The sequence below is a fragment of the Glycine max genome, chromosome 15, assembly GCF_000004515.6.
Source record: "Glycine max cultivar Williams 82 chromosome 15, Glycine_max_v4.0, whole genome shotgun sequence".
In the NCBI taxonomy this organism is placed as follows: domain Eukaryota; kingdom Viridiplantae; phylum Streptophyta; class Magnoliopsida; order Fabales; family Fabaceae; genus Glycine; species Glycine max.
Window position 1 is genome coordinate 3,351,070 of NC_038251.2, and position 70,068 is coordinate 3,421,137.

At 35.8% G+C, this 70,068-nt stretch overlaps 8 protein-coding genes, 1 non-coding gene and 1 pseudogene across 21 annotated transcripts; 7 read left to right on the top strand and 3 right to left on the bottom strand.

The window, feature by feature from the left end:
• The first annotated feature begins 510 nt into the window (after positions 1–510).
• On the top strand, positions 511–4,319 carry LOC100791519 (ankyrin repeat-containing protein At5g02620). The gene is made up of 4 exons (XM_006597233.4): positions 511–619; positions 873–1,444; positions 1,525–1,934; positions 2,747–4,319. The coding sequence occupies exons 2-4, from the start codon at positions 1,108–1,110 to the stop codon at positions 3,635–3,637; spliced, it is 1,638 nt and encodes a 545-aa protein (XP_006597296.1). The 5' UTR covers positions 511–619; positions 873–1,107; the 3' UTR covers positions 3,638–4,319.
• Positions 4,320–5,033: 714 nt separating this feature from the next.
• Positions 5,034–12,628, bottom strand: LOC100806559 (probable NOT transcription complex subunit VIP2). Of its 11 annotated transcripts, none has more exons than XM_006597238.3 (15): positions 12,443–12,627; positions 11,633–11,771; positions 10,221–10,329; positions 9,966–10,147; positions 9,774–9,822; positions 9,447–9,659; positions 7,938–8,147; positions 7,765–7,857; positions 6,757–6,845; positions 6,449–6,634; positions 5,866–6,291; positions 5,728–5,780; positions 5,603–5,644; positions 5,298–5,442; positions 5,034–5,170 (listed from the first exon to the last, which is right to left on the bottom strand). In XM_006597238.3, the coding sequence occupies exons 2-15, from the start codon at positions 11,648–11,650 to the stop codon at positions 5,111–5,113; spliced, it is 1,875 nt and encodes a 624-aa protein (XP_006597301.1). In that variant the 5' UTR covers positions 11,651–11,771; positions 12,443–12,627; the 3' UTR covers positions 5,034–5,110. The 11 variants fall into 11 exon arrangements, with proteins under 11 accessions (XP_006597301.1, XP_006597300.1, XP_040865786.1 ...); XM_006597237.3 differs by having other exon boundaries at positions 6,449–6,637; positions 12,443–12,621; XM_041009852.1 differs by having other exon boundaries at positions 10,260–10,329; positions 12,443–12,619.
• Positions 10,221–10,301, top strand: LOC112999665 (small nucleolar RNA snoR35). The gene has a single exon (XR_003264875.1). It is a non-coding gene; the product is annotated as a small nucleolar RNA snoR35 (small nucleolar RNA).
• Positions 12,629–18,451: 5,823 nt separating the features above from the next.
• LOC100305416 (protein kinase) lies at positions 18,452–21,995 on the top strand. 2 transcript variants are annotated; one of them, XM_026125575.2, is made up of 2 exons: positions 18,452–18,776; positions 18,884–21,995. In XM_026125575.2, the coding sequence occupies exon 2, from the start codon at positions 18,975–18,977 to the stop codon at positions 21,474–21,476; it is 2,502 nt and encodes an 833-aa protein (XP_025981360.1). In that variant the 5' UTR covers positions 18,452–18,776; positions 18,884–18,974; the 3' UTR covers positions 21,477–21,995. The 2 variants fall into 2 exon arrangements, with proteins under 2 accessions (XP_025981360.1, NP_001235070.1); NM_001248141.1 differs by lacking the exon at positions 18,452–18,776 and having other exon boundaries at positions 18,975–21,476.
• A 1,463-nt stretch (positions 21,996–23,458) lies between these two features.
• On the top strand, positions 23,459–25,045 carry LOC100792049 (receptor-like protein kinase HERK 1; annotated as a pseudogene).
• A 1,930-nt stretch (positions 25,046–26,975) lies between these two features.
• On the bottom strand, positions 26,976–27,719 carry LOC100793106 (histone H4). Its single transcript, XM_006597239.4, has 2 exons — positions 27,642–27,719; positions 26,976–27,545 (listed from the first exon to the last, which is right to left on the bottom strand). The coding sequence occupies exon 2, from the start codon at positions 27,493–27,495 to the stop codon at positions 27,184–27,186; it is 312 nt and encodes a 103-aa protein (XP_006597302.1). The 5' UTR covers positions 27,496–27,545; positions 27,642–27,719; the 3' UTR covers positions 26,976–27,183.
• A 1,513-nt stretch (positions 27,720–29,232) lies between these two features.
• On the top strand, positions 29,233–30,328 carry LOC100776259 (ruBisCO-associated protein). The gene has a single exon (XM_003547449.5). The coding sequence runs from the start codon at positions 29,361–29,363 to the stop codon at positions 30,255–30,257; it is 897 nt and encodes a 298-aa protein (XP_003547497.2). The 5' UTR covers positions 29,233–29,360; the 3' UTR covers positions 30,258–30,328.
• A 1,675-nt stretch (positions 30,329–32,003) lies between these two features.
• LOC112999550 (uncharacterized) lies at positions 32,004–32,691 on the top strand. Its single transcript, XM_026125750.1, has 2 exons — positions 32,004–32,230; positions 32,277–32,691. The coding sequence occupies exons 1-2, from the start codon at positions 32,004–32,006 to the stop codon at positions 32,689–32,691; spliced, it is 642 nt and encodes a 213-aa protein (XP_025981535.1).
• An 8,570-nt stretch (positions 32,692–41,261) lies between these two features.
• LOC100816693 (kinesin-like protein KIN-5D) lies at positions 41,262–47,747 on the top strand. The gene is made up of 23 exons (XM_006597240.4): positions 41,262–41,401; positions 41,519–41,925; positions 42,035–42,164; positions 42,518–42,673; positions 42,764–43,240; positions 43,527–43,624; positions 43,727–43,883; positions 43,982–44,051; positions 44,223–44,299; positions 44,388–44,441; positions 44,529–44,609; positions 44,724–44,835; positions 45,025–45,111; positions 45,214–45,389; positions 45,476–45,637; positions 45,727–45,834; positions 45,910–46,068; positions 46,181–46,264; positions 46,350–46,555; positions 46,639–46,740; positions 46,838–46,947; positions 47,037–47,188; positions 47,288–47,747. The coding sequence occupies exons 2-23, from the start codon at positions 41,750–41,752 to the stop codon at positions 47,507–47,509; spliced, it is 3,156 nt and encodes a 1,051-aa protein (XP_006597303.1). The 5' UTR covers positions 41,262–41,401; positions 41,519–41,749; the 3' UTR covers positions 47,510–47,747.
• Positions 47,748–50,577: 2,830 nt separating this feature from the next.
• Positions 50,578–55,920, bottom strand: LOC100818129 (uncharacterized). Of its 2 annotated transcripts, none has more exons than XM_003547446.5 (3): positions 55,549–55,920; positions 51,072–55,262; positions 50,578–50,801 (listed from the first exon to the last, which is right to left on the bottom strand). In XM_003547446.5, the coding sequence occupies exon 2, from the start codon at positions 55,242–55,244 to the stop codon at positions 51,084–51,086; it is 4,161 nt and encodes a 1,386-aa protein (XP_003547494.1). In that variant the 5' UTR covers positions 55,245–55,262; positions 55,549–55,920; the 3' UTR covers positions 50,578–50,801; positions 51,072–51,083. The 2 variants fall into 2 exon arrangements, with proteins under 2 accessions (XP_003547494.1, XP_014623362.1); XM_014767876.3 differs by having other exon boundaries at positions 51,072–55,348.
• Between the last annotated feature and the right edge of the window lie 14,148 nt (positions 55,921–70,068).

Sequence of the window (70,068 nt, forward strand, 5' to 3'; positions counted from 1 at the left end):
ATTAATTTCGCATAATTACATTGCAAGAGCACTGCCTCGGAAATATGTTAAAAAAAAATATGTTGTTAACCATGGCAATATCTTCACTCGCGCCACTAATAATAATTCAATTGCGCGTGGTTCAGTTATTTCCGTTTTTCTTCATTGGCCACCACTTGAGGTTTAGCCTCTCTCTCTCTCTCTCATGTTCCCTTCATGGCAAGGCTATATTTGATTCTCAAACATATATATTCACATTTTTTTTTCTATTGGAATCCCGACATCATCACAACCTTTACAAAAGTTGCTTCTTTATGGGTGAGCTTGGTGCGTGTATGAGGATCTGCCTGTGATTTAGATTGGCATAAAGTTGTTGTTAATGTTGCTACATGTGCGTTTCATGTTTCATTTCATAATCCATGCTCTTCTAATATCCTTGTCTCTTCCTCCAAAATATTCATATTTATTGGCTTTCTAAGTTTCTCATGTAACTTTTCCACACCTTTTTATATATATCATATCCTGAATGCTGTTCCTTACAGGGTGTGCTGCCAAGCTCTTGCCTTCCTGAAACCTCCCCTCAAATCTCATATTTCCATGGCTTTCACGGTGAGGGTTGAGCTTCTTCCTTCAACCCCAGGTCAATTTCATTTTCAACCTTTTTCTCTTTGTGTTTCTTTCACATAATAATTATTCAAGGAATACTTCAACCCAACAATAATTGCCCTTTTTTGTCTTTTATCAAATTCTGTGCCTGAGGTATGGGTAATGGGGTTGATTTGCTTCTTTACAATCTCTTTCTCTTTAAAGACAATGATAATGCAATAAGAAAACATATTTAGGTACAATGTTTTTAACCCCGTTTTTCTTTCTCTTTTTCTTTTTGTGAACAGACACGGGAAGAACAGAAATCAGTTTTTTTGAAAGATAAAAGAGATAAGAAATTAATAAATAAAAATACTTATATTTGACAATGATTGGGATGATCCTCCCCGTTGAGATGCTGTGGAATGAAAGATGCTAGTGTTGATCTGGGATTTTGGAGAAAGGAAGAAAAGAAGGTTTTGATATACTAATAATTAGAGCATCATAAAGAGTAGAATTTGATAGGTAGGTGAAGAAGCCAATATGGCAACACCAGCAATGCAGGCAGTAAACACCACAAGGAAAAAAATGACAAAACAATTGACAGGAAAAAGGGATGATACACCTTTGCATTCTGCAGCAAGAGCAGGGAATTTGGCTGTGCTGAAAGATACCATTTTGGAAACTGATGAGGCTGAATTGCATGAATTATTAGCCAAGCAGAATCAAGATGGAGAAACGCCTCTTTATATTGCTGCTGAATATGGTTACGTTGATGTAGTTAGGGAGATGATTCAGTATTATGATCTTGCTGATGCTGGAATTAAGGCTAGAAATGGTTTTGATGCATTGCACATTGCTGCCAAACAAGGGGATTTAGGTAATGTGGTTGGTTTGCTTTATCTCATTATCTTGCTTGTTTGATTTTAAGAGGGAATCTCAGTTCTCTTTGCCTTGTAGATGTACTTAAGATCCTTATGGAGGGTCATCCTGAGTTGTCGATGACTGTGGATCCATCCAACACCACAGCTTTGCACACAGCTGCAATTCAAGGGCACACTGAGATAGTGAAATTCCTATTGGAAGCTGGAAGTAGTCTGGCAACCATTGCTAGAAGTAATGGGAAAACAGCTCTGCATTCTGCTGCAAGAAATGGACATTTGGTGGTTGTGAAAGCACTTCTTGAGAAGGAGCCCGGTGTTGCAACGCGGACCGATAAGAAGGGCCAGACAGCACTTCACATGGCAGTGAAGGGACAGAACATTGAGGTGGTGGAGGAGTTGATAAAAGCAGATCCCTCATCTATAAACATGGTTGATAGTAAGGGGAACACAGCATTGCACATAGCAACCAGGAAAGGCAGGGCTCAGGTAAACTAGGTCATGCTTGCCATAAATTTCATTAGAAATTTACTCATGAGCTTCATGTATTTATAATGTTGTGATGACAAGTGAATGGTGATTTAGATCACCACCCCTGCTGTCGATGAATTTGTCTTTTCTATGATTTGGCTCTCCGTAGCAGTTCTCACAGTATTCTCTAGTAATCGCTACAACTATCAGATTGAATTATTTGATCCTGAAACAAGCATCTTAAGTTACACATTTGGTACTTGAGTTCGTTCGTGACATCAATGGAGATTAGAAAAGAATCCAGGAGATTTGGTTCATGTTTGTAATGAAATCTGGTATATTATTGCTATTTTGACCTAGTATGCATTTGGCCCCTAACTGCTTATTGTCCTCCATGTCATGAAATTCTGATGCATTGTCTTCATAGAGCAAACTAGGAGCCAATTTTGTACATAAGATTTGAGTAGTTTTCCAGTTCCAATAACTATAGATACGAAAGTGGCAAATCTTATATTTAGGCAACATTTTGATTTGTTATATAGGGTGTACTAGGGAGTGGAGTTTTAGAGGGAGAGGGAACGGAAGACAATTGTTTTTAAAAAGTGAAGTTATATAATATTTATAAAAATAGTTTAATTTATTTATTTTTTGAATGGAGTTCAATTTCTATGTAGTGTAAAAAAAATTAGATCCTTGACTAATAAAAAATTATTAATAGTATGGCTTTTAAGATAATTATTAAAAATGTCAAAACATAACAATTTGTAACCGTGTAGAAACCTTTTAAACATGAGTCATGCTTACATATCTTAATTAATTTATTTGTGCAGATTGTAAAGTTGCTTCTAGAACAGAAGGAAAATGTTACAAGTGCAGTGAACAGATGTGGTGAAACAGCAGTAGACACTGCTGAGAAAACAGGAAACCATGCCGTGCAAGCCATTCTTCTTGAACACGGTGTTGAGAGTGCAAGAACCATAAAACCCCCTCAGGGCACAACAGCTACCACAGCCCGTGAGTTGAAACAAACGGTGAGTGACATAAAGCACGAGGTCCACCACCAGTTGGAACACACACGCCAAACCAGAAAACGCGTTCAAGGCATTGCCAAACGTATAAACAAAATGCATGCAGAAGGACTCAACAATGCTATAAATTCCACAACTGTGGTGGCAGTGCTAATTGCCACCGTGGCATTTGCTGCTATTTTCACAGTCCCTGGCCAATTTGTTGATGACCCAAATAACATTCCTGCGGGAATGTCCCTTGGTGAAGCAAACATAGCCCCCCAAGCCACGTTCATCATTTTCTTTGTGTTTGATTCCATTGCACTGTTTATCTCTTTGGCTGTTGTGGTGGTGCAAACCTCGGTCGTGGTTATAGAAAGCAAAGCAAAGAAGCAGATGATGGCTGTGATTAACAAGCTGATGTGGCTGGCTTGTGTTCTTATTTCGGTGGCATTCTTGGCACTGTCTTTTGTTGTGGTGGGAAAGGAAGAGAAGTGGCTGGCCATAGGAGTGACCATTATAGGGACAACCATAATGGCTACAACGTTGGGTACTATGTGTTACTGGGTCATTAGGCATCGCATTGAGACCTCCAATTTGAGGAGCATTCGGAAATCTTCGTTGCAAAGCAAGTCAAAGTCTTTTTCAGTGTCGGCTTTTTCAGATTCTGAGCTACTAAACAGTGAGTATTATAAGAAAATGTATGCGATTTAGAGCTTACCAACCCTGTTCCTAATTCACTCTTGCTGCTTCTTTTTAAAAAGCACAGGGCCAGATGGAATTATGTTCAACTAAAGTGGAACTTAAATTGTATGTCTCAAGAAATGGCTAATGCTAATAACATGCTCAATAAATCATAATAGTAAATAGTAGGTCCCATTCTTAATAAATAAGAAAACCAGAGAGCGAAGTGGAATATCTAACTATCGAAACAAAGCATGTATAGTTGAACATTAATTCATTCCGCATCATCCATTTCGATCTTCTCTGGCAACTTGCAAAAATAAACAACCAAATCAGCTATAAACATGTTTTCGTTTAGTTTTGATCAACAATTAATATATATAAAAATGTTAGTAACACACATTTTATCATTTTATGATTTTAATAAATTTTAACCAACAATAATACTTTAAAAAATATACTAAAATATGTTGCTATTGCTGATACTGTTCCAATGATTTCAAGATTAGTACAACTCAAAACTCAATCATTTTCCTTATCTCTATTTGTCTTTGAATTCAAATTGACTCCCATAGTATATTTGGTAGCTAAGTTTCTAAAGAGAAAGGGAATAGACAAATTTTTCATTTCTCAGCCATCTTTTTTTTTTATAAAAAAATATAAATTTTTAATTTAAAAGTAAAATATTTAACCTCCATCCCTTTCTCTCCAAAACACAACTCTCAAACATAACCATATATGGTTTAATTCAACCATCTGGTAATTTTATTTGCGATGCTCAGTGAATCGCTTGCCTATACACTTCATCATCTTCGCAGTTTAAGAAAGTACACTTTAGGGGGTGGAGGTGGGGTTATTTATTGAGTCGTTGCTTTCTCATGAACACATCTGGTCTTTGTTATGGTCTTGTGAAATAGTTTGTTGATGAAAGGTTCGGTTGATTGAAATAGCCATTCAGATCATTACTTCCCAGGTGGTCATGTAAAATGTCTGCAGCTGTCTTCGTATGAATAGTGTTAAAAATCATATTCCCAATATTTTCTCCTAAGGTGAACATTCACTTTAAAGCATAATAACCATTAAAACTAAAATCAAGAGTAAATTTTAATGAGTCTATAATGCTAATACATCAACTGTTAATTTTCCCATGAATGTTTTTTACTTTTTTTTATCTTTAGAAAGAGCTCCCTTTCAGAGGAGTTAAATGTTTGTATACGCAGTAAAGAGCTAATACTAGACACCCAAGAGTCGGGTTAATTCCTGTGTGCACTGGGCAGATATTCCATATCTGCCACTTCCAGACAGCCAGGTTATCCTAACGTCTATTATTTTAACTATATTATGGCTGGGGTAAAAAGGATAACAGCTCTCAATGCATCAAGATTTACGAGAATGTAAGAAAAACGCCAAATTGAAGGAACGCTAATGATTCAAAATGACTTGCGTCCTAAAAATTAAATCCATAAATAAAAACTTTACATTTAAGGTTTTCTTTTTCCTTCCTCAATGTTGAGGCACAGACGGTCTCTTTTCCACCATTTCATAATGAAGAACAAAATTATCCTGCAAGAAGGCTGTCCGTTAGAGGCCTAAATTATTATATCGGAAAAAAAATGATAATATATAACTTGGGGTGCGTGCATGTGTCCATTCATGCAGTATGAGTACAAAAACAAAAACAAAAACAAACCTTCCGGACTGTTTCAAATGTGTTTGGATCAAAACAGTGGTAAGATCCTCTCTCGTATGTGTTTGTTTTGACAAGCGGCTCCATGTTGGGAACTCTTATAAACCATAAACGATGCTCTTTATGATAAAACCAACCACGTTTGTAACTGCCAGCAATAACCCACCCTTGTTAATAATTATTGCTATTAATAAACACACACACAGAATAACAATTTAAATACTCTACAGACTAAAATAATTCAGAACTAAGACCAAATCATCCAAAAACAACACAACAAAAAAGGGTGCATGTGAGTGAATACATACAGTTCATTTGCCGCGTATAGTTGTGCTTCATCTTTGGGCATGCTGCAATAAAAGATCAATTTTACTTAATTATAATATCAAGCAAGTCAATGTGAAAGTGAACAAGATCAGTTTTCAAAAAGCACCTGTAAAATATGTAAAACAAAGTTTCCACCGAAAACTTTGAAAAATAACCTTGCTGCATAACACAAAAAGACTTGACCTCAATAAAACACAAAAGATAAGGGCAATGAAATTATAAAGCAAAATAAAGAACATCTCACGTGAAGAGCAGGAGGCTGTTTAACATAATAACATTGTAACACACTGAACTCTGGATCACCCTTGGCTGGTTCATCAGACCACGGGGACCGAAAAGTCTTGTAAAGGTTTTCTGATGAATTCAAATTCAACCCAAGTGTTGTAAGATCAATCCCATGAGCAAGATATTTCAGGTTAGGATCACTTATATGGACTACACTGAACAAGCCAAGTGCACCAAATGGATCTGGACTAGATTGAGCAGTTTGCATAGACTTCATGCCCTGATCCCTAAAAGACTGATTTGCAGCTGACATCTGCTGAAGGCGGAACTGGGACTGGTTCTGGTGCTGTTGATACTGCTGGATAAGCTGGTCATATGAACCCATACCAGAAACCGTATTTGGAGAAGTCAGAGGCCTTAGTCCAATGCCAGGAGGCCCACTGGTCTAAACCAAAAACCAGAAGTCATAAGACTGTCAGGAACTTGCTTTGGTGGGAATACAGAATTTCACTGTTTCAGTGCAAGTTATATATAAAGAGATGCATAATGCATTCCCATACAAAAGGAAGTGCCCCATTTTCAGAAGTAGAAAATTTGCTGACCTGGGAATGATATGTTGAGTGTGAAGATGGAAAAATATCCGTTCCATGCAGATGGAGAAGATCTTGATTGTTTACAGATGAAAATGAGACACCATTGCTACTGACAGAAGGGGCATGCTGCTGTTGCTGTTGTGTACGATGTGATGGATATGATCCTCCCAAACTGAAACCAGCAGACCTCCCCATCTGCTGCAGATTAAAGGCAAACAAGATTGAGAATGGATTTTGATCCATTAATATTATTATAAACATAACATGAAAAATGTATATAGAAAAGATATCTTAATTTTTGGCAACATGAAACTCACGGAGAAATGTTGAGATTGCATCATTGACACAGTATTATCATGAAGTTGTTCTTTCTGGTACATATCCATAGCAAAATCTGAATTACCACCTGTGTACAAATTCTATGGTAAAAAAAAAATGCTGAAGCCAAGTGGCTAACCTCCACTCAATTAGAGTTCTCAGTTCCATGAACAAACAACAAAGTTAACCAAACAAGCCATCCAGGATTCATCAGTGCAAACTTTAAGACATCGTTAATTCCCTTACAATAAAACAGGAACCATTGAAGCATCTTCACTGAATGTATGAATGATCACAAAGATATATACCATACACAGAAAGCATGTAGCCCTTATCCCTATCAAAATCAGAAGAATGTGGGACAAAACACTGATGCATACTGCACAACGTTAAGAACCACATGCAAACACCTAATGAAGCAAACATCCAGAAGCCCTTCCACAAGAAGCCGCATAAATTTCATTTTACGAGTACTGTTATACGTCTAGCTATATACTCTGTGATAATGAATGCTGGACTTTAAGGGGACAACAAGACAAAAAGATGAGAGTAGCAAAAATGATAATGTTACAATGGATGTGAGGTCACACAAGAAAGGATAGAATACAAAATGATTGTACACAAAAATATTGGTGAGGCACCGATTGAGGGAAAGATGACAATTTCGTTAAGGTGGTTTGGACAAGTTAAAGAAGTTCACTGGAGGACCAATGAGGAGAGTACATTGTATGGTTTTTAATCCTGTGAAAAAGGGAAGAGGGAGACCAAAGAGATTGGAGTAAGTTGTTAAAGGAGATCTCATGGTGAATAATATCTCCGAAGATTTGGTCTTTAACCAAGCTGAATGACATCATGTGATCCATATAGTTGACCTCACCTAGTAGAATAAGGCTTTTGTTCTTGTCATCTCCAAAACAACAAAAATAATATGATTAAGCTGCTAAATTTCCTACCAAGAGATATATAACTAATTAGTTCACATATATTAAACAAACAATATACAACACCTTTGAATCCTGGTAAAGCTGGGAAGTCTTCATTTTGAATACTAAACTCTTGGTTTTGTTGGACAATGGGAAGACCCTGTTTTCGTAAAGAACCTGAAAGTTATAGTTTACATTATTCTTTTTTGTAGAAGGTGAACAATGTATCAAGCAAAACAACATTTTCCTTCACACACCCAACTGTCCTTGAGGCCCACCAGCAGAACTAGGACGACTGGTCAGTTGAGGAAAGTCATTGATGTCAAAAGGTGTACTGTCACCGGAATTCACATCATTCAGCATCCCCATAGAGTTCAAGTTATTTACTGTTTGAACATGACTTTGTGAAAGCGGACCTCCAGCACTAGGATAGGAATTTCCTAGCATTGAAATTACCTGTGGAGATCCTGAATCAAAAAGTGGTTGCACCACAAAGCAACATATTTAATGTATATATCAAATACACTCAATATTAAAGGGAACTAAATACTTAACATCCATCAAATAAATAAATGATTCAATCAAACATTTTATATAAATCTCAAAGAGAAGCAGTTCTTCAACAGGTATCTCTATCTCTAGTACATTTTGCTACTTCAGAGACAGACAAATATATAACATTAAAAAATGACAGCAATACATAAAATTTATATCATTTGGCAGAACAAAGGTTCTGTACAGTGACATAAAAGAGAACAAATATACAAACAAGTGTAGGACACGACAAGGACACTATAACAAAAAATCACTGGACACGACAAGGACACTCTGACATGGCCAAGGTCAAAAGTGTAGGACACCGCATATACACACAAAAACTCTAGCAAAAATCTAGATTGATAATACTAACTTTTTTCTTATGATAATGAGTCTCAAAAGAATATGAAGAGATATTCAACAATGGAAGAACTTAGTCACTTTACAAAATATCCCAAAATAAGAAAATGAAGTTATATCAATTGAGAAAGGTATATTCACCTTCTTAAACAAACTTTCTAACCTTTTTCTATGATAACAAGCCTAAAAAAAAGTGAGGTATTATTTTTTAATATTTTATATTATATTTCAAGTTGACTTTTCTAAAAATTAAAAATTGAAAAAAAAATTAATAATATTAGGGTGGGACCATTCATTTGGACGTGCCCAAATTGTGTAGAGATGTCGGCATAAGTGTCCAAACCGACAAAAGATAAACTTTTAATTGGACACTTAATGAGAAGTAACTGACACATAAAACAAATGTCGGGGAGGTGTCATGTCAGAAACGTGTCCAACAGTATGACACTTCAAACATAAGAGGTGTCTTTGCTTCTTAGCAAGCAACAGCTAAGGATTATTAGAGTTTGGATAAAATACTATTCCTTAATCCTTACCACAAATCATATATAAAGAAATTAAACTTCAAAGAAAACAATTTAAGAAAAACATGTCTAATGATCACAGCTGAAGAAATGTTATGTTGACCAGTGAACATTACAAATTAGTATGATATGAAACATTCATCCTTAAAATGGCAGGAAGCAATAAATTTTGCTGGATAAAAGTAATTTTATACATAAAAGAAATGTTACAATACAAAGTTTGCATTGCTTTAATATCAAAATTCTAACTGTTTTGAAGCAAACCTCAACTAAACATAATCAGATATTTCTTACAAGAAGATTTACACACCACTTCAATACTCTTGTGACTATCAAAATACATACCTTGTGGAAGCACACCACTCATCAATCTATTTTGTCCTTGCACACCTAAACCACCAGATCCAGTGTTTCCACTTACATTTAGACGAGAAGCAAGACCTGGAACAGACAATCCTCCAGAGCTTATCCTCCCAATGTTCCCTCCACCGACCATGTTTCCCATCGAACTAGTGATTCGGGGACCTGCATTTCCCAAAATTGGGGATACTCCCAATCCTGGAACAGCATTTCGGTTACCAATTGCAGCAGAAGTTGGAAGAATCCCAGGAATAGGACCAGCAACTCCATTTGTGCTACTATTAAATCCAGGATTTCCTACAACACTTATACCTCCTCTGCTGTTGACTCCTGAATGTCCATGGGAGCTTCCATGAGATAGCTGCAAATACGATTGATAGACAAATGAAAACATTTCAAGTTATACAACAGCAGAAACAAAATGACAGACAGAAGAGTTAAATATGCTCAAAATTTCAGGTATTACTCTCAAGATGTTAAAAGTTAAAACACAAATGAGTTCACCTGTGACAGAGCAACAGGTAGATTATTTGATGCAAATCTTCCACTAGAAAGGCTTGCCGAAGGTTGCTGAACTCCTCCCCCAGTTGGAACACTATTTATTGTTGAGTTTCTTGATGTGAGTGTACTGGGCATATTGGGTACATTAAAGTTCCCATGAATGTTGTGCAATCCCTGAATAGAACCTGCAGCAAGAACCTGACAATGATATAACTAAGGGGAGGAGAAAAAGGATTGACTCTAGCAAAATATCCCCACCAGAGTGATGAAAAACTGGGGAGGCTACACCAGACTGACCAGAGAATGACGTAGCAAAAGAACGCCCAGCACCATCCGGAAGATTTGAAGCAGACCCATTCAGAGAAGACTGCAAACAGAACACTGTTACAATTTACGTTGAAGATAGATACATTCCAGAAGTGGAAATCAATATCTTACAAGAAACAACAACTAAAATTCATGTTTTGGTCTTAAAAAAATTTCCTGTTTTGGTCCTTATTATTTTACTTTTTTAAATGACAAGAACTAAAATGAAAATCTTCTAACAAAAGAGGAACCTATATTAAAATTTTATAATTTTATAAGGACTGAAACAATAACATCAGGGACTAAAATAAAACAAAAAATTATTGGGACCAAAACAAGAAAAAAAAATTAAGAGAAACAAAATGAAAACAACCCTATACTACAGGGACCAATAGGTTATTTAAACCTAATTATACGTTGTGCCTTGATTCAACGGGGAATTCATATTTTAAGAAATTAATATTTGAATTGGATTTTAAATTTCATTAGAGGGAAAGCTCTGGCACAACAGTAAAGTTGTGCCTTGGTGACCGGTTGGTCATGAGTTCAAATCTGGAAACAACCTCTTTGCATATGCAAGGAGAAGACTGCATACAACCCTCCCCCATACCTTTGCATAGCAAGAAGCCTCCTAGCAATGGGGTACATTAGTTTTAGTTTGTATTATATATTTTACTTTGACTTATCTAGATTTTTTTAATGATTAGTAATAAATACCCTTTGGGTGCTTTATTCAGACCTTTAGCATGATTATAATATTTGGCATTTCCTTTTCCTCTTCCTCATAGAGCATCTGAAGTCCTAGTCAGATTCTGCCCCAGAGGAGTACTCCAAGCTTATTGTTAAAGGCAGAGGAGGACTCTAGGTCTATTTTTCTACATGCTAGTGTGCTACTTTGATCCTCAGATATATCTTAAATATCCAAACTCTGGTTTATCAAAATGTCTGTGAAACATTCTAATCTACACATTAATGTGAAACATAATAATCCTATAGCATGTCAGATTGATGTTTAACAGCATATTTCGGCCAGATGTAATCCCCTAAACAATTCAAATCACACAATCATGCAAGAATGTAAACAACATGTACCAAAGAACAAGAAACAGAAATGACAAGGAGATTAAACTTGAATTTAATTAAAATATACAAGCAAGAACTTCAGACTAACAATTGATGGTTGAGAAAAACAATCGCACACACCCCATCATATAAGACACTTCAATCCAGAAATTAAAAAAGAAAGAAAAGAAAAACATATTCAATTTATGAAGATGAATCAAAATTCTCAATTATAACAACTTGGTATCCATGAGATAGACTATCGAACATAGCCTCTTGCTTTGCAGGACATAAGGAATTACATTAAGTAAGCTCGACATTGCATAAATTTCAATGCGTCAAGCCAAATGTCATCACTACACTGAAAAACACCAGTCCCTTTTTTTCTTCAATAGATGTGTGAACAATGTAAAGTTCCTGTCCTCAAAACCAATCAATAACCTGAGTGCAATAAAATGCCAAAAAAAAAACATCAGATGAGATAAGATTCAGTTGGAAGGAAGCATCCAACTCTATAACAAACTAACAGAGTAAGCACAACAGTTCATACAGTAAAATTTATAGTTACATTCGGCCTTAACCCTTATGTTATCAGATATAAACACATGTTTATCCTCTTTGTGTTGTGGTTTAAGGATGTGCAGACTCTAGAAGCAAAACATGAAATCAATATGCAAAATTGCAAAGAAGAAAATGTAGTTGAAACAGAATGTGCAAAATGATGAAGGACTTGAGACAAATTAAGAACAAGTAAAATTACAAGGTTTGAACAAATGCAGCATTGATCGATACAAAATTCAACAGAATTGCATGTCCTGGTCCCTAATCATCAACCACAAATTCAAGCAATTCCACGTAAATTGATCGACAGACGAATTTTACAGTCCTGGTTCCGTTCAGATTGAAGTGAAAAATAATAAAGCCACATTAAAATTCAAGTGCGGGAAGTGTCACAGAGAAACCTAACAGCGAGCGAAATAAAATTGTATGAGTGATTAGTGATGAGAACGTTATGCAGTGACGGTGAAGGAGGAGGATCGGAATGAAGAAAATGATGAAATTGGGGATCAAGGAGCGCGAAGAGGAAGAAACAAAAAGGAGGGAGAGAGTACCTGAAGAACGATAAGGTTGTGATGTGAGTCAAGGAGCCCTAAATCGGAACCAGAAAGCGATGGAAAGAGAGAGAAAGTGGACAAGCAGAAATAGAATAGAAGAAAAGCTTCGCTCAATTTGCAAAGTGCTGGATAATATCCAGTTTAATTAATGTACACCTTAGAGGATTAAAATGAATGGCTGAGATCAACTCATCAAAACTCACCGTATCATTTATCTCATTCTTTTTTCCTTTGAACATTCACTTCTGGTGACTCTAGTATAGCTCTCTGCCTTCTATCTAAGCAAATGAAATCTTTCGATTCTCCTCATAACATCTATCTATTTTTTGTTGTTATCCCTCGTCCAAAAAAATGTCGGACGCGTTTCAAAACAAAATACAACAGAAAAACATGAACAAAATGATAATCTAACAGAAAGTTAAAAAAATAGAAATGGTAGGTTTTTAATGATTTTCTTAAAAAACTAATACTAAACATCAAAATTTAATATTCTCATTTAAGATTTTTGAAAAAGTTAAGAAATTTCCTTATCAATTATTTCTTTAAATAAAAAGTGTATTCACAATTATTAAGATTGTGATAAAACCTCAATATGAGTGTATAAATTGATGATTCATATGCGGCGGGCCTAATAGGGATTTCAGATTTGCTATCTTGGTCCTTACATGATTTGCTATCTTGGTCCTTACATGATGTTTTTTGGTTGAGGCATAACTTTACAAGTCTAGTTGGGGTGCGGGGATTGGGCTAAGGCACCCCAAGTTTTATTAAAGTTCCAATTACATCAATCATAATCGGCCATTGATAAAATTAGGCGGAAAATGAAAATTATGAATTTGTCCCTCGCCACTCGCCAGCTAAACCATATTTTGCAAGTACGTCCACCACTTGGTTTGCTTTTCTAAAGATATGGTTCCAACCAAAAGTCCCCCCTCTAGTTTGAAACTCTCTAACAGTTTTCACTAAACAAAATGACACACAAAATGACACACGAGAATTATCACATCCTCCATTAATAAGGCTCATTCTAATTTTGGAATTAGACTCAATGATTGGGTTTTAGACCACATTATCTTAATTCCCTTTAGGATGACCCACACTATCTGAATCAAGCTTCTTGTCTTCCTCATCTCTCCTTGGTTTGAGATTGGCCCAACTCGATGCAGCATCTTCCACATGATTGACATTTGTTGCATCATTGTGTTACGCGGAGGCGAGTGTGTAGAGCTTGACAAGTAGGCTTTTGGCATAACATTCACAGGCTTCAACTTAGTTTGCTTTGATGGTGACTATGTCCCCACTTTGGTTGGGGAACTTCTTTGCGAGATGAGGTGTTGAGACGGTCGTGCCTAGTGCATTCAACATCGTTCTGTCGACCAAAACGTTGAAGGAGGCATCAATGTCGATGAGGACATACTAAACGAGTAACATTCTCGACAACTCTCCTCTTCTGAAGGTGGTCGCCAGCTCTGCTACATCATGGGTGTGGACTTCCCCCCTGCAAAATCGATTAAGGGTTCAGGATGAGGTTTTATGAGTTTATGAGATACGTCTAAACTTTAAAAAGTGGACTAAAAGAGTATGTCGGTTGAGCTGCCTCCATCCATCAGGACTTTCATGATGTCCCAATTGGTGATGCTAACCATAATCATCATTAGGTTGTCTTGCTCGGGATTGACCCCTGCAAAGTCGACATCGGTGAATGTTATTGGTGGGATTGATCTCCTCGAGCTCGCTGCAGAAATGTGGCTCACGCTTTTGATGGCACACAAGTGCCTCTTCCGAGTTGACTTGGTGCTACCCTGCCAGCGAAGCCACCTGCAATGGTGTTGATGACTCTGCGTCTCCCCCCCTTTCCCTGACTGTCGAGGTGCCGACTTGATCTAGCTTGGCATCGATTTGTTCTAGCCTGTGGTTGTGGGATTGTTGTCCTCGACCTCCATGATGACTTCCTTGGCCCTTGCCACGACCTCGGTAACTGCCTCTATTGTTGTTAGGGGTGTAGGTATAGTTGGCAAAGGCACCTTCCTGCATCAACTCCTTTATCTTGTCCTTCAAGGCCACGTACTCCTTTGTGGTATGACTGGAGTTTTGATGATATCAGCAAGTCTTCGTTATGTCGATCGAGTTGATCGACCTGGCTAGAGGCGGTAGGGATAAGATTTCCATGTTGAATGCTTCCTCTAGCAAACGTGCTCGAATGACGTTAAGCGGCTTGTAGTGTTGGTACTTTGGTGAATGGCTGGACTTTTTGAAAGATTTGTCCTAGATGGGCTTTGTTCTGTCCTTGTTGTGGTCATCTTTTCTCTGCTTCGTCGAGCGTACCTAGTTGTGAAAGACGAATAACTCCTCCATTTGGATGTATCTCGTGGCCCGTGCTCGAAGCTTGTCCAAATCCTTTGGCTGCTTTTGACAAAGGCTGTCGGCGAATGACCCTAGCTTAAGCATCGTGATCATAGAATGTAGCGCAACACCAAGGTCGAGGTCTTTTATTCAAATGGAGATGGCGGTGTACCGCTTCATGAATGACTATAGGGACTTGACATTAAGCTGGCAAAGGTTGATCAAAGTGACAGATGTGGTGTGGTGAGGGCAACTGGTTGTATATTATGCTCCGAAGCGCTAGGCTAAGGTGAAGAAAGAGTTAATGAATCTTGGGGGAAGGCGTTTGTACCACATTAGTGTCAGTCATTTGAGGGAGGTGGGAAAGACCATGCATATCACCACGTCATCGTTGGAGTACAAGTTGACTTGCATGGTGAATGCGTCTAAGTGTTCATCCAGATCTGAGGTACCGTCATATCATTCAATGTTCAAGGGTTTCTAGGTGGTGGGTAGGGGAGTATCCATGACATCGTCCACAAAGGGTGCCAATGAATGACGTCATTATGGATGTTGAGTGATCTAAGTCGAGAGTGGATTGGAGGTTTCTTGTGGTAATTGTAGGAGGAGAGTTAAGTGTTACTTTCCTAGGTATGTATCTTAGCATGGGTGGGTGGATGGTGGGGATGGAGAGCGAGGTGGAGATGGTGGTGGTGGGAGTAAGGGATGTGGGTGTTGGATTGTAAACTGGGCTCTAAGATTTGCGTTCTCCTCCTTTAATCGTCGCATGTCTACCTCATGTTGTTGCCTCGAGGCCTCCAAATCGACCTCTATTTTCTTTTGTAACTACTTAATTTGTTCTCGAATTTCCCATATTGTTGATGTCTCGGCTCATGTGGATTGCGTAGATGAACTGGGATCACCTCTCCTTGTTGCAACCATTTTGCAGTTGTAGGACATTTTTCCTTTACCCCATGGTGGACGCCAAATATTCTTGCTGAGTTCTGATGAGGTCCGACCAAGCTATCTGGTCTTCTTTTTCTCAGTGGAATCTTCGATCTCTGATGTTGAATTGGAGGGAGGTACCTGCAAAAAGGGGCTCCGACGAGCAAGTAAGTGATGTTCTGAGATGTTTATGTGTCTATATGTGGGATTAGTAAAATGTACTTGGTGGTCTTGGGCTTAGCTTTATATATACATGTTCGATTTTGGGGAAGTTACGCTTTTTCAGGGGCCGCATTGGGCCACCGACCAATTACTTAAGGGGGGCATATCGATCGTGTAGACTAATTGCTCAGGTGTCGTGAGAAGCCAAGTGCTACCACAATCCGAGTATGGACCAAGTTTCTCGGGCCATATAGTACATAAACTAATTTAACTCAAATATGCTTTTATTGTTTATGGAAAGAAAATCCCTACTATATTCTTTCGTTATTAGCCCTCAAAGAAAAGATAGATCAACTTTGATGTGAAGAGAACAATGTGATTCATATTGGTTATCTTTGGTAAAACTAACTGAAAAACTAATTGAAAATTAGAAAGTTAGTTGTGAGTTGAAAACTGGAAAAATAATTTATTAAATTATAAATGTTTGATAAAATTAGTTGTTGAAGTATGTGAAAAGTGTAAAATGATATAAGTAATAAAATTATTATTTGTTTAAAAAGGATAATCAAGAATTTAGATAAATATATTGAGAATAAAAATGAAAAAATATAAAAAAAACTACAAGTTAGCGTTTTAAAAAATGATACTTCAAGTAACGATTCAAAAAACGTTAGAAGCTACTTAAAAAAACTTGTTTACGAATAGTCAAACAAACTTTTTAGCTAATAAGAAAAGCTAAAAATTAACTGAAATGATTCATGGCACAGTTATTACATGAGGATGATTAATAAGAAAGTCTCTAAAGATATTTACATATTAACATCATTGTTTGCTTTTTTTAGAGTTTAATTTTAATAAATAGTTTAATGGTTATACACTAATAATGTAAAATATTTTTATAGTGTCGTTCCAATTATAATTTGTCATTAATATGACTTTTAAAGTAATTATCATAAAAATTAAGAAACTTATCATACATGATACATTGTGATTGAATGATGATATAAAGTCTTTTATAATATTCCTATAAATTTTGTTTTCTTCTTTAATATATTATTGGTTTAAAGATATATATCGTCAAATATTAAGAAGTATTTTAAATATAAATTTTAAGTAGTTATTATAAAAATCATTTATTATATATATGATAATTCATGATGAGGTGATATTATAAAAAAATATTTACAGTACCATGTAAGAGAATGATATATGAGAATAATTTTTTTAAATAAAATATCATATTTTTTGGTGAATCTAAAATCTCCTCCATTATCATGATCTATTATTGATCTGTAACCATTTGATGATAAGTCACCTCATTTCTCTTTTGTAATAAAGGATCGGATATTTTGTTGCGTGTTTTTCTCTTAAAAATAATATTTATTATTAACTGAAATATGTTAGAAAAATCATAAAAATATGTAAATATACTCCACGTTAAATGAGTCTCCACTCAATGTTACAATTTTTAGTAAATTTTAATGAATAATAAAATAATGTTAAAAATGTATTATTAGTAACACTCATCAAATTTTAGAAGCAAAGACCTCTATCAACTACTCTTTTACAATCTAATGTTGAAACTTAGCTGAAATTACTAGTCAGTTAACTGCCTAACGGAGTTCTTAAATTAACCACCAGTTCACCACTATTGTTTGGACCATCCAAGACTGTTTGGAACTCCGTGGTCATAAGTTTGCTGATTCAACGTTTCCAATTCATATTTTTTTCCTAATAATCTTCGAGGACGGCATTTCTAACAAATTTAAATCAACATAAAATAAAAACCTACAAACCAAGCATTATTTATTCCAATTAGAAGTCAGTCAACAAAACCCCCTTTTAAATTATTAGCGAGAAGGCTTTCAACTTTATTGTAACAATTTAGTGAGAAAAGACTATAGTGTAAACTCAGCCACGTTTGGTATCATGATATGATACTAATTAACTTTCAAGCCTGACATAAGTAATTAGTATAGTTCATGCCTTCATGGCTTAAAAATTTCTCGTATTTCTCCATAGACGCAAAATCTCGGGACGAAAAAGGGTACATTCACAAATTACTTTTAAAGGGAGTATGATTAAATAATAAGTTAATTAATACCAACTTTTAGAATTTTATGTTTTTAGTGGAGTCTGAGAAACTTCAATTTTAGGTGATAAGATTAGGCTTGATTCAATTTCCACTTTTGTGTTTCAATTTCCCTACAATTTGGAACTATTACCATATGAACACTTTCACACCGCCAGGCACGACTTTCCCTTCTATTATTTGGCTCATCCATTATTCCATATTCACATGTAAACGTCCCTTACTTTAACACAATAGTATTAAAGTTCAAACTACCTTACCAAAAAAACCAAAATTGGCAAATCAATCCAGTGGTATTTTCTTTCTTAATTGTCCATCTGTTTTCCTCTATATTCCTTTAATAATTATAATTAATTAATTCATATTCCTATTTTATTGCTCTGGAACAACTTACCTAAACACACTATACCTGACCTATCTCAATTTGTTTAATCTCTCCATTTGCATAATTGCATCACACATGCTCTCACCGAAAAATCTTGCAACCAACCCTTTTGTGTGTTGACCCTGCTTCCACCGTTTATTTTCCTTCGTCCGCTTTATATATTTTTCTATTTTTAAAAAACCGAATTAATAAAAAAACAAGTACGAATGAATATGTCAAAAGTTAAGGTTGTCATCGAGATCATTCCAGCTTGTGCCGAGCTAGATTCTTGCTGAAGTGGATTTGTTCTTCTCCTGTCAGTATCTGTATTAAAGTTTCTTTCAAAACCACAAAATAGGGGCTACTTCAGATTTTTCTTATTGTACCTGGTTTGGTTCATACTGGTTCTGCAACCTCTGCTGGAAACCATAAGAGTAATAACAAAGGTGCCATCTTCTGTCTTTGTTATCCCCCTTTCTGTGTGTTTGACTTGTGTAGTTTTTTGCTTGATTAAGTAGAAGACCAATGTACTTTCTTTTCCTGCTTGTACCAGAATCTTCCTACTTCTTAGGCTTCAATTAGCTTCAAAGAGAGAAATTTTAGAAAGGAAAAAAAAGTATATCCTTTCATTTCTAGATGCCACAATGACTGATTGGAGAAATATTGGTTTCTTTATATGTGTTTTATCAATCTTTCCGCTTGTATGCTTCTGTGCCACCTTTGTTCCAGTAGATAATTATCTTATAGACTGTGGAGCAACTACGAGTACTTCAGTAGGTACACGCAATTTCATAGCAGATAACAAGGATCTCCTTTCCACACAAAAAGATATTGTTGCCACTACCTCCTCAAAATCAGCTACTTCTTCCTCTGATGATTCATCGCTCTATCAAACTGCAAGAGTCTTCACTGCTTCCTCGAAGTACACTTTTAAAATTAATCAAAAGGGGAGGCACTGGATCCGTCTCTATTTCCTTCCATTCGCTTATGAAAAGTACAATTTGCGTGCTGCAGATTTCACTGTTTCCACCCAAAACCATGTCCTTTTCAGAAGCCTCAACATGCAGAAAGATCCTGTGATGAAGGAGTACTCAGTGAATGTGACCTCCGACTCCCTTGTTCTTACCTTTGCCCCTTCAGGAAGTTCCATTGCTTTTGTGAATGCCATTGAAGTTGTTTCTGTCCCTGATGACCTAATTGTTGATGATGGTTTTGCCTTAGATCCATCAGTAACCTCTTCTGGGTTGGTGACACAAGCACTTGAGACAGTTTGGAGGGTTAACATGGGTGGTCCTACTGTGACCCCTATAAATGACACCCTTCAAAGAACTTGGGTTCCTGATCAAAGTTTCCTTTTGCAATCCAACCTTGCCTCATTTTCTTCCAATATTAAGGGTGTTAAGTATGAGAACCATGGGCAAGCAACAGAAAACACTGCTCCGCCTACCGTTTATGGGACTCTCACACAGATGAACTCGACCTATGATCCCCGTAATATTTTCAATGTAACATGGCAGTTTGATGTAAGTCCCGGATTTCAGTACCTTGTTCGACTTCACTTCTGTGATGTAGTCAGTAAAGCTCTCAATGAACTCTACTTCAATGCTTATGTTGACTCCAAACTGGCTGCTTCAAGTGCTGATCCCAGTACTACTAGCAATAATGCTTTGGGTGTTCCATACTATAGGGATCTGGTTACAGCCGTGGCTGTCAGCAAAACACTTCGTGTAAGTATTGGCCCTTCTGAGGTAAATAAGGAGTACCCTAATGCCATTTTGAATGGGTTGGAGATCATGAAAATGAACAATTCTATGGGCAGTCTTATCCCAGGAGCTGTGGCTATTACTTCTGGCTCAAGTTCTAAAAAAACTGGCATGATTGTGGGTGTGAGTGTTGGGGTAGTTGGTGCAGTTGTCTTGGCTGGAGTTTTCTTTGTACTGTGCAGGAAAAGAAGAAGGTTGGCACAAAGGCAGTCAAAGACATGGGTTCCTTTATCCATCAATGATGGAACTACTTTTCATACCATGGGAAGTAAATATTCTAACGGCACAACACTGAGTGCTGCTTCAAACTTTGAGTACCGAGTCCCTTTTGTGGCGGTTCAGGAGGCTACAAATAATTTTGATGAGAGTTGGGTTATTGGCATTGGTGGTTTTGGTAAAGTGTACAAGGGAGAGTTAAGTGATGGCACAAAAGTGGCAGTCAAGAGGGGGAATCCACGATCACAGCAGGGGCTTGCGGAGTTCCAAACTGAAATTGAAATGCTTTCTCAATTCCGTCATCGCCATCTAGTGTCTTTGATTGGTTATTGTGATGAAAGGAATGAAATGATCTTGATATATGAATATATGGAGAAGGGTACTCTCAAGGGTCATTTATATGGTTCAGGTCTGCCAAGCTTAAGCTGGAAGGAGAGGCTTGAGATATGCATTGGAGCAGCTAGAGGGCTTCATTACCTTCACACTGGCTATGCTAAAGCAGTTATTCACCGCGATGTGAAGTCTGCAAATATCCTACTTGATGAGAACCTGATGGCTAAAGTTGCTGATTTTGGATTATCAAAGACGGGGCCTGAAATTGACCAGACACATGTTAGCACAGCTGTTAAAGGTAGTTTTGGGTACCTTGATCCGGAGTATTTTAGGAGGCAACAACTAACAGAAAAGTCAGATGTATATTCATTTGGGGTAGTTCTGTTTGAAGTTCTTTGTGCAAGGCCTGTCATAGATCCAACACTTCCTAGAGAAATGGTAAACTTGGCAGAATGGGCGATGAAATGGCAGAAGAAAGGACAGTTGGAGCAAATCATAGATCAAACACTTGCAGGCAAAATAAGACCAGATTCTCTAAGGAAGTTTGGAGAAACTGCTGAGAAATGCTTGGCTGACTATGGTGTGGACAGGTCTTCTATGGGAGATGTCTTGTGGAATTTGGAGTATGCTCTCCAACTTCAAGAGGCCGTGGTTCAAGGTGATCCTGAAGAAAACAGCACCAATATGATTGGAGAACTCTCTCCACAAGTCAATAATTTCAACCAGGATGCAAGTGCTTCTGTTACACAATTTGCTGGCTCAAGCCTCGATGATCTGTCTGGTGTTTCTATGAGTAGGGTGTTCTCACAGTTGGTGAAGTCTGAGGGTAGATAGATGGTTCTGGATATCCTATCTTATAAATTTTGTGGGACAGTACTCTTCTGTTATAATTTTTGTTGTTTGTCTTCTGATCACTAGCTCTCTGCCCCGACTCGGAAGATTAGGCTCTTCATATCATAGATTTGTAAAGAAAGACTGAGTTAATGAAATATATATGTTTGCTTAATTGGTAATCAGAGAATCTACTTGTTAAAACTCTGGTTTCTCAGGTTCGAATTGAACTGTCTTGAAAAGCCAGTGTAAGTTGTGCAACTGCAACCGCTCAGGTGTACCTTATCAGCTGGAGAAAGAGCTGAATCAGCAAGTGTGGCAAAGTTCTCTGATTAAACTGCCATATAGAGTTAGGTTAGATGTTTTGGATTTGTATCTTTTATACTTTTTGTGACCCGAGAGGGTATTGTAGGAGTGGATTTTAGGCAATTTCCAAGCATGGTTTTTTATATTCTCAGTCATTTGTTACCTCTACTATATTTCTGATGTACTTGCTGTTAATACAAGCTACATGGTTTATCATATTTTCTGTCATTTATTTCCTCCAATTGATTTCTTATGTATTTGCTGTTAATACAAGCGCGGTTAGAATCTTTGTGCATTGGCACAAGGGATGCCAAGTCTGATGCAACAAGATAATACATAGGGAGTAACTTAATGGCACTATAGGAAAAAGCTGTAGTCTGCATAATAATAAAGCTTGTTATTGTTTCCCTCCTTAATATTGCTATGCCCAACACCAAAAGAACATATTGTTACCACAACCAATCCCGAGCCATGTGTCTAACCACCCCAATCCTTTGAGTTTGTGGATACCTTATTCCAGTTTTCAAATCTCTGAGAAAATATTTTTAGTTTTTATTTTATTAATAATTATAAAAATATCACCTCTTTTTTTATCAGTCACCTCATTTTTACTTTGCTTTATATTCTTAAATATTTATGTAGGAATCAATAAAAATAATAGAAAAACTCATGAAAATAAAAAAATACTTTCACTTCATAATTGTTAGCGAAAACAAAAAAATTCCTTTTTCAAACTAAATAGGCTTATGCTTTCATTTTTTATTTTACTAACAGAAAAAGTATTTTAATCTTATTTTTTTCTTTATTTTAAAATTTTTATGAGTACTGAACCCTATAAAGACTTGGTTAATCTTAGAAAATATTTTGTTTTTATTTTATTTTTTACAAATAATTTTAAAAATTTACTATATTTTTATTTTAACTGTTTATACCAAAAGTTGCAAAAACAATATTTTGTCATCTTTTTTTTTCGTTTATATTATAATTTTTAAAATAAAAAATAAAAACATCACTTTTATCATTATTCATAAAAAAATCACAATTCAAACAAATCTAAAATGTTGTTTTCACCATTTTATATATAAATTTTAAAAAAGTTAATATAAAAATATGATAACATTGTTTATAAGGTTTTTTTTTTAAATTGTCTCACATAGTCTCTAAAAAAATTGCCTCACAAAAAATGAATGATAAGATGAGAAGTATATAAAGATAAAATGATCCGTGAACTTAATATTTTGTAGTTTTGAAATAAAATTGTAACATTGAGTTCACTATTACTAAACAAATTTATTTACTAAATACTCAAATAAATTTTTCAACTAGTAAAAAACTTTAAAATTAGTTAAAATGTTTTGTCAAACATAATCATAATTATGTATTTGTTATTTTTGTGATAACAGTTATTATGATTTAAAATAAAAATTAATTTCAATTTTACGTGTATAAATAGTAAATATTTTTATAAAAAATATTACTTATTAAAAACTAGGCTTTTAAACAATTACAAAGAAATGTTTTTTTAGCTCTACTTAATAGGTTTCTAATCCATTTCTACATAGATTTTTGGATCTTTATTGTGCATGAGACTTAATTAAAGATTTAAAAGTATTTTTAGAGATCAAAATCACAATACATGTTAAATTCAAAAAGTTAATTTTTTAATATGTGATAATCAAGTGGATGATAAGGAACATAGGTCACTTTATTATTGAAAGTGTCAATATAGGCCTATTCGTTTGATGGAACTACTTCTCATACCATGGAAAGTGTCAATATAGGCCTATTCGTTTGAAAGTGTCAACATAAGTCACTTTATTATAGCACAAAGGCAGTCAAAGACATGGGTTCCTTTATCCATCAAATGATGGAACTACTTCTCATACCATGGGAAGTAAATATTCTAATGGCACAACACTGAGTGCTGCTTCAAACTTTGAGTACCATGTCCCTTTTGTGGCGGTTCAGGAGGCTAGAAATAATTTTGATGAGTTGGGTTATTGGCATTGGTGGTTTTGGTATAGTGTACAAGGGAGAGTTAAGTGATGGCACAAAAGTGGCAGTCGAGAGGGGGAATCCACGGTCATAGCAGGGGCTTGCGGAATTCTGAACTGAAACTGAAATGCTTTCTCAGTTCCGTCGTCGCCATCTGGTGCCTTTGATTGGTTATTGCAATGAAAGGAATGAAGTGATCTTCATATATGAATATATGGAGAAGGGAACTCTCAAGGGTCATTTATATGGTTCAGGTCTGCCAAGCTTAAGCTGGAAGGAGAGGCTTGAGATATGCATTGGAGCAGCTAGAGGGCTTCATTACCTTCACACTGGCTATGCTAAAGCAGTTATTCACTGCGATATGAAGTTTGCAAATATCCTACTTGATGAGAACCTAATGGTTAAAGTTACTGATTTTGGATTATCAAAGACGGGGCCTGAAATCGACCAAACACATGTTAGCACCACCGTCAAAAGTAGTTTTGGGTACCTTGATCTGAAGTATTTGAGGAGGCAACAACTAACAGAAAAGTTAGATGTGTATTCATTTGGATAGTTCTGTTTGAAGTTATTTGTGCAAGGCCTGTCATAGATCCAACACTTCCTAGAGAAATGGTAAACTTGGCGGAATAGGCGATGAAATGGCAGAAGAAAGGACAGTTGGAGCAAATCATAGATCAAACGCTTGCAGGCAAAATAAGACCAAATTCTCTAAGGAAGTTTGGAGAAACTGCTGAGAAATGCTTGGCTGACTATGGTGTGGACAGGCCTTCTATGGGAGATGTCTTGTGGAATATGCTCTCCAACTTCAAGAGGTCATGGTTCAAGGTGATCCTGAAGAAAACAACACCAATATGATTGGTGAACTCTCTCCACAGGTCAATAATTTCAACTAGGATGCAAGTGCCTCTGTTACACAATTTGCTGGCTCAAGCCTCGATGATCTGTGAGGGTGGATAGATGGTTCTGGATATCCTATCTTATAAATTCCCTGTGACAATATCTTCTGTTATAATTTTTGTTGTTTGTCTTCTGATCACTAGCTCCCTACCACGACTTCGAAGATTAGGCTCGTCGTATCATAGATTTGTAAAGAAAGATTGAGTTAATGAAACATGTATGTTTGCTTAATTGGTAATCAGAGAATCATCTTGTTAAAAACTCTGGCTTCTCAGGTTCGAATTGAACTGTCTTGAAAAGCCAGTGTAAGTTGTGCAACTGTAACTGCTCAGGTGTACCCTATTAGCTGGAGAAAGAGCTGAATCAGCAAGTGCGGCAAACTTCTCTGATTAAATTGCCATATAGAGTTGGGTTAGATGTTTTGGATTTGTATCTTTTATACTTTTTGTGACCAGAGAGGGTATTGTAGGACTGGATCTTAGGAAGGGAGAAAGAGTGAAAAAAGGGTGTGCATTCAATGCAAGCAATACATACTTCAACGTTCACATCCATGGAGAATGAGAACAAGTGAAAAATTTTATCCATCATGAGACAACGGACACTTAAATATGAGACATATATGTGTGTGTGACATTGCTGTAATTTTGCTCGAAATTTTCGTAAACCATATCTTCGACCTTTAACATTCCCTCCCGTGTTTTGTTTTTTCAGAAAAAAGAAAAAGGAGGGAGAGAAAAAAAAACACATACTTCATAGTACATAGTACAGTATAAAGCAGCAGAACATAAAAAATAAAAAGTAAAAACCATGTGAGATTGGACTAGAAATCATGAAGCACATCAAACTTGGCAGAGCAGGGTAGAAAGCTCTGAAAGATTGAGAACGCAGCATAAGTGACATCCGTGGCCCTCATGAGAACCTTATACTTGTTCTTCAAATTTAATTTATTTCTGACACAAACGACCTTCTCCTTCAGTTTATCGAAACACTTGAGGGTCTTCTCAGTGACACCCACTTTCTTCTCCCTTGAGAATTTGTAACTCCTTAAGTACATTTGCCGACACGAGAATCTATCAACTACCTCGGATTCTGGCCATTTGTTGAGGTTTACGAAGGTTGGCCTAAGGGGAAGATGTCTGTCCTTCACACAATCTAATGCAAACAGAGGCCATAAGTTTCATGGGTTTTGGAAAAGATTAATTCCACAGCACAGCATAACACTAACTTGAAGCTTACTATAAAATTTTCAGTCCGAAGAAACAATATTGTGCAATAGTTTTGTATAAGATAAGTGCGTGGGGATGTGACAGAATCAGTGTTTAATTTATCCAACGGGATATGATATTCCTTGTGAATCTGTCACTTGAAATAATCTTTTAATACTATGAGTGGTCCTATTCTGTATATAGCTTATATCCTAACGCATTAAGATATGATATTGCTTGTTCAAGGCGTTCATAATCGTTTTCTGATTTCGTGTAAGCTTTTAATGTTCTCATCAAATTCTTCCTCATCAATTTGATTTTTACAAATCAAATTTTGCAATCAAGAAACAGTTTTGTGATTTTGCAAAGAATAAATTTAAGGCAAAATTTAATCTGATAAAATAATATATGAATGTAAAATAACCGCAAAAGGGATATTAGATTACTATAATTTTCATCTTAGAACATACGTCATGCTTCCATATTCGTGCCCCACTTTGGATTTAGAAGTTGCAAGCACACGACCAAATCCAACTGGGCCAAAATTAACCATACTTTAATTGCATTAGGCTTGATTGTGTACAGCTCATAATTGTACAAATAAATAGGCTACAAAAGGTGAAGAAAAAGAGGTCCAACGCACAGGCAGCCCAACGCATTAAATTGGCCATTTTCTGCACATGAATGATAATAAACAATGGTGACTAATTCTATTTGCAATACTTTTTTCTCTTCATTTTGCACTTGCTTTTTATTTCAAGTTTTTCTATACAAAATAAAAAAATAAAAAAGTTCACATAACAGGTTCCAAAATACTTACATGAAAAGATGCAGAAAGAAAAAATGAATGCAAACATTATTAACCACAAAACAATTTAGCACGCATCCCTCCCCTGCAACTTAGAACTAAACATGTAGCTGAATGTCATTCAAAACCAGCAATAACGTGAATGCGCAATGCTTCAATGTTGTATGCTATAGTTTCCACTTTTCACAAGGAAGACAATTTTCACAAGGAAGAACAGGAAGAAATATTTTGAGAAAAAGCAAAACATAATTAACTTAAATAGAAACTATAAATTGATTTACGAAACGATTTTTAAAAGCCAAAATAATTCTACATTTCAACGGAGTAGTTACATCACATAATTGACACCAACAAGTAAGCATAAAATTGCTCCTAATTTTCCCCATTCACTACAAACACCACCATAAAAAATAAAAAAAAACTACCCCAATCCATGCCTCGTTTGTTTTTCTTGACAGCAAGACTTTTCCCTGGCGAGGAAAATCAAGCAAAAACCCTAACCACCAAATCCGTAGAGGGTCCTTCCCTGCCTCTTAAGCGCATAAACAACGTCCATAGCCGTAACGGTCTTCCTCCTAGCGTGCTCCGTGTAAGTAACGGCGTCACGGATGACATTCTCCAAGAAGATCTTGAGAACACCGCGAGTCTCCTCGTAGATCAAACCGCTGATACGCTTCACGCCACCCCTGCGAGCCAAACGACGAATCGCTGGCTTCGTAATTCCCTGAATGTTGTCGCGGAGCACCTTACGATGTCGTTTTGCTCCTCCTTTTCCCAATCCCTTTCCTCCCTTTCCACGCCCAGACATCTTGCTGCTGCTTAAAACCTCGACTGAATCGAATCGAATCGAATCAAAATCTACACACAAACCAAACAATTACTAATCTTTAGTAAACGGAAATAAAAAAAAATTGTGGTGGTGGAAATGATTTTCGATACGAGAAATTAATTTACCTGTGTTAGTGTTGTGATAGGATTCAGGTTCGGATGCGGATGCCTTTTATAGGAAGGCAAGGGCATTGTGTCGATCCGTGTACCGGTTTTTCAAGCGCGTTCTGGACCGTTGATTTGGTTGCTATGTACGATGGAGATGGGAGAAGAGACTTCATTTGGATCGGTGACGTGGCTTGAGCCGTTAAATGAAAAAGTGAATTTTGTGTTGGCGGGTTCGGTCCCGCGGTTAATCTTTTTTCGGGCATGGATTGGGTGCCGCCAATGTTTTACTATAATCAAATATCAATTTTCCGTGTAAAGAAAATTATTTATCATATGAATTTTATGAGAACGCGCGGGTGAATTATGAAACTAGATATAAATTTGTTAAAAATTTTGACATTTAACATTTGCAAATATTATTATTATTAATATTATTTGCATTCTTCTTCTGTTTTTTTTTTATTATTATTATTCCATGCTCATGCGCTACCTATCAATGCTTTTGTTGCAGGTTTAAGCTTTCTGTTCTCCATCAATGCATTTACAGCGTCTGAAGGTCTAATTTTTATTAATTTAGCTTAAACAATTATCCAGTTCCTATAAAATAAAGTTGTTATTGTTTCGATCTTCTTAATTTGATTTTGCAATAAGGAGAAAAATGTGTTGGTTTGAGTGACAGGAAACGACTTAAATCCCTTGTGTAGGGTGGGTGATATTGAGTTTGACATTGATATTTTTTTTAAACGTAGGGTACCCTCAATTAGTACTAATTTATGAGATATTGAAATTTATCTAATGGACTAATCTCTTCTACAAAATATGCATGACATTGAATCTCTTGATTATTACACATGTTTAACAGATAAAATTATATGATATTGGATAACCATACCATCTAATCATAAATATATGTATTTGATTGTGAATGTATTCATTTTCTTCCTATATATACAAATTTAAATTTTGTCCAATGCATTTTTACTTTATGACTCACTCGACCTCATTCGTTGAATGATTTTGTTAGATTATTTTTTTCACCACATCTCCAACTAATTTTAAGCATTGACATGAAGTAATAGTATTCCATATAATTTTAGGTATTCTATAAATAATGTTTTTTCCTCAAACAAAGCTTTCTAACTAAAAATTAGACGTGAAATTCACAATATAAAACAAAACTTCCAATAGAAACAGAGAGAAGAAGATTTTGACAGATATTTTGCCAAGATCAGTTTCATTGTCAGTTACTCATAAGAGCAAGTGAAAGTAGCTTTCGGAAATCCTGGACCACATCCAAAGGTAGCCAATAAGTAGGAACTATTTTGTTTTTACTTAGCCACTATATAGTAGGAGGTTGTTGATACCCTATCCTAACACCACGTTGCTGTTCCAATAAGTTTCCCTTGAATATCATTAAAGCTTGCCTTTTAATGGAACATTTAGTCACTTTATGTAATTTCGCAAATCAAGTCTCTCTCTCTCTTTTTTTTTAAATTATTATGAGTCTTTTTATTTTTCAATTGTATAATTTTCATCGTCTAAGTAGTATATATTATTAACTTAATTGCTAACAATACATTCTCACACATTTCTTATGAGTTAAAGTTTATTGAAATTACAGAGTCATGGATGAAATTCATTAAACAAAAAAAAAAATGAGATTTACACAATTTTCAACAAAACCATGTGTTGCTTACATTTAGACTCACGTGATAGATACTCCATGTTAATTCTAATATGGCCTGGACACAAGTGAAGTATATAAGGGCACCTTGGGCTGGGCAATTTCTGGCACAACACCCAAATTGCAATTCCATATATTGGTCTCTTGGCACAATGTTGTCGATTTTCCGGCAATACACGTTCGACGACTCGTTCTCGCAAGTGTTTGTGTCGGCGAAATTCCTGAAGGAGTACCAGATCGCTCTGACCTTCGCCAGCGACTACGACGACGAGGGTGCCCCCACCAACGGCGTTTTCCGACCGACCTGGGACCTGAGCAAGGTCACCCCCGAATCCATCGCGCGCTTCAAGGACAAGAACCCCAACGTTGACATCAAAGTCTTCATCAGCATCGGCAACCGCGGCACCCAACACCCCTTCAAACCCTTAAACAACAAAACCTGGATCGACAACGCCACCGAGTCCCTCACGCACCTCATCAAGAACGAAGACTACAACCTCCACGTGGACGGCATCGACGTGCTTTACGAGCACATCGATGCCTCCCCCGGTGACTTTATCGAGTGCGTGGGACAGCTCATAAGGAACCTCAAAGAAAAGGGCGTAGTGAGCGAGGCTTCTATTTCTCCCTCGTTTGCTCTGAACGAAGAATATTATCCCTTGTTGTACAGCGCTGTGTCCTTCTTCGTTGACTGGGTCGATTACCAGTTCCAAAGCGAGCTCAAACCAGTGTTCGACCCAACCACGTTGGTGAAGCGCTACAATGAACTAACCAAGCTTTATCCCAGAAGAAAACTCTTTGCTGGCTACAGCGCCGAGAACGAGGACTGGGCCACTCTGTCGCCGATCGTCTTCTTTCTCGGTGGCATGGACATTCTCAAGAAGAGAAAGGCTCCTGGAGTTTCCATTCATTACCATAATTACTATGCAGATGCTCCCAATAAGGACTGATTTCATTCACTCTGCTACTATCATCTTAATTGCCTTACTCCATCATATATATATATAAATTGTGTTTCTTATATTATTTACTTTCATGTAAGACCCCATCCAGGGTAATCGAATCAGTTCCATATATATTTATAAAAATAAATTGTATCGTGCGTAATATGGTATGTATATATATATATATATATACAATTAATTCTTGTTCTTTTAATTTGTTTTTTTCTTTTTATATACAATGAAACAAGTTTTTATATATCACTTAATGTTAATAAAACATGCTTGTCATCATTGTAGATTAAACAGACCAATCCACATTCCGCAATCCATAAGCACGTGATGACACAACTTTGCAGCCAGCAAAAATTATAACTCGAATTAAGTTGAAGTTTGAAAGAAAGAGAGGAAGAGAATAAGAAAGATAGAGATGATGTAATGGCGGAATGTGGATTGGTCTGTTTAATCTACAATGATGACAATCTGTACACTTCATATATTAATTGTCTCTGCAACCAATATCTCTATATATTGTAACACGAATTAATTATATGTTTAGTTTAAAGAACACTATAATAGCAATCCATCAAGGAAATATTAATACTATATTTGAATCGATAAAAAGGAATACAATAAAATAATAATATCCGATTCTGTTGTTTGGATGATTTAAAATAAATTAAAACATTTTTCATTTCTATATTCTATCCAATAGTTTTTTTCTTTTTGTCTTTCTAATTTAAGATATGAAACGAAGTAATCTTTTTTATCCTGAAAATAGTTAAATAACAGTGATTCATACTAAAAATATCAGAATAAGTTGGATTGGAGCCTAAATCAAGAATGTAGTAAACAAACCCTAAGCCTGCAAATGTAGAAATAAACGTCATTAGTAAATCTTGAGAGAATGGAAATTACCATTGCGCATTAGAAACACCATCTCCTATCAGTACGCAAACTCGCTTATATAATTAGTAAATCTCTACGGGTCCTTCACATGTCCCTCTCTTCGATAGACCAATGAAACTGTAATTTTGCCTGAAAAATGCCAAATGACATAAAACGTCTTTTGCGTAAAACGACTGAAAAAAGAAAAAAAAAATAGCAATGAACTTTGTCAGGTAACTATTTACTACTTTTTTTTTTACCAATTCAATTATAACTATTATGAAATATGTAATTGGTTTCTTTTACCACTTCAATAATATTCATATATTTTGACGTTCATGTTGATTTGGGTTAAGAAATACTTTCAAAGGTTTAAAAGTTAGAAAATGATTTAAAAATTGATAAAATTTAAATGATTTCATAGAATGTAAAATTAGAATTTGAAGAAGTTTCTGATGTTTTGGTTTGTAAGTTTTGAGAAGAGTTTTTTTAAGAAATTAATCATTGTTTACAGTTTAGGACTTTCTGTAGAGTTTAGACCATTAATCTAATTCAACATTCATAATTTATTTCATTGGGTGCTCACTTCTTTAACCGATAAAAAAGAAGGAGGTATAAATAAAAAAAAACCACTAGTAACATAGAAAGAGTAAAATAGTACTCTTTAAGTCTTAATGGGCAACCACTGCTTTGTCCATGTATAGGTCCACTTGGAGGAGAAAATGGTGTTGCGTCCCAAACGAAAATACCCAGTGAACTGCTAGGGGTGTCCAGCAGTTTTGCTGGTACACCCAACATAACAAGGAAATGTCGTTTTTGCCTTTTCATAAGTCTAATACGGATTGCTAATCCATAGAAAACGAACCTATGACTTTCGCGTTATTAATACTACCCATCTTCTTCCTCCGTGCAGTCACCATCGTCGCCTCTGTTTTCCATACCAACTCTGCCACCATGCTCTGCACCATGCAACCAAGTCTCGCACCATTATCAACTCCGCCTTCCAGGCTGACTGGGCCTCCATGCCCTGTGCCAATGCAACAAAACCAATCACCCATGCTTGCTCCCCACCTTGCTGCCAACAGCAAGCACCACGTGACCCACGCGTCGTCCTGCATCTTCAACCAGCTCGATCACGCTCGTGCCCCACGCGCCGTCCTCCATCTTGAACCAACTCGACCACGCTCGTGTTGTTATTTCCCTCGACAACCTCTTAAGTGTTGTTGTTCATTATGGTCGTGCAACGGCTCCACATGACAATCTTTTGGAACATATAGACATGGCACTGTTTGAGATGGTAGTTGAGTCCTATGGGTCTGCCATGGTCGCACGCAAATGCCAACTAGTTGCCTTTGCACTATGCACAACTGCGAAACCAGGTGCATTTCACCGGAATAGACCTTGGGATCTCGGTATTGCTTTTAGAAGCCATGATTTGAAAATCCAACACCTTGAGGACAAGGTGTTTTTGATGAGACAATTAATGTTAGGAGGGACAAAACAAACCATCAAAAGCACCACTAAGGGCACAAACCCCTTGGTGGTTTCCCTTTAACAGAATCCATTAGAAGGTGTTGAGCTATCAGGAGGATACTGGTTCACAGGGAGTATGTTGTTGGCATGTTGCTTCCCATTGTGCAACACTTCATAGTAATGACCTTTTGTTTTCGTAGCAGCACCCTTGGCTAGTGCCTCTATATAAGGGATGCTTAGTATGTAATAGAGGACAGCAGAAAAACAATACAAGTTTTCTTCCTTATTCTTTTCTCTTATGGAGGTTCCTAGCCCTCAAAGCTAGGCTGTTCTTTTCCGTGCTTCTGTGCATAACAATAAACCTATCCTTTTCCCTTATGAAACCAAATCATGTTAATATGGGTTATGTTGAATGGTACTGGTATTATTTTGTTGCCTTCCCACTATCATGTATCTCACCACAACCACAAGTCGCCTACCAAAGTTGATATTTCCTCCTGCTTTTCGTGTCCACTTAGAGTTTTGAACTTTCTTGGTAGGAGAATAAATACCGCTAATCAACCAAATTTGTTAGGGATGTTTGAAAAATTAACTCCATCCAAAATTCCAAATTAACTCAAACTTTTTTCATTAAATCGATTTAATTAGACGCATTATTTCTTCAAATCTAATAAGGTCTCACTCCTTATGAAATTGAGTTGGTAGGAGTTTTGGTTGTTCTGTTTGGGAGGGAGTGGACGACAATCTTAGTAATTTGTCTTCGAAGGTAAAGCATCCCAAATCTTAATTATCCCGCTCTCAATCATTTTAACGAGAATTCTTTTCTAAATGAAGTCACTTGAGAGTGAATATTGATATTACAAATCTACAATCTAAGCATAACCACTTTTCGATCCGAAAGATATTTTTGTGTTTAATGTTTTGTTTTGTTTTTCAATAGATATCAAGGCTACTTGCATAAGTACAACATAGGATGCTAAAAAAAACGCTATAATAGTGTACAACATATATTAAGCATCAACAATGATAAATCAGAAGAATGACCCAACCGGATGTAACACCCGAATGATTAGATTTCTTTGAGGCCATTTTAGAACCTAAAGGCCCAAAGCCCTCTTTGGGGGGTTGCTATTTGCCCAACAACATTATGTTTGGCCCCTACCAACATTCTTAAATTCCATAGATATAATTTTCCAAAATTTTGTTGTGTAATGTACAACAGAATCATGATTTCATTGTACTCTTTGTTTACACCCCCACTAGTTTAGTGGAAGTGTAGTTCCGTTGTGTAGTTGGGTGTGTGGAAAAAAATGAATAACGGAAACACGATTTTGTCATGCAAGTGGGGACCAATTAAGAAAGTATGATTCTATTGGATATTTTTTTATGAAAAAAAAACACAATGAAAGTATGAATTCTCTGCATAAATTGTTACACAATGAATCACTATTCTATTGTGGTTTGCTATAAAGGGTGGGGTGAGTTCCAATATGGGAGGAAAGAAGCAAAAAGACATTTTGGTATTTGCGCATTCATAATAGAGGCCAAAAGCAATTTTGGAGGTGTGAATATCAATTCCCCAGTCTTTGCTCAAATAGCTGTGATAAAGGCCCATTTTTTTTTTTTTTAAAATAACTTTTCTTACTAGGCGGAATGCATGGGCTCATGGACTTTTCAACCCAAAGCTGAATTGTGTGAAATTTGTCAGTGGAGTATTCTTTTTGGGGGGTCACGCGTGTGATAATTTTTTAATGATAATACTAAATAATTTGATATTATGTCAATAAAAAAAATCACATTAAGTGTTTTAGTCGAAAATGTTCACATTGGTATATTAATGTGCCATCAAATAATTTCTTATAATTTTTTAATTAGTCTGTCAAAAATATAAAATTTTCATTCAAGTTATGCTTCTATACTGCATTGTCATCAGTTAATTTGACAATTAGTTTGCATTTTGAACAAAAATAATTATAAATTAATTTAGAAAGATTATTATAAAAGTCGTATTTTTTAAAAGAATGATTGAAGAATAAAAATATTTAAAGAATTAAAGTAACAATGCCTCTTATTTTTAAAGTAATACTTATATAAGATTATATTATTGCCCTGCCAAGGCCCTGAAAAGCTAGGTATAAAAGTAAGAGAGGCTATTAACTAATAATAACAATGAAATCAACTGTGTCCGGGTCTCGCTCTAGTCTAGAATATACTACTATTGCATGCGGCTGGGTTTTATTTCTCTGTAATACGTCGTCATGATCCCATAAACAAGTGTAAGAGTCATGAAATAAAAAAAAATGTTATCCTTTCATATACTTTAAGAATGCTGGGTTCATATATATATATATATATTTTCACCAACAACATTCAACATAGATGATTAGAATCTTTAAGTATGATAACAATAGAGGTATGTCAAAAAATTCATCATATTTAACGGGATTGTAATCGAACCTAAATTAAATTATTTTTTTTTGAATTAGTTTAATAAAAAAATAAGTACATTATTTTATAAAATCAATTTAATTAATTAAATTTTTTTTACAAAACCAATATGATTAATCGAATTAATTTTCATTTAAATATTTTTATCTAACAAAAATTATTTAAAAATTAATTTGAAATTGGTTTGACTCTAACAACATTAATTTAAAACTTATTAAAAATTAATTCAGTTCATAATCAGTTTTTTAAAATCAATTTTGAATCAATTTCTAAATCTAAATCAATTTGACTATTTGAATTAAAATGTTTAATCTTTTTGTCCAACTAATTTTTACATACTCCTAACTAATAATATAAAGTTCGATTTCCTGATTATACATATGAAGAAAACTATAGAAAGAGATAAAATTCACTTTCGAGATTCGATTCCCTTATCATACATATAGGAAAGATTTTACTCGAAAAGATTCCCTTATATGACTTCCTCTCTAAAGATATATTGTTTCAAGATTAACATATAAGATCTTAATAATAAAAAATTGTTGTATTAACATTAATATATAGTTATATTATATACAATAGGATTTAAACTATTCTACGGCCACGACCTACAAGTATTGTCCAGTTTGACAACAATATGTCAACCGTTATATGTATAGAAATACGTATATGAAGTCTCTCTTTTTTTCAGATAAAAAGTTTAAACACTTTTTTATTTTATTATTATTCTGCCTCAAATCAATAGGCAATTTGATTGAACATTTATCATAGAAATTATACATGTACTAAATAATACTTATATCGCCTTTTAGATTCAAAGGTCACATATTTCACGATAAATTGTCAGATACTATCAAAATTGCAAACAAGAGCCTAAAAATGTCACTACTGCTTTTAACCTCTTACTATATTGATTAAGGAAAAAGATAATATTAATTAAGTGATATTTAATATATTAAATATTTAATGCTGCCGGCCCTCGTTAGTATCCTGCTGACATTAACTACCTTCATTCATTTATACTTCAATCTATACCAAACATTTCCTTATAAAAATTAATTATTTCATCTGTAGGCCTGAGCTGAGAAATAAACCAGGGAAAAAAACGGGGCTTTTGTTTTTTTTTTTTTTCTTTAAATATCGTACATTCTCAGTCGTTATATAAAATGATGATGTTAGCACATGGGACTATGAGAGTGCTGCTATGATTTATATTATACACCATTACACAATTTATATATTCGTCCCATGGAAAGCATGCTTCGAACTTCATCAACTTCCTCGAAAGCAAAATCAGACCAATATATCTATTTATTTCCTTTTTCTTTACCTAGCTTGCTTGTAGTCTCTAATGTCTCTATGCCCCTTCAATCGTAATTACTTGTGCTTTGTGACTTTGTGCAATATTCGGTGGTATCACAGTCCACATACCCCTTCAATTGTAAATACAACTAAATACTTGTGCGATAACATAAATAATATTCGTATTCCAAATCTATTTATCATATTATTATCATATTACTATTATTATTATTATTTCTGGACGTAGTAATATAAGATTTATTTACATTTACACAATTCAATATTTTTTTATGTAAAAAAGTAATTTGAATCAATTATACCATTGAAGAATTACCATTTATTTGCATTGAAGTATTAGAATTTTTTTCAATTTTATTTAATAAAAAGTTGATTATAAAAAAAAGAGAAAGAGGAATGTTGTGTTAGAAATATAGTAGAACCTTTGGAAATTCCATATAATTAAAATATAGAGTCAGAGAGCATGCATGCGTAATTGAATCAAGCCAGGTACGTAGAGAAGAAAGGCTTAGACGTTTAGTTTAATTTCACCCGTAACAACCTTGCGTATTTGAAGGAATGCTGGACAGTATGTATGGTTCTTGTTAGTTTGGGAACTTTCCGAGAGCAAAAATAATACACTCGGAGAGCAAAATTTTGAGTCAGAAACGGAAATGAATTCTCTTCATTCCCCCCCTCTATCTCTTCCATTTTATAAGTTTTTAAGATAATGAATAAAATGGAGATAACATATTTTATGTAATGTGACATTTAATTTATTATCTCCAAAGCTTAGTAATAGAAAAAATGGAGAAAATCCAAATCCTCCGGAAACAATGAAAACCTCGTCATGTGGTCAGAGAAGGGGGCATCTGTTCAGAAAATAAAATAAAAGGAGTGACGTGAAGGATACGGAGCATAGACATAGTGTATGTCCCAAGTAAAAATACTGAACTGAAGGGTACGAAGCATAGACAAAGTGATACGAATTATAATTCGTATTACTTTCATACTTAGGTTTGGATTGGATTTAGATGGACTCAAGTTGTAACAAGTGGGGCGGTGGATACTGCATGAACATATACACTTTTAACGTATGAGATAATTTTATCATAAACTTTTCTATTCCACATGATCTGATATTATTTTAAACTACTGAAAACATATATTGCTTTTGAACATACTTACATTTATCTTTATTTCTTCACTCTGCATGTTTGTATTTCAATCTGAAAGATTTAAAAGTATTTTTAATCTTAAAGTAATAAAATTTTGAAACATTTCTCATTATCCAAAAATGTACTTTGTCATTATGTCTCCCGGACACGTCTTTTGTATAAAACCTCATGCAATAATGCACTGATAGTAATATAATTTTATGAAAGATATAAAGTATATGTGTGGATTCTTATTTACAGTTCGTTAAACATATATTCACCCTTTCTAATGTAGGAAGCGTAAAAGTGACTCTTTTGTCTCACTGAAATGAACGGAAGTTACGTTAAACATAAGTGTTTTACAAACACGGCATAAGACATCAACCATAAACTGAATTTATGTGAAGCTTTTATATGTAGTTATCACTTACCAGGTACCCCTCCCCCGTTGGTTAATTTATTAAATAGAGTAATTTCTCACGGATGTACATACTAGTATTAATTTACAAAGTTTCCAAACACCTAGCTAGTTCAGGTGAATTGAATTCAACCTTGACCAGTCTATGAAATTTCCTAATTTATTGAAGACTCTTATTAACGTCTCAATGTGAAGATGAATACGATCGTTTCGAGTCGTTTTTCAGGTTAAACATCTTTGCACGCTAAAATAAAGTTATTTTTTTTCTTAATTCTGGTTTAGTAAAAAGAAACAAAGACTTTAATTAATTCAAAATTCAATCGAAAAATAAATAAATCTCATAAATGATTATTTCTAGTAAAGATCAAAGCCAAACCAAATCAAAGTGATAGTATCAACTATCAAGTTAGACCGTTGCAGTTGGTGGCAATTGCCCAATAGGCATTTAATCCAATTCATACTCCATTTATATAATATAATCAATTATTATAAATACGAATCAAAAATAATTTCTTACTTTCTATAAAAATAAAAATAAAATCTTACTGTTACTACCGTTGAAAATTAAATCCAAGTCACAAGGTAGTGTAAGAGAAATTTTCAATCCTGCATCGTCCATTTCTTTACCAGTTTAGTGGCTGCAGTACATGTTTTCATGGAAGGGAAAGGGTAGGATAAAAAGGAAACCTTGATACATGTCATTAGCTTGGATGGTGATTTTGACACACATTCTGAACATGATGGATAAAACGAGAAATCTTTCCTTTTCTCTCCACGCCAAATTGCATTTACTCAACCATAAATCAAAACAATTTTGCATAAAAAAATCAAAACATTTTTTTTACATGGTTTTCGATCTTGACAATATTCTTTTCAGGTTAAAAACTTATTTTTCTTATTTTAAAATAGGTAAACATTAATTAATAATTATCTTTAAGATGTTTGTCAATAATTTATAAATAAAAATATTTTAAAATTTTAATATATTAAGTATTAAATTTTTATTAAATACGATATTTTTATTTCCAAAATAATGGTAGAACATCCATTAACACTATATAATTAATACAAGCAATTAATTAAGATTAATTCAACATGAAGAAATTGAGTAATTTGTATAAAATTATTTAAAGCTCCAAAGAATTTAAACTAAGTTGAGTGAACTTATTTGAAGGTTATTTTTTTGAAGCAGACTTGTTTAAAGGTCTCCCACACATTTAGTTTTTCATTTACAAGAATTGACTTTTAGACTCGACATTAATGTATATGATAGAAAAAATCATACAAAAAATAAAATCAAATATGGCTACCACGTATTATTCATTCAAAAAATCTAGGTATGATATGATACACACACAAAAAAAAGGAATAAAATGCTAAAAAAACTGTAAGCTATGTAGAGAAGATTAAAATATATAGTCTTGAATCTTATATTTTTTAGTTGTAGTATCTCTTTCTCTTTAAAAATTATGTTCTTTCATCATCATATCATGTGTATAAATAATATAACATTGAGTTGTAATAATTTAATCAATAATCTCAAATTTGAGTTTGAATATGTAATTTATAGTTGTGACACATGATTTTGTTTTCAGAAGAAAAAAAAAAGTTGTCGCGCATGAAAAATATGTGTTCTTATATACATTGTTTCACCCTTGTTTTAACATTTATCTTTCTAAATTAATATTAGTCTTAAACTTCTTTGACATTAACTTTTTGTTTTAAATCTCACATGGCTGTAATTCTAAAATAATTTCTTTTAATTATTTTATGTTAAAATTTTCTCACTCTTCTCAAATTTATCCTTATACTTCAAATTAACACTTTTTTTTTAATATTTTTGGATTAAAATTTATTTTTATCCCCTAAATTAATTTCAACTATTTCTCTCCCATATTTTTAATAACAGATTTAGAGTGTTTTTTTTTTTTAACTCTTACACATTAAATTAGAGTTACTATTTTCTCCCTCTTACACATTAAATTAGAGTTACTATTTTTCAACTATGGCAAATGTCATTCTTAACTTATCATCTCTATTTTTTTAATAGATTATTCACATTTTTTTTATATTTTTAATAATTTTAAGATTTTGTTATGTATATGCCTTTTAATTTTTGTCTAAATTTAAAATAGCGTGCAAAACACAAATTAAATTCTTACCAAATAATATGAATTTAAAACATACTCGGGCATAGGATGCTGTCAAGCATCAAATTTAGAAGCTACATAAGAAACGAAAAAGAAGAAAAAGGAATGCAAGATGGAATCATACAAACCAACTGGCATGTGCCTCATTCTTTATCAAGTGGGGTAACTTCTATAAGTATACTACCATGCTAAACCCCACTCTGTCTTTTCTTTTCTGAGCCACCAAACTTCCTACTCCCTTTCATCCTAGTGCTTTCTCTAACATATTAATTAAAAAAAAAAACTTTACACACAATTTTCCACCCCAATTAGACACCAACTTTGCATACTTTTATTATGTTCTCTATTGAGAAAGACAGGAACGAGGAAGATTTGGACATTATCGGTCACTTAATTATGCACCATCTCAAGTCCACGGAATCTCGATCGAGAGAGATATATACTTCAAAGATTTCGTGTTTTTATCTTCTATAGGTGTGTTTGAATATGTGTTAATTTTGGTTTAATAGCTAGACATATAAATTCACATTGAAAGTACTTTGAAAAATGAAAAGTGAGAGTGAAAGTTTAAACGAATAAAAACACACATACATTATATTCCTATAATTTCTGAAATAATTTTTAATTGAACAATAATTTGTGAAAAAAATTTATCTGTTTTTATTAAATTTCATTTCAATTATCTTATGAATTATTTAGTTTTTTTATTAATATATTTTGAATTATCTCTTTCTCTCTTTTATAAAGATGAGAGAAGATGAATAGATTTCCTAAAGAATTAAAAATAAAATTGAAAAAATATTATAGTTATACACAAATTTAATGTTAATAATTAAATTAAAAAACATAAATTAATCAACCATATCTTATAATAAGACACAAATAGTATAACAAATATCTCCCGAGTAATTTTCTAGCAAGCAACAAATTAAATTTTGCAGTGGGTCCTTGGGGCATGCATTCCTCCTCAGTGATAGGAACCCTTAATCCCTCCCCTTTTTTGTAGAATTTGCCAATTCTTTGAATCATCATCATAATAATAATACCACGCAATAAGCGAAGAAGGAAACACCTACTTCTTCTAAAACAGTGATTAAGGACCCACTTCTTCTAAAAGTATTTCTATTACCCAATCTAAGCGCACTTTAAAAAAAAAATAGAGTTGAAATAAGCGAAAGATAGAGCGCATTGTTGGCTTGGCTCTTGGGTTGTGAAATGATTTTTCTATTGACGTAGCTTGTCTTCTTTATAACGGTCGGATGATATGATACGAGAAACGTTCCACGCAGACGCCGTCATCCTCACCCTTTTCCTGCTCACGTAATTTCTAACGCTCCGTAACGGTTTACTTTTGTCTAATTGCACCACTTTTTTTGTTCCTTTCAGCTCGCCACTCCCTCTGCTAATATAATCTTAAAGCAATTGGTTTGTGTGCAGTGAGTAGAGTCTTTGACTTGACGATTTATCACGTGAAGTTCCGTTTGAAACAGAACACACTAGAAGGCCAAGGCCGGCACACTGTAAGTTCCGATTTCAGTTTCACACCCGATTCTTCCTTCCTTCTCGATCCGCACATTTCATTGTTCTTCACACTTTCACTCTTCCATCACGCGGATCGTACCGAGAGTGATCGCGATTCGCCGAACCGATTTAGAAAGTGGAACCGCAATGGAGGCAACGCAGAGAAGATTGGGTGGAGGAATGGTGCCGGTGTCGCCGTCGCAGACTCCGCGCTCCAGCGATAAGCCGGTGCGAGATCTGCGATCTGCGGATTCGAATTCCAACAGTCACAGCAAGTATGACAAGGACAAAGGCGTCAATGTGCAGGTCCTCGTGAGGTGCAGGTGAGTTTGACTCGCTCTAACTCGTCGCTGACTCGGTCATTGAGATTGTTTTAAATTTTAATGCTTCACCGCTCCCAAACTGAGAAAAAGTTCGGTGTCGTCTTTGCAGGCCACTGAATGAAGATGAAACGAGGCTGCACACGCCGGTTGTGATTTCGTGTAACGAAGGTAGAAGAGAGGTTTCAGCTGTTCAGAATATCGCCAACAAACAGATCGATAGAACCTTCGCATTTGACAAGGTTCTCTGCTTCTTGCTTCTTTTTTTTTTTTAAAAAAGAAGAAATTGTTTGGAGTTTTGAATACTTGAATTGTTGCGGGATGGTAAAATTGAGGAAAACATTATTCCGATGAACTGAAGACTCGAGTTAGGAGAGAGAAAATTCATTAAATGTGCGATCAGATTTCCAGAGATAACAACGTTCGGGAATTAAATTTTGAATATGAAGTTCTTTAATTATTATCACATTATTATGTACCTACTCTCGTAATCATGATATTGATAAGGAAGACCTTACACGTTTTTCTTTTATCCTTGTTATCGGAATAAAATTATCCTGTGTGATTATGCTGATTTTGGTTTGTTTTGGCGTAGGTGTTTGGTCCTAACTCTCAACAGAAAGAACTGTATGATCAGGCAGTGTCTCCCATTGTGTATGAAGTGCTTGAGGGCTATAACTGCACTATTTTTGCGTATGGACAGACCGGGACAGGGAAGACATACACCATGGAAGGAGGTGCAAGAAAGAAGGTTATTCGTGTCACCTCATAGGCTCCTTATGGTGTTTTCCTATTGCTTTTTATTGAAATCTATTTTTTTCTTTGCTTCTTGATTCTGCAGAATGGCGAATTTCCGAGTGATGCTGGTGTCATCCCAAGAGCTGTGAAGCAGATTTTTGATATATTGGAAGCTCAGAATGCTGAGTATAACATGAAAGTAACGTTTCTAGAGCTTTACAATGAGGAAATAACAGATCTTTTGGCCCCTGAGGAGACTTCAAAATTTATAGATGATAAGTCTAGGAAACCTATTGCTCTAATGGAGGATGGGAAGGGGGGTGTTTTTGTCAGGGGTTTGGAAGAAGAGATTGTTTGCACAGCAAATGAAATTTACAAGATATTAGAAAAAGGTTCTGCAAAGAGGCGTACAGCTGAGACTCTTCTTAACAAACAAAGCAGCCGTTCTCACTCCATATTTTCTATCACAATTCATATTAAGGAATGCACTCCAGAGGGTGAGGAAATGATTAAATGTGGGAAGCTAAATCTTGTGGACCTCGCAGGCTCTGAGAATATTTCACGTTCTGGTGCAAGAGAGGTACAAATGATTAAATTTGAGTTGCCACATGCATTTAAATGGTAAAATTTGACAATACTTCAATCATGGCCGATAACTTATTGTAGTCAGGCTGTAGGAATATTGATAATGCCAAAATTTGTGTTAATCCCTTCACATTTCAGAAATTGAATTACCATTTGGGCGTTGTCTATTTAGTCCTTTTCATTGCTGGCATCATCTCTGCCTAGTTCTGTCACATTTGTCTGGAAAAAAAATCATAGCTTTAGAGCTTCACTAAGAAGAAGAAAATACTTGGCACTTGCAGGGTAGAGCAAGGGAGGCTGGGGAGATAAATAAAAGCTTGCTTACACTTGGACGAGTGATTAATGCTCTAGTTGAGCACTCAGGTCATGTTCCATATAGGTATGAGTAACTGCAACTTTTCTTGTCAATTCTCAATTTCATTTTTTTTTTATTATTTTCTGAGTGATTTTATTATTAAGATATATCTTATTATTATATCAGAGATAGCAAATTAACCAGATTGTTGAGGGATTCTTTGGGTGGTAAAACCAAAACGTGCATTATTGCCACAATATCCCCTTCCATTCACTGTCTGGAAGAAACCCTTAGTACCTTGGATTATGCACACCGTGCCAAAAATATCAAGAACAAACCAGAGGTGACTTTTATAGTTGCTCCTTTATTTTGATCAACCTTTTGCTCCTTTTATCAGGCAGCAGAGCATATCTAATAGTTTAAAGTTGCTTATTTTTTCAGATTAATCAGAAAATGATGAAATCTGCAATGATTAAGGATTTGTATTCAGAAATTGACAGACTAAAGCAAGGTTGTTGACTGTTCCCATATTAATGTAGTTTCCGTCCCTTTGTTTTTTCCTTTGTGCTCTTTTTTTCTCTAAATAGAGAGAAAAATAGTATGTTGGTTACTTCTTTCTCACTTTCTCACACTCCTTGATGGTTCAGTGCTGAAATGTAGTACTTTTCTATTTATGTTACAGAGGTGTATGCAGCAAGAGAGAAGAATGGGATCTATATACCACGTGATCGCTACCTTCATGAAGAAGCAGAGAAGAAGGTTTCCTCATAAGTGTTTTAATATAAAATAGAATACTGTTTCAATTTTGGTAACATTCCTAATCTTAAATTTTTACTATTTTCTCTAGGCCATGACTGAAAAGATAGAACGCATGGAACTAGAAGCAGAGTCTAAGGATAAGGTATATTTTGTTATTAATTGTACTCCCATATTTATTATGATCATTGATTCTTGGCTATTGAAACAATGACTGGCCATATGTGTGTAGCAACTGGTGGAGCTTCAAGAACTCTACAATTCTCAGCAACTTTTGACCGATGAATTGAGTGTTAAACTTGAAAAAACTGAGGTAAAAGTGGCCATGCTTAACTGCTTCATTCTTTCGTTCTGGACTTTTGATCCTTTCAGGAATTTAACTGTTTATATCCTAACATAAACTTACACCTGACATCTGTATTTTCAGAAAAGTCTAGAAGAAACTGAGCAGTCATTGTTTGATCTTGAGGAAAGGCACAAACAAGCAAATGCAACAATTAAGGAAAAGGAATTTTTGATATTAAATCTCCTAAAATCTGGTTAGTCATCTGTAATTGTTCCATTTGTGTATTCCCTATTAAATACATTTTCTGGGTTGGTTCAAATGCTACTCGTCTCATGCCTTTGGTGATAGTATAAGGGTTCTGGGTTGATTGAATATTTTTACATGTGCAAAACATTATACTTCCGATCTTCTATTTTCAACAAATTTTCTATACCTTTTCCAGAGAAAGCACTTGTGGAGCGTGCAATTGAACTGCGAGCGGAGCTTGAGAATGCTGCATCAGATGTGTCAAACCTCTTTTCTAAAATTGGTAAGTATGATTCTCTAGTGGTTTTCTAAAACTGGAGAAGCACATCCCTCTAACTAACATCAGGGTTGAAATTTCCCATAAATTGCCTTTTCCAACCTTTAGAGCGGAAGGATAAAATTGAAGAAGGAAACAGAATACTTATCCAGAAATTCCAGTCTCAGTTAGCTCAACAACTTGAAGTGCTGCACAAGACAGTTTCAGCTTCAGTAATGCATCAAGAGCAGCAACTGAAGGACATGGAGGAGGATATGCAGTCTTTTGTATCAACGAAAGCAGAGGTGGGTTAACAAAGGATGCAATTGTATTTATTAAACTTCAATTTTCAGATTTATGAACTACTACTCATTTTGGTATGATTCTGAAGGCTACTGAAGATCTTAGACAACGGGTAGGAAAGTTGAAAAACATGTATGGTTCTGGTATCAAAGCTCTGGATGATTTAGCTGAGGAGCTTAAAGTAAATAACCAGTTAACTTATGATGACTTGAAATCTGAAGTAGCCAAGCATTCATCTGCCTTGGAGGATGTAAGTGGTCTATTACCCTGAAGCCGATTCTACTCAGCTGATTCTACTTAAGATTTCTGGCTCCATTTAACTTAATTTACGTGCTTCAGCTTTTTAAAGGAATTGCCTTAGAAGCTGATTCGTTACTAAATGATCTTCAAAGTAGTCTCCACAAGCAAGAGGCCAATTTAACAGCTTATGCTCATCAACAAAGAGAGGTCCGTTATTTTAGTTTATTTACTGAACTTCTGTGTTAGAGATCCTGAAATTTATGTTTATTTTTTTCCATTCAGGCACATGCCAGAGCAGTGGAGACTACACGGGCAGTATCTAAAATAACAGTGAACTTTTTTGAGACAATAGACAGGCATGCATCCAGTCTGACCCAAATTGTAGAAGAAGCACAATTGGTCAATGATCAGAAATTGTGTGAACTTGAGAAGAAGTTTGAGGTGATTGCAGTAGTGCCTTTTCTGAGAATTACATAAATCATGATCAGAAATTTTTTGCACTTGTTTTTTTTTTCTAACCTTTGATGCTCTCCTCATTCTTTACTGGGTGAAGGAGTGTACTGCCTATGAAGAAAAACAACTACTGGAGAAAGTGGCAGAAATGCTAGCAAGTTCTAATGCTAGAAAGAAACAGTTGGTAAGATTTGTTTTTAACATGCTAAGTTTACTTATAATGTTGTCAATGAGTACTTGAACATAACATTGCTTTTGATATTTATCAGGTTCAAATGGCAGTCAATGATCTTCGAGAAAGTGCAAATTGTAGAACCAGTAAACTGCGGCAAGAAGCATTAACCATGCAGGATTCTACTTCTTCTGTCAAGGCAGAATGGAGAGTTCACATGGAAAAAACAGAATCCAACTATCATGAGGATACTTCCGCTGTAGAATCTGGGAAGAGAGACCTTGTGGAGGTTCTTCAAATCTGGTATGTATGAGTGAGAACAATGCTTATTTTGTCTCCAATATATTCTCTTCTACTTACCAACTGCTGTACTGAACAAACTGCAGCCTCAACAAGGCAAAAGTAGGTTCTCAACAATGGAGAAAAGCTCAAGAGTCTTTGCTTAGTTTGGAGAAGAGAAATGCTGCTTCTGTGGATACTATAGTTAGGTAGGTTTTGTATTCCTTAATAAGATGAAAACAGTTGAAAGACAATACATTTTGTCAACCTTTTTTTTTTTTTTTAACTTTTGCTATGTATGGCCAGGGGAGGAATGGAAGCTAATCATGCCCTACGTGCCCGATTCTCCAGTGCTGTATCAACTACACTTGAAGATGCCGGAACAGCAAACAAGGATATTAACTCATCCATTGATTGTCAGTATTGTGTTATATCTATGCATCATCATTGTTGTCTAGGTAGGTAATACCATGAATGTCATCTGACAAGTTAAAACAAAATGCAGATTCGTTGCAACTTGATCATGAAGCTTGTGGGAATCTGAACTCTATGATCATTCCGTGCTGTGGTGATTTGAGAGAACTGAAGGGTGGTCATTACCACAGTATTGTAGAGATAACCGAAAATGCAGGGAAATGTCTTCTCAACGAATACATGGTAAGAAAGAGACTTAAGGCACCAACTATGTACAAAATATTCACTGGTTACCGGATTCTAGTTTTTTATGTTATTTAAATAAATTACCATGACATACAGGTCGACGAACCATCTTGTTCAACACCAAGAAAGAGACTCTTCAATTTATCTAGTGTTTCATCCATAGAAGAACTAAGAACCCCATCATTTGAGGAATTGTTGAAGTCATTCTGGGATGCAAGATCTCCAAAACAAGCAAACGGCGATGTTAAACATATCGGGGCATATGAAGCCGCTCAATCAGTGAGAGATTCCAGAGTTCCTCTTACTGCTATTAACTAGGGACAGTCAAAATTCTGTAAATAGCATAATTGTTCAGATGTAAGTCCATAAAATGATAGATTCATTTATTTTATTTTATTTTTAAATTTTGAAAAATAGAGGAAAAAGGGCTAATCTGTATGCGAGGCCGGAATATGTAAAAGGTTACCCTTTTCTACAGTAACCTATATTATTGATGTCATCTGAGATTGGTACGTACTACATAATATATGATTTTGGAGGTGTTTTATTAATAAAATTAGGGTATTCCAAACTAATTTTTGACGTTGCCATGTCCACAAGGGATTATCTCGCATTGAAGACAACGAAGAAAAAACTTTGTCGATGAAGTTTTGCAATGTAATAATGAGATACTTTGTCGCACATGGACAAGCAGTACATAGTACGCATAATGTTTGAAAGGAAAGGAAGAAGCCAAACGAAGAAAGATGTGAACCACCAAAGCATTTCATTTCATCAGATAAAGGAAGCTTTGGTGGTTGGCCTAAATACGGGTGTTGGATAATGCTTTGTCAGGAATAAGAGACAAAAAGCCAAAGCTAGGGAAGGGGGGTTTGGTTTATACAGCCTGGTAACATGTGAAGAAAGAATTCTCTTCTCTTGGGTGTTGTAGGGTAAGGAAAGGGAACAACTGAACGAGGTTGGAATACTGATAATTGGGTCCCATGTTAAGGCCGTCTGAGTGAAAAAGCTGCAGCTTCTTATTAGAAAAACAGTTTTTTCTAACACTCTACACACCAGGTTACATTAGGAAATTTTTTACCATCCTGATATTTTTCCTTTTTTTAATACTATTATTTTTTTATTCGTCAAAATAAAAAATAATATCAAAAAATTTATATGTCTTGTTCAATCAATGAACTAAATTTACTTGATTAACACTGTTAATCTGTATTGTTGTTCTTTGTTTTTCTTTTTATTCCTTTTTTTCTTTAAAGAACTGCATAGTACATTCACATACATTGAACGTGAAAACATCATTATTTAACTTTTTATTTTTACTATAAGTAGCAATTGGTTTTGATATTCAACAATTGTTTCTGAGATTGGATGTAATACACAAACTGAAGGTACTTTACTCAAAAGATAGCTTTTCTCACATTTTTAAAGTGCTTTTGTAGCTTTAGTTTAAATAAACCATCAATTTATTTTCTGAAGTATCATTCTCTAACCTAAACTAATGAAATTATGTATGTAATTTCTAAAATATTGAACGTTTATCAATTTAGTCTTTGAATTGATATATTTTACTAACTTTCAAGGATTAATATGAAGAACTTGTTACATAGTTATAATACCAGTTTAGTAAAAGACTATTTTATCCATTATTTATATATGTCTAAATACAAATAATAAAGTAGTTTAAATATTTTTGTTAAGAAAATTGTAAACAAAACATCAAAAAGTAAAAAATTATAAACAAATCAATTCAATTTTTTTCATAATTTATAAAAAAAATGTTTAAACATTTTAAATTTTAAAAATTAACAAAACAAGTACACATGCAACAAAAAAAACACAAATGAAATCATATCATTAAGAAATAAATTTAAACTAAAATAACATCCTTCCTTTAAAAAAAAACTAAAATGTATGACACATTAATTATTTTTTGATTTAAATATGTTTTGGATTCTTGTAAGTTTGTATTTTTTCATTTTTAGTTTTTGTAAGTTTATTTTTTTTAATTTTAGTCCTTCTAAGTTAGCATTATTTTAATTTTTGTTTATGTAAGTTTTTTTTTAGTCTTTGCAAGTTTGTGTTTTTTAAATAGAGTCTCTTTGATATTTCAATTTTTTCATTCATAATTCTTGTTAATTTCTGCTTACGAGAGTAAAAAATAAATAAAAAAACAAATTTACAGAAACTAGGAACAAAATATTTTACAAGGTTTAAAATTGAAAAAATGAAAACCTACATGAATTAAAAAAAAAATATTTTTCACAACAAAAAAAAAATGAACATATAAAAATAAAAACATATTTAAGCGTTATTTTTTCACAAAAATACTTTTAATTAAAGTATGTTGTAGAATGTTTGTAAGTTTTGTTCGTAAGGGTAGTTTTACAAATAATAATTAATTTAAGATAAATTTAATATTTGTAACTGAATTAATTTTTTAATTATCATGAATTAGTTGATTGAATTTTATAATAAAACTCGAAGAGTAAAATAAATAAAAAATGTAAAAGGGGGCTTATCGACTTCCCTAGTCCAACGTATATAAAAAGATTATTGAGAAGTTGGTAAGACAGGAGCTAATTTACTTGTGGTTCTCTAAATTAGCGTATTTTGAAAAATAATGTCATGGGTAATTGATGAACCGTATTGGAAATTAAACCAAAAATGTAATGTTCATATAGGATATTAAAAAAAAAAAATTAAATTGTCACGACATTTTTCTAAACTTTATTTTGAAAATTCTCAATTTATTGCTTCATATAATCTTCTTATATTAATTTTTATTTTACATTTTTTTACCTTCAAAATTTTAATTTTAAACAATTTCTGTAGTTATTTTTAAATAAATAACAAAAGTATATTGATTTAAATTACAATAAATTAAATAAAATATTAAGAAACTCATACATGAGAAAAATTTAAATGTTCAAAGAATGTTAAAAAATTTAACGATATATCGTTAATAATGATAAGTAAATAAATAGTTACATTAATTCATTGTAAGTTTTTTTTTTTTTTCCTTTTCTCGACCATATTTGTGCGCAACCTAAAGCAGAATCAATTTATCCCGTCATCTCTCCTTCGTCATTTGTACGGTATCAATTTTTTTTACAAGTAAATGGATAGCTCATTCCAAACTACATGTATAGCTCTGGTTCCATTTGTCAAACATTGTTCTCAAGACTAGATCATCCAAGCAAAATAAAAAAATGAATCAAGCAATTGACCAATAACGTCTTCTGTTTTCCTTCTGAGTGTAATTATTATGTTGTCCTGTTCATTTGGGTGAACAGATTTATTGGATGTACTGTCATCATTGTCTTAATTGAACCATATCTATCTACAGATAAAATAAGAATTTTGCGATGCAATACAACAACGCCACATCGCTCAAGAAGGCTATAGATCATTAGAAATTTCAACCCAAAAGGTATTATTTATGGGATGTAAAGCCGTTAAAACATCCAGCTAACCTAACCAAATTCTACAATCTTCAACAAGATCACATTCTATTCTATTCTTCGAGATCAAATCAATCAATATACAAAGGTACTGTTGTGGCACAGCTACAACCAGCATGACCGAACTCGAGTGCCCATGGACCAAAAACCTACAGAAAGATGTATATATTGCATAAGTATTAATAGATGCTCCATTGCTATAATTTCCTTTCAAGTAAAACACAGCAGAAGGAAATTAATCGATAGGAACAATAGAATATTAAAAAAAACCAAGCAAACTTCTCTAAGGTCTGTCTTTGAAATAATTAGTGCCATTGTGCCATAAACAAATGTGTTATGAGATTTTAGATAACAAGTAGCCAAACGGAAAAACGAGCAATATACAATCAAAATAATACCAAAATGAGGTAAATAACTACCTGTAGAATTCTTCACAACAAGCTTGCACTTAATAGTCCAACGGGCCTTTCTCTCCCAAAGGATTCATCATCCAAATCTTCATTTGTTGAATTTTCTTGGCATAACTCTCGAGTAGGATTTAAATCAAGAGCCTCCCAAGCCATTGAATTACCGTCACAAGCATTGCCTTCTTCAGAAGCCCGATTGACGTCAACATGTGCCTCTGCATTTGGCCTTGTATCAGTAGGCAAAGGTTCCATTCCCTTATCATCATCAATGCATGGTGGTGGATCCACATTGAGATCTGAGCACAAATCATATCCGCTTTGCTCCCCAGTTCCAGGACAGGCAACAGTTACTGTTCCTTGATCAGATTGATCTGCAGCATCCTTTTTCTGCCTCTTCCATTTCTTTGTGGATGAAGTGCCATCATCCTCAAAATCTTCTTCTTCTCTTTCTCTATGCAAGTAAACCCACAGTTTCCTTTCCCCATCAAATTGTACACAAGGATCACGTTCATAATGCAATCTATCCAAGGCTCCACTAACTACTTGGTTAATTTGTGCATCAGAAACATCTTCAACAATATATTGAGAATCTCGAATTAAAGTACAAACATCTGCTCTAGTGCCAATACTTCCAGGTAATCTAGCTGCAGCATCTCTTACAAGACAAAGAATTGTAACATGTGGTGGTCGATCACGTTTCAACATAAAATGGTCTCGGGCTTTTGATGTTGGCTTACCACCACATCTTCTCAAGGGTGCCACAATAGATTTTTTACCATCAGCTGCAGTATATGAAAAGGCTCTGTCAGGAATTGAGTACCTGAGAACCTCCTCCTTCCTAAAATAAGTCCTCACTTCCTCTGAGCTAGGTCTTATGGTGTTAAGACTCTTCTGAGCCCTCAGATCCCTAAACCTTTCCTTCTCATCAAGGTTGACTTGCATCAATTCCAAAGGCGGAGCAGGAAGACTTCCTATTTGTTGAAGAGTTTCCTGACCACATTTCAACCAATTGGCAAAGGAATCAACCAACTTGACAAGCATCTTATGAGGAAGACCCCAAGCTTCAGGAGATGTCACCTCCTCAATAGTATCATGGTCAGGTGAATTATGAATAACTGGGCCAGTCCATGACCAACTTCTGGTGGATTTTTCATAAACTGCTAGTACCTTCCAACCCTTTGCTCCCAAGGGTGCTGTTTTGGAAGAAAATATCTTCAGAACACCTCTGATCAAATCCTGCAGTGGCTCTTGTGTCTCAAGAATGCAAGGATCACCAGGGTTTGATCTCACACGATTAACAATCTCCTGAACAGTAAGAGAAGGCATGTTCGGATGGTCAGCAGACTCACAGTTGGCATCCGTCTTGCTGTTAGAAAGATCACCATTTGTAGTAGTGCCTTCCTGTGCTTTGTTCAGCTCTTCTCTAGGTTTCCCCATTTCTAAATCGTCTTCTGCATGTGGACTAATCATTGCCATGCGGACTGCTGAAAGAAGATGTATAATAGAAAATGAAAATCCAGTATGAACTGTTGGTGTGATCAAAGTGAATGTCTTTTTCTGTGGCTTGGTTTCCAGTTCTATATCTGCTGTCCCCATATCATTAAGACGTAATTCAGAATTATCCATTTCTGAACTAACCATCCCAGCCTCTATCTTTTTCTTCGACTTTCTTTTTGAATAAGTCAAATCATTTGTCAGGGTGTTTGACAAAAGATTGCCATCTTCATCTCTTCCACCAATGTCTACTACCTCATCCTTCATTTTTCGCTTCTTCGTTGCAGAGTTGCAACCAAGCATTGGTGCCTCAGATCTCTCATTTTGATCACCCTTGTATGCAGAAACATATTTCTGTCCTTTCCTCCCATGCCTACTTTGTCCAACTTCATTATTATCCACAACCAACCGTCTTCTTTCAAGTGAGTTGTCCTCATCACCAGCATAATCATGCAAATATTTAGACCTCAGAATGGAATGATCAAGGTCAGTTCTCCCTTTCTTCTTTCGCTCAGCCGTGTATGCATTTGATGAGGGCATGTCTAACCTTTCAATAGGATCCCCTCGTATTCGGCCATTCTTGCCTGTCTTGTATACCTGTCTCCAATCATCATCAGCATCATCAATCATATCTGATCCAGAGGGATAGATTTCTTCAATAAATTTACCAGCCTGTTTCTGAAAAGGACCACCATTGCGTATTTCACCCTTCTGCTTTACTTTTGAAAGGTAATTTTCTACACCATGCATTTGCCCCCGCTCTGCAAAGCCACCCTTCTTTTTGGATTGTGTTATTACATGTGGCTTCAAATCTGAAACAAATTTGGCCTTCTTGGGATCTAGGTGAGATTTCAACAATTTTGTGCGAGAACCAGCAGCAGTACCCATCAAGTAAGCATATTTGCCCTGTAACAAAGGAGTGTTATCATCATCATCACCCAACTGTTCTGATGAGTCTGATTCAGTTTCTTCACCTCTTAAAAGCATATGACTACCCCTCAAAGGCATTGGATCTTTTTCTCCATTCTGCATAGAAGTCCCTCTTATCTTCTCCTGCAATGATTTTGCCCTGAAGTCAGAGGATAGAAGTCTGTCACTAACCTGTGGCGAGGAAGATCTATAAGGAGTGTAACTGAGATCCGGAGACTCTCTCCCTGCCTTCCATTTCTTGCCCTTTCGATACCAATCATCATATTTAAATGAAGAATCCATACCAAATTCCTGTCCTGGTGTTTCATTGCTATAGAAAAGTTCATCGTAATCTGCTGAGTCCACCATAGTGCCTTTAAGCGATAACTGTGAACTCCTCACTCTAGGCTTAGCCTGATCACTACCAACAAATTGTTGAACATTTTCTAGATACTTAGAATTTCTAGAATATTCATACAAACCTTTCTTAGAAAATGGCTTTGCCGGGAAAATTTTCATATCAGAAGATTGGTTTGCATTTCTAGTGTATCCATGTAGATCAGTCTTTGAAGACAGAGACAGACCCATCAAATTGTCAGTATCCATCTCATCACCTCTCAGAAGGTCATTCCTCTTTCCCACTTTCCGAAAACTAGATTTGTCCATCAGGTTGCTACGTGATAAATTCCGATCTTGATGGACTCCATATGACATTTCCTCGTTATCACCATTCCACAGCTGATCCCTCATCCTGTGCATTGACCCTGAATCATATCCCACCGACTTATTCTGTTGAGAAAGAGCAGAAGTTGAACCATTTAGCCCAGGATTCACATCCAAAGCATGGTAGACAGAAGACGAGCGACCAGTTGGGTCCTTTACTGAAGGTGGCTTTGAACCAGCCAACTTGAGTATGCCTTTAGGATTTTGCTTCCCATACTTCTCTTGCTCCCTAACCACTGATCGTCCTCGTGAATGGATATCTAAACCAGGACCCACCCCATGGAAAGGATAGCGCCCCGTTTTCTGTGAAATTTTCCTATCCTTGTTCTTCCTGCTCCATATACCTTCACCGGACTCCTCATCTGAAGAATCAACTTCCAAATCTTCCTTCTCATACATCAAACTCTTTTGACTCCTCATAATGTTCAGGACACGCAGCCTTTCTTCAATACTGTATCCCCTACAGTTAAGCCAAGCATCTCTTATCTGACAAAGATTGCTAACCATGTTGTTCTGATGCTTCCTCAACAGATGATAGTGCTGTCGCTTCTGAAAAGAACTCAAGCCCTCCTTGTAAAGTGCAACTCTCGGCTCACACAGACCACCCTTCAGCATGTCAAACAACTTCTTAATGGGACTCTCAAAATGCAAGTTACAACCAGTGAAAACCTCCTTCAAGGTCTGAACAAAAGTCTCTTGATCCATGTCAGGAAGATACTTAGCAAGTTCAAACCTCTCCTCCTCACTCAAGCAGTCATTCCACACATCCACGGACAGTACATCTTCAAGGCCAGCAAGATCGTACAGTTCCAACGGAATGCTGCAAGTCTGGTTCCCAATCTGGCAAAACTCCGCCCCAGTCTCACCCAATTCCAGCAAATCAAAATCATCAGACCCCGCCCCAGAATCAGCATCATCAAACTCATCATCGTCGTCGGATTCCACGGCAGAGTTACGCCGCCGAATCACCTCTTCGTCACTGGACATACTTTCCCTACTTCGAGGAGAACACTCGGAATCAAGCCTGGACGCCTTAAAGCTGTTCTTCTCAATTGCCATGAAACATAACACCACAAACTGCCGCAAAAAAAAAAAAAAAACGCGTTCACGGACCCAATTTCAAAAAAGTCGAACCCCCCGCGGAACAAATCTCAATCAAAACCCTAACAAACGCAACACCACAAATTCAAAAACAAAACTAGAAACCAATCTCAACATCCTCAAAACAATAACAACAACAACAGTTATAACAACAGTGAAACCACAAACACATTTAAAAAAAAAATCGAATTTAGAATAAAAAATCACGGAATATGTGAAATAATCGGAAGCGAGGAGATTCAGAAGGGGAATATGGGAATACCTCAATCGCGTGAGAAGAAGAGTGGAAGAAGGAATTGAGGAGAAGACGAGGAAGTGGAAGGAGACATGGAAGGGATGCGCAGTGCGAAATTGGAGAATGGCTTTTGGAAACCCTAAGGAAAGGGGGGAGGGTGTGAAAAAATAGTTATATAGTGAGAAGAGGGAGAGGAAGAAAGGAAGGTGGGGAGGGTACGAAGAAGACGTAGATGACGTGGATGGAGAGGGACCGTTTGATGATGGGGGGCAGCGAAAAGACCAAAAACTCCCACCGCACCAAACAGGGATGAACGCAGAGAGTGAGGCCGCAAGGAAGAAAAGTGAGGATTTAGAGAGAGAAAGAGAAGATGACTGAGTGAGTGAGCGAGCGAGGCAAGTGAGCCAGACCGTTGTGTTGTGAGGGAGTTGCCACTCTACCATGGCCCCACTCCATTCCAACTTCTCACCGTTCGATCGCACGCGTCAGATCTAGATTAACTGCTATAACCTTCTTCACTTCTTTTATGCCTTTTCTTTTTTGTTTTTTCTTAAATATGATTTTAGTTCAGGTAAGTTAATGTTTTATTTTTGTAAATTTGTGATATTTTATTTCTTTTTAATTTATATTTTTTTAAAATTTTAATTCATATAAACATGAATTATAGGAACTATAAATCAAATGATTAGAATCTTATGGTCCATTTGGTTGGAAGAAAAGAAAATTTTCAAATTTTATTTTTAGAAGTCAAATTCCTTATCTGTTTCTTTTATTTTCTCTTCAGTCAAACAAAAGAAAATGTTTTGTAATTTTTATTTTTTTCTTTTTATTTATTCTCCAACCAAACATAGCATTAAAGAAATTAAAATTGAAAAAATATAAATTTATAAAGATTATAAAACAATTTAGAAAAACCAAAATTCAAAAAATATTAACTTATAACACTAAAATTAAAAAATAAATTTATAATAACCAAAAATAAAAAACATATTTAATTTTTTTATCCCTAGACAATCCATTTCCTTTAGTCCATATATAGCCGACACCAAAGGGAACTGCACTGAATTAGTGGAACTGCAAAATTCTATTGCTACTTTGCTAGTAGTATTTTTGCAGTCACTGAACACGGCTGCCTTCTGTTTTTGGGTGTTTCATTTTGTGAGTTGGAGTAATTTAGGTTTGTTAAAATTAAATCTCATATTTAACTGTATTTGTTTGGTTTGATTAATTTAGGTTTGTTAAAATTAAATCTCATATTTATATTATATATTTTTAAGATTTATTTTTATTTACTGTATTTAATATTCATTTTTAATTTTATATAAATGTAAGATAAAAAATATTCATTATTTTTTATGATTAATTATATTTTTTTTAATATTTAGTTTTTCTATGATTACTACATTACATATTTTATTAATTAATATAAAAGTTACAAAAATAATTCACCGAGTCATTAGACTAATTCAGGTTGAGAAAAAGATACATTCAAAAATTAAACTAATTATAAAAAGCCTAACTTAGAGGTTTTTGAGTAAGATGTTAGCAGGCTAGAAGGTGTTAGTAAGAGGGTTAGTGGAAAAATCCAAAGCCTTTTTATTTTCCTGGAACATCCAACATTAGGAACATCCTCTCTAAATCCTCCCTCACTTTTCTCCTCTTCGTCTTCTTGTTTTCCCACTCAAAGTGAATTGATCCTCTTCTGGTTGGAAAATATTTTCTTATAATTTAAAATTTAAAATAAAATATTTTTTTTAAATCAGTCTCTTTTAAATAATATTTTACCTTTTATATATTACTAGTCGATTAACTCCTATCTTTTATGAAGATTTATTTTACTTGGTAAATATCTTTTTATCCGTTGAGAGTTGTTGCAGCACGTTGAAGACTTTCAGTTTCAATTCTTTTCTTAACGTTACAAGCTATTTGTTGGCACTTTAGTGGTGCTTGAGCTTCGGTTTTTCTTAATGTTACTGTTCCTTTTTTGTTGCTGCTCGTTGAAGTTTTTTGCCTGTATATATCTGTTTCATCAGCAACAAGGAGATACAAATAACACTATGCTGGATACACTTATAGAAAAATATCATTTATCTATTTTTCTTTTTTTATAAAATTTTATTATTATATCGATATGTTTTGGAGTATAATTTTATGATTCGAAATCCTTTGATTGCACTCTATTAGATCATGTTTTTTTATTTATAAGGATAACGCATAGTGCGTTTTAATCCAAATTTTTTAAAACTCGTATACCATTAAATTTTATAAACTTTGTATATATTATGATTCAATTTGAACTTAGTCTATGACTATACTTATTATTTATGACTTCCTAATTAATTATTTATCTAACACTTCTTCACATAGGCTATGGAGATCATTATAGTGGGTAAGTTTACTTCTTTTATATACTTCATCATCATCTTCTATGAGTTGGTCATAGAGAGACTTTGAACGAATCTAAGTTGTGAATTTGCTTTTGGATGGTTTAATTTGTGCTATGTAGTTTGAGTTGTTGGTGGATTAAGGCAAAGCTCACTCCTTTGCCTCGAAGTATCTACCTTTCACTTCTCTTCCTAAGAACCTAAGATTGAGGCTGCACGAGATAAGGGAAGCTCAACTTGCTTATGTGTTTTGTTATTTTGTATTAGTCTGAAAATTACTTGAGAATAGGTTACAGTGTATGAAAATGAATGCTAGAGCAAGTTGGAGTTTTTGAGCTTGGAATCATGTTTTGTGATTGATTGATGAATGTTGATGAAAACTTTCAATTTTTGGAATTGTTTTGGGTTTTGTTTTGTTAAAATTGATGGGAAACTGTTTAGGATTTATTGAGGAATGAATTGGTTTTCGAGAATCTGAATAATGGAAACTTGGGAAGAGGACAAATCAGTTCGCTCACCGATTTTGCAAAATTTGTTGGCGATTTGCAACAGGGAGCAAGGCTTTGTATCACAAATTTGTTTGGTGGGTTTTTGTGCTTGATGGACAGATTTACAATAGAAGTCAAGGTTGCTCTCTGTCACAAATTTGTTGGTCTAAAATTTAGATTCGTTGAACATATTTCAAATTTGTTAGGCAAACTTCAATTCCACAAAATGAATTTACCTTTGGAAGTCGGACTTAATTTTATTGAGTGAATCTAGGATCCATTAAGTGAATTTTTTCCTGCAACACCTTTCCATTTTGATATTTTAAATATCAAATGTTCATAACTAAAAAGTATATTCTTGACGACATAATTATGCTATTGTTGAGATTTCCCTTTTTGTTTAAAGACAATTGAATGGATCTTTATTCGTTGATCCACATGGATGAAGGTGAATTCTGTGTGGTGTTTTTGAGATGAAGGAACATGTTATTGGTATATGTTCTTCAAATGATTATTGAACTTGTATATGCATTTATACATAATGCATGGTTGATGATGTATCCCCGTGTTTAAATGAAATTCATGTCACCGTTTTTTTTTTTTTTTTGCGTGTGAAGATTCATGTCATCTAATGTCGTTAAAAATTTAACTGTCAATTAAATATTGAACTAAATTTAATTAATTTCAAAAGTATAAAGATTTGATTTGAGTAATTGAAACATAAGGATTAAAATCACCCATTTGACAAAATTATAGGGGCCAATAACACAATTAAACCTTAAACCTTTACATGATTTGTAAGTAGGTAGTAGATTTAAAAAAGAAACATTCATAAAAGTAGAAATTGTTTTAATTAACTTTTATAGTTCTATTTTTATTTTTTATATTATATAAGTGTTAGCCCATATTTTCGACGAGCTAAAATATGCTCTAAGTATGCATTAGATGTCGTCTCGAGTTTCGAAACGTATTACAGAGCAAGAGTCTGGTCAGGACCTGCTCGAATCAAAAAGAGAGGAGAGTCTTTAAGAAGGAATTCTCAGGTTCAAAGAAGTATTTACGAAGTACAAAGCTAAGACAAGAAAGAGGACTTCGAGCCATTGGGCAATTCGAACTGGTGTATGGACGAGTCGAAGTCGAGGCAGCAAGAGTTCTGGACTTAGCGTAATTTCTGAACAAATCTTCACCAAATCAGTTCGATTTCGAGTAATGTGGATAACCGTTCTAGGGAGCAGTTATGTGTGCATGCAAGGTGTACGTAGCAGGACACTTGGCATTAGGATAGCGTTCGACCGTTAGGGCAGTTTATTTTCGAAAGTCTATATATAGCAGTTTTTAGTTAGATTTGGAGGTCGCAATTCATTTATACAAATCCTTATACACTCAAAGTACCCAGCGCAGAGAGAAACGAGTACACAAGGAGAATGTATGTTTGTTTGTGAACCATTTTAAATTTCTGTAAACTTTATATTTCGAATGCAATGCAATTTACGTTCATTTTATAATTCCTGTTTTTTTTTTAAATGGTTCATTCGATCGAATGAACTCGCTGAGCCTTTAAATTCTGCAATTGTCCTTTCCTTGTCAAGTTACTTCCAGCATTTCGATTTCTGTTAAACAATTTTCCTTTCTGCAAATTTCGAACCAGTAAACGTTTGTTGCAATGATGAACATTCAAAGCTTTACATTTAAGCACAAACACACAAATGACATGCTCCTGAGATTCACTAGTTGATCTCGCAAGCAATTAACTTAGACTAGCGGTTGTTTACCAAATTCCAGTGTAAACAAATTGGCACGCCCGGTGGGACAGGTCAATTGTGTGTTTTGGTTTAAAATTATTAAAGTTTGGTTTTGTGTAGTCGGTTTATTGCATTCTTAATTGTTTTGGTTTTGTATGCATTTAAGAAGTGGGAAATCTGTTCCACACTTAACAGAATTCAAAACTCGTACAAGGATGGCTAGACCACCCCCAAGTAATCGAAACAATGACCTTCCAAATATGGAGGGGCAACCAACGCAGACATCTGTTAATAGTGCCAATATAAATTCTGGCATAGGAGCAATTCCTGACCAAACTGTTGGTACGATAAGTTCGACCGCTTCGACGGTTATGAATCAGACGGGGGTAACTTCTCCTATGACCAACATGACGTTGGCAAGTTCGACCACGTCAGCGTCTGCTTTTGCCCCATGGAATAACCCTAGTTTAGGGAATCCCAGTGGAAGTCCCTTTCGACCGCCTCAAAACCCTCTATATGGCATGCCTACATCTTTGATGGCAGGGCTGCAAAACTCTCAACCAAATATAGAGAATCTTAATATGTCCTCTCCATCAGGATCTGTAGCGGGCAATCAAGGTAGGGTAATTCCTCAACATTTAACCAATACATCCGTTTTGTCACTTAGACAACAAATGGATGAAAGTAACCATGATATGGTTAACATGCTAACACAACAAATAGGAACTGTTATTAACCCCTTAATTCAAAATACAAATGACAGTTACCAAATGTTAACAAATCAAATAAGTCGAATTGCTGACTTTTTTGGGGCACCACCCATACAGCAACCACCAATTCGACAGATCCAAATACAGGCGCCTGTCCAAGAGATACAGATGCCTAATAACCCCGGGATGCAAATGGCTCAAGCACCACAACCAGCGGCACGCATAGAGCCACCAGTCCAACAGGTCGAACCAAACCCTGGTATAGTATTGGTAAATAGGAACCAAAATGCTGATGAAGTAATAGGGAATATTCAACAAAACCGTTTCGATAGGCAGAATAACCTGGCCCAAATGGTCGAAACGATTTTGGTGCAGAATGGTTTGAACTTAGGCTTACATAGGCCTAATTTTGTGTCTCCATTGTCTGAGTATGTGTTACAGACAGAATTACCAAGGGGTGTGAAAATCCCTAAGTTTACTAAGTTTGCAGGAGAGACAAATGAGTCCACTGTCGAACACATTGCTAGATATTTGGTCGAGGCAGGGGATTTGGCTAATAATGAAAATTTAAGAATGAAATTTTTCCCTAATTCCTTGACTAAAAATGCTTTTACTTGGTTTACAACTCTTCCTCCTCATTCCATACATAATTGGAACCAATTGGAAAGGATTTTCCATGAGCAATTTTATATGGGACAATCTAAGATCAGCCTTAAAGAGTTAGCCAGCGTTCGACGCAAGGCACCTGAATCAATTGATGATTATTTGAACAGATTCAGACTCTTAAAGGCAAGGTGTTTCACCCAAGTCCCTGAACATGAATTAGTCGAAATGGCTGCTGGTGGCCTAGACTATTCGATCAGAAAGAAATTAGATACCCAGTATTTAAGGGATATGGCTCAATTGGCTGATAGAGTTCGGCAACTCGAACGATTGAAAGCTGAAAAGGCTAGAAATTCTAAATTCCACAAGAAGGAAAAGGTTGCATATGTCGAAACCAATGACAGTGACCAGGAGTTCGATATTATTTATGAAGATATCGAAGACAATGAGGTTGATTTAGCAGAATTAAAACCTGGACCTCCTTATGTTTGTAAACTCCTTAGACCTTCCAATGGAAAAAACCCTGTTGAACCTAAAAATGATAAATTTGTGTCTAAAACTTATACATTTGACATAACTAAATGTGATGAAATATTTGATTTATTAGTCACAGATGGCCAGATTGTTGTTCCTAAGGGCTTGAAAGTACCCCTAATCGAACAACAGAAGAAAAGGGGTTATTGTAAATTTCATAATTTCCTTGGCCATAAAACCTCACGTTGTGTTCTTTTCAGGGATTTGGTTCAAAAGGCTCTCGACGAAGGGAGGCTCAAATTTGGTGAGAAACCAAAGGTTGCTCAGGAAAATGCGGAAATATCCAAAGCTGCTGAAACTCTTTATGCAGAACCTCAAGAAATAATGATGGTCGAAACAATGGAGGTGTCCCATGTGCAAGTTCAGGACATATCTGAAGAGGATTACAACGAACAAATGAAGGTTGTGTATCCTCAGGCTGAGGAGGAGTTAATTGATTTCTTGAACAGATGCAAACTCGAAAACAAGATTGTGATGCTCTGCCCTCGCTGCAGTGCAATATGTGATAAGGAGGCTACTGAGGGCCTCAAGAAATACCAAGTTGTTAACAAGGGGGCAAAGCAGAACCAACGTTTCGATAAAGGTAAAAGAGTTATGGTGCAGTCGAATACTAATCAGAAATCTGGTCGAAGGAATACTTTCGCTCCTCCTGGTTCAGTTCCGGTCGAAAAATGGATGCACCAGGGACTCATAAGGTTCAACAAAGGGATCATGGAAGTAGGTGGTTCGAGTGGAACGAAGCAAGTTGGCCCACAAGAGGCTAATAAGTACTCTTATAGGAACAATTACAAAGGAAAGAATCCTATGACGAGGACCCAATGGCGCAGGTTCCAGCGTCAGAAGAAATTGGCCCAACAGAATCTACAAACGGGCCAGTATAAAGAAGTATCTAGGAGGCCGGTAAAGGAGAGACTCCTGCCTCCAGTGGATGAAGACAAGATGGAGGATGAGGATCTACTGGATTCTGAGCCAGATTTCGATGTCATCTGTGTGGTATCTATCTTGCCATCTGAATATGATGTCCAATCTGAAGTTACTGAGATCGAAAGTGAGTTCGATCATTTTGATATGGCTGACCCAAAGCCAGTATGTTACTATGTTATGAATAATGGCTGTGTGGAAGAGCAATTAGCTTATTTCGAAAAGCCAGATTTTCAGATGAAAAGTCATCTCAAACCTCTTTTCATCAGGGCAAAAGTTGAGAATGTTGGAATCAACAAAGTGCTCATTGATGGAGGAGCGGCTGTCAACTTAATGCCTCGATCTATGCTCTACAAGATCGGGAAACATGACACTGATCTATCTGCCCACAACATTGTGCTTTCGAATTATGAGGGTAAAACTGGCTATTCTTTGGGAGCCATTCAAGTAGATGTTGCTGTAGGCAGTATAGTTCGACCAACTCTTTTCCTGGTGATACAGTCTAAGGCTAATTTTAACTTGCTATTAGGAAGGGAGTGGATTCATGGAGTTGGGGCTGTGCCATCTACCCTTCACCAGAAGCTCATTATCTGGAGGGAGGATGGGATTGTGGAAAATATAGAGGCGGATCAAAGCTTCTATAAGTCAGAGGTCGATAATGTTACTGCACAAACCTTTGACAAAAAGTTGGCTAACATAGCACCTTGTGGTGACAAGGAGGCTGTTGTCGAATCGAGTGACAATGTTGTCCACTCTGTCAAACTCCATCCTACCTATGGGTTTATATGGGAGAGGGAGGAAATTGATGCTGTTCCCTCTGAAGATGGAGTCATTCCACCAACTGGGTGGAATATATATGAAGATTAATATGACTGAGGCCACTGCATGGGCCAGAATTACAACTTATATGGCCGAAAATAGACTAAATACGGCCTTTGAGGCTGAATCTCAACAAAATATGGCAGTTGAAGCCAAGATCGAAGATCATGAAAACAAAGAAACAAAGGATCGAAGACTGGATTGTATTTATGATGATGAGCCGCTGGGTTTTGAGAAAAATCCCATAAGTGAGGCGCCAAAGATGCAGGCTCAAGATCCTTTGGAAGAGGTCAATATTGGAGATGGCTCGATTAAAAGGCCAACTTATATCAGTGCCAATATCACCTCAAGTTTAAAAGAAAAGCTGGTGCCTCTTCTTAGAGAGTTTAAAGACTGTTTTGCTTGGGATTACCACGAAATGCCTGGGTTAAGCAGAGAAATGGTCGAAATGAAGTTACCTATTAAGGAAGGAAAAAGACCAGTAAAACAACTACCAAGAAGATTCGCACCAGAAATCATGTCCAAGATTAAGGAAGAGATCGAAAGGCTGCTGAGGTGTAAATTCATCAGGGCTGCCAGGTATGTCGAATGGTTAGCAAATATAGTCCCTGTCATTAAAAAGAATGGAACTCTTAGAGTATGCATAGATTTTAGAGATTTAAATAATGCTACACCTAAAGATGAATATGCTATGCCAGTAGCGGAAATGTTGGTAGATTCGGCAGCTGGTTTCGAATTTTTAAGCATGTTAGATGGTTATTCTGGTTATAACCAAATATTTATTGCTGAAAATGATGTGTCGAAAACAACATTTCGATGCCCTGGTGCTTTAGGCACTTATGAATGGGTGGTTATGCCCTTTGGGTTGAAAAATGCTGGGGCCACTTATCAAAGGGCCATGAATTCCATGTTTCATGATTTTATTGACACATTTATGCAAATTTATATTGATGATATAATCATCAAATCCTCCTCAGAAGATAGCCATTTGGATTATCTTAGGCAATCTTTCGAACGAATGAGGAAACATGGATTAAAAATGAATCCATTAAAGTGTGCTTTTTGTGTGCGTGCAGGAGATTTCCTTGGTTTTGTGGTGCATAAAAAAGGCATTGAGATAAATCAAAATAAGACAAAGGTCCCTTTGCCAAATGTTGATCAGGAAGCAGTAATTAGTTTCATTCAAAATTATATTATTTATAGGTTTGGTATTCCCGAAACAATTACCACTGATCAAGGTTCAGTTTTTACTGGACGAAAAATGAGAGAATTTGCCCAAAAAACTGGCTTTCGATTATTAACCTCAACACCATATTACGCGCAAGCAAATGGTCAGGTCGAAGCAGCCAACAAGATTGTAATTAACTTGATTAAAAAACACATTGCCCAAAAGCCAAGAAATTGGAATAAAACGTTAGATCAAGTTCTATGGGCATGTAGAAATTCTCCTAAGGAATCAACTAATACTACCCCATTTCGACTGACTTATGGGCACGATGCTGTACTTCCGGTCGAAATACATTTGCAATCAGCCAGAGTACAAAAACAAATGGACATTCCAATCGACCATTATTGGAAAATGATGTCAGATGAGTTAGTTGATTTAGACGAGGAGAGATTAAGAGCATTAGAAGTTTTGACTAAACAAAAAGAAAGAGTTGCTAAAGCTTATAATAAGAAAGTGAAGTCAAAAACTTTTAATGTTGGAGATTTAGTTTGGAAGGTTATCCTGCCCATGGATAGTAAGGATCGAGCCTTGGGCAAATGGTCCCCAAATTGGGAAGGACCGTTTAAAATAATTCAGATCTATTCGAATGGTGCTTATGAATTAGAGGAATTAATCCCTCAGAAACGTACTTTGAGTATAAATGGTAAATATTTGAAAAAATATAAACCAACATTGCTCGAAGTTAAAATAAGCATAGAATAGACAGAAATAATGGAAACATAAAAATGGCGATAACAGTAAAATTGCCACGAAAGGGCATGTGTCAATATTACATCAAGAGTAGAATCGAAATATAAAAAAAAATAAATCATAAGTTCTACTAAGTCATGATCAAATCCTCATATAGCTTCTTCAAGGTGGTCATTTCTTTAGTTAAGACCTGGTCAGCACCCTCCATAACTCTTGCCTCATCTGCTACAGCTTGAGATGCGCTAAAGGCCTTCAGGCCTTCCCTCCCTTTTTCAGCAATCAGTTTCTGAATCGAGTGAGCGGCCTTCTCCTGGAGTTCCTTGCGTTTGGCCTGCTCTGTCACAATTTTCTGCCTTAAATCATCAACCTGAGACAGCAAATCCATAATAGTTGCCTCCCAGGAAGAGATGTTATCATCACAGGCTTTGATCTCAGAAGATCCTTCTTTCACCTCTTTGGTGAGACGTTCGACTTCATGTTGAGCAGTTTGGGCTTTCTCGAGCAGAAGGATATGTGCCTGTTTCTGGGCATCTAGTCTGGCGTCATTCTCGCGCTTTTTCTGCACAGTACTTGCAAATTGATTGATAATGGACTCGATTTGGATAACTTTGCCTAGAATCTCATCAGAGGTAAGGGGGTTATGCAATTTCTTCAAAAAGTTCAGGTGCCCAAAAGCAGCAGAGGGGTTCTCTTCAATGGATTTAAGTACGTCTGCCCGTGCGTATTCCATTGATAACTTCAAGAGCAGGCAATCTTGGCGTACTGAAGAGTTTATTTCAGCATCAGATGAGGACGAAGCACCAGGAATCTTTTCACTTGAGGTGTGGGCTTGACTGGTGTTCAGCAAGAGTCGAAGGGCTGCAGCTGGGTCTTCGTCTTGCATTTTAATGAACGTTTCTTCTGCGATCCCTACGCTAGCGGAAAGCTTAGAGGTTGAAGACGCCGGGTAAATGTCCGAACCTCCAGCTTCAGCCTCTTGTATGGCCTCTTCATCGGAGAAGTTTTCTTCAGATGAACTTTTCTGACTCGATCCATGAGGACTGCTGGATCGAATACCTTGACCTTCACCCTGTTCCTCAACATTCACTGCATCCGTCTCAGGAGCAGGAGAGGTTCGAGCACATGAGGGTATTTCTTCTACAGAAACATTTTGTTGTACCTGATTCGAATTGTCATGGAAAAGGTTAACAAATAGTTTCGTATAAGCTATGATTAAAATTACATTAAGAATGATACCTCGACGGTAGGTTGTTCTTGTGGTAAGTCCGGTTGCTCGACAGGGTTGCCCATCTCAGCAATAGAGGGAGTAGTTCCTGCTTCAGTGCCGTCAACATCAGTCGAAGGTGGTTGAACGTCAACAGGTTGATTCCCACCTTGTTCTTTTGAAGACTTGGTCTTTTTCTTTTTCTTCCTGCCTGGCTCGCCACCCTCGACAGTCACAGAAGGTTCAGGCTCGACCTGCTTCACTTTCTTTTTCTTCTTAGGCATTTGAGCCTGGGAATTGCCTGCCTCTGTTTGGTCAGCAGATTTGGTCGAAGTCGCAGGTGATTTTCTTTTTCTTATGAGAGGTCTTTCCTCTTCTTCCTGTGTTATGATGGTAAAGAAATGTCAGAATATAGACTTGAAAGAGAGTTATAATATTGACATTAGAAATAAAACTTGCATCTTTCTCTTCGTCCAATTCGATGACCACACGCTTCGAGCGTTTTGAGGTCGTAGTAGTCTCAGTGCTATCATCTTTCTTTTTACTCTGAAAAAATAAAGAAATATGAGGCAAAGACGTTGAGAGTAAAAGATAAGTTTAGAAGAGTTACCTTCTCTTCTTGTTTCCATTCTTGGATCTTCACCCCAGTGGGTTTCTTGGGTCTCACATCAGCTCGAGACGTTTCGGTGCTTTTCTTTGTTATGATTGTTTTGCCTAAAAATAAGAATATTAGAAAAGGCAAAAATACATATCAATTTAGAAAAATCAAAAGTAAGTTAGTACCTCGAGCTTGAAGGTTTGAGCGGATATTTTCGACCGTTGGTTGTGTAAAACCACTCTCAAGTCTGGAGATCATGATAGTAGTGTCTCCAACTGAACGGGTCGAATAATATTTCTCCCACCAGGTAACAAACCCTATGGTGCAGAAGTGGGAATGGTTGAATTCAAAAGGATGCAGGTTATAGTTTTCATTAAGAGAAATCTTCAAAAACTTCTTGAAAGTCTTTTCTGAAAGATTGGCCCCTCTTATAACATCTCGAGGATCTTCGAACAAGCTTTTAGGACGGATTTGCGAGAGGCCAAATTGTCTTGAAACCAAATTAGGCTGGTATCCAACCAAGCCTAAATAGTTCGATTGAACACCTGTACGACAAGATAGGATCTGTGGATTCAAGTAAAATGACCATATTTCGTTCACTTCTTCTTCATTGTCCGGATCGACAGCAGGAAAATAGTCAGTGAACCAGGCCGGGCCGACCTCTCGACTAATGAATGGAGCATGTTGGGGAAGAAACTTGTCAAAGCTCAGAAAAATCCTCATGTACTTTAGGAACAGCTTTTGTGGGTTTTGATCGAAGGTCTTGGGTGTTAATCGAAGTGCTCTCTGGCCTTCGATCGAGCGACTGGCAACTTCTTCAGCATAATCTTGTGGGATTATTAATCCCATTTCTTGTTCGAAAGTGGCATTAAGCCACAACTGGAGAAGCCACATAGGCCCAGATACTAAGAAGGAAGACCCATCCTTCGATTTCTTCAGGTCATCGCATGCCTCACCAAGCGATTCGTATAGTACTGCTAACAAGAGGCGTCCAAATCCAAAGTTCTGACCTTCATGAATTTGTAATGCCATTGGGATAAACCTTTTGGCTACTTGCAAGGATTTTGTGCAAAAGACGTAGTGAGATAGCCACAGGGTCAAGAAGGCTACATTCTCTTCATCAGAAACTTCCTCTTCGACCGGTCCTTTGTGTTCAGCTATATATTTGGAAAAGGTGTTCTCCTTATATACTAGCTTGATATTATCACTAGATTTAGTGGGATCATACGTTTCTCCGCTAGGCCTAAGGCCTGTAAGGGCGGCTACGTCTAAGAGAGTGGGGGTCATCATGCCACATTTAAACTGAAAGGTGTTGGTGGAAGACTCGAAAAAGTGCATAGCTGCTATCAGCATTTCTGGTCGATATTCAGGACCAAATCGAGAGAATTGTATCAAGTCAAATATGCCATATGTCTTCCAGAAATCCTCATACGCTTGTTCGACTCGATCAAGCCAAGGTAGGTAATCCTTATGGGCTATTGACGGGGCGGATCGAAAGAGTTTATGGGGTTTGCTTAAACAATTGAAGTTGTAAGGCTCACTATCAAAAATCCTAGGTTCGCAAGTTGGGTAGCAGGGAAATACCTTGTTCATTGAACTCGAAAGTGACTCTTGGTCTGGCAGAGGTCCACCGAAAGCATAAACTGTCCTTTCTACTGCGAAAGGGATCATCACCTCTGATTCCCAGGTTTCTGTTTGTTCGGCGTCACCATGTGGTTCTGGGACCACCTTCTCTCCGTCATTCCTGACTGTAAAACGGTGCCATTTCCCAGCAAACGGAACTGCTGATTCTTGCGACATTATAAGAAATCTGAAAAGGGGCGATTTTCTCGTGAAGGGTTTTGATAACTGATGGAATCAGTGAGTAAAAGCTTGGACTCACGGAGAACAATGGCAAAGCTCAGAGATTCGGTGAGTTTGATGATGAAAGGAGTAGCAAGTTGTTATCTGAAAATAAGGAAGCCTCGCCGGAGATAATGGATACGAATCAGGAAGAAGAAAGGTTTCAGAAGCAAGGAAGAAGAAAGGTTTCAGAAGCAAGGAAGAAGAAGGGTTTTGGAAGAAGCTGAGGGGGTTTTTGTTTGGAGTTCTGGCGCTATTTATGGAGGTTTTACTTTAAAAAAGGGAAAATAATATAATAAGAATCAAGGGTCAGAAATCAATCACATCAGATTTCCCTTTTGACTCCCCAGCATGACACGTGTCCCACTCTGCCTAGAAAGGTGGGATTAATGATGGGTAGTGGGAGATCGAGGCGACGATTACCAATAAACGTGTCATCGTGTCGCCGTTTCAGGAAAGCTGGTAGAAGAAGAGAAAAAATGTCAACTTCTCATCTTCCTTCGATCTCGAATCGAAGCGGACATTTTTTGGGGGCAATTTGTTAGCCCATATTTTCGACGAGCTAAAATATGCTCTAAGTATGCATTAGATGTCGTCTCGAGTTTCGAAACGTATTACAGAGCAAGAGTCTGGTCAGGACCTGCTCGAATCAAAAAGAGAGGAGAGTCTTTAAGAAGGAATTCCCAGGTTCAAAGAAGTATTTACGAAGTACAAAGCTAAGACAAGAAAGAGGACTTCGAGCCATTGGGCAATTCGAACTGGTGTATGGACGAGTCGAAGTCGA

Bases quoted from the DNA above. Each gene is read 5' to 3' on its own strand.
- LOC112999550 (XM_026125750.1), top strand. From the start codon at position 32,004: ATGACTTTCGCGTTATTAATACTACCCATCTTCTTCCTCCGTGCAGTC. The intron at 32,231-32,276 runs CGTGACCCACGC...CTCGATCACGCT, and splicing joins GCTGCCAACAGCAAGCACCA to CGTGCCCCACGCGCCGTCCT.
- LOC100776259 (XM_003547449.5), top strand. From the start codon at position 29,361: ATGGCCTGGACACAAGTGAAGTATATAAGGGCACCTTGGGCTGGGCAA.
- LOC100791519 (XM_006597233.4), top strand. From the start codon at position 1,108: ATGGCAACACCAGCAATGCAGGCAGTAAACACCACAAGGAAAAAAATG. The intron at 1,445-1,524 runs GTAATGTGGTTG...TTTGCCTTGTAG, and splicing joins TGCCAAACAAGGGGATTTAG to ATGTACTTAAGATCCTTATG. The intron at 1,935-2,746 runs GTAAACTAGGTC...TTATTTGTGCAG, and splicing joins CCAGGAAAGGCAGGGCTCAG to ATTGTAAAGTTGCTTCTAGA.
- LOC100816693 (XM_006597240.4), top strand. From the start codon at position 41,750: ATGGAGGCAACGCAGAGAAGATTGGGTGGAGGAATGGTGCCGGTGTCG. The intron at 44,442-44,528 runs GTATATTTTGTT...ATATGTGTGTAG, and splicing joins AAGCAGAGTCTAAGGATAAG to CAACTGGTGGAGCTTCAAGA. The intron at 45,390-45,475 runs GTGGGTTAACAA...ATGATTCTGAAG, and splicing joins TTGTATCAACGAAAGCAGAG to GCTACTGAAGATCTTAGACA.
- LOC100806559 (XM_006597234.3), bottom strand. The intron at 6,292-6,448 runs GTCAGCAAATTT...TTTTTGGTTTAG, and splicing joins ACTCAACATATCATTCCCAG to ACCAGTGGGCCTCCTGGCAT. The intron at 5,443-5,602 runs GTATGTATTCAC...TATTGCTGGCAG, and splicing joins CTATACGCGGCAAATGAACT to TTACAAACGTGGTTGGTTTT.
- LOC100793106 (XM_006597239.4), bottom strand. From the start codon at position 27,495: ATGTCTGGGCGTGGAAAGGGAGGAAAGGGATTGGGAAAAGGAGGAGCA.
- LOC100818129 (XM_003547446.5), bottom strand. From the start codon at position 55,244: ATGGCAATTGAGAAGAACAGCTTTAAGGCGTCCAGGCTTGATTCCGAG.
- LOC100305416 (XM_026125575.2), top strand. From the start codon at position 18,975: ATGACTGATTGGAGAAATATTGGTTTCTTTATATGTGTTTTATCAATC.